Source organism: Pogona vitticeps, chromosome 4 (assembly GCF_051106095.1).
Source record: "Pogona vitticeps strain Pit_001003342236 chromosome 4, PviZW2.1, whole genome shotgun sequence".
In the NCBI taxonomy this organism is placed as follows: domain Eukaryota; kingdom Metazoa; phylum Chordata; class Lepidosauria; order Squamata; family Agamidae; genus Pogona; species Pogona vitticeps.
In genome coordinates, this window is record NC_135786.1 from 91,011,494 (window position 1) to 91,072,441 (window position 60,948).

At 42.0% G+C, this 60,948-nt stretch overlaps 3 long non-coding RNA genes across 3 annotated transcripts in view; 2 read left to right on the forward strand and 1 right to left on the reverse strand.

Moving 5' to 3' along the window:
• Positions 1 to 4,809, forward strand: part of LOC144588631 (uncharacterized) — a 6,499-nt gene extending 1,690 nt beyond the window's left edge. The window contains exon 2 of the long non-coding RNA XR_013544260.1: positions 4,619 to 4,809. This is a non-coding gene — a long non-coding RNA (uncharacterized LOC144588631). The remainder of the gene's footprint in view (positions 1 to 4,618) is intronic.
• LOC144588630 (uncharacterized) lies at positions 2,286 to 8,653 on the reverse strand. The gene is made up of 2 exons (XR_013544259.1): positions 6,257 to 8,653; positions 2,286 to 3,146 (listed from the first exon to the last, which is right to left on the reverse strand). It is a non-coding gene; the product is annotated as an uncharacterized LOC144588630 (long non-coding RNA).
• Positions 8,654 to 21,700: 13,047 nt separating this feature from the next.
• On the forward strand, positions 21,701 to 59,993 carry LOC144588629 (uncharacterized). Its single transcript, XR_013544258.1, has 2 exons — positions 21,701 to 25,650; positions 32,212 to 59,993. It is a non-coding gene; the product is annotated as an uncharacterized LOC144588629 (long non-coding RNA).
• Positions 59,994 to 60,948: the final 955 nt, after the last annotated feature.

Here is a 60,948-nt window from a genome sequence, read left to right on the forward strand (position 1 = left end):
GCGACTCTATACATGGAAATCACCAGATGGGCAATATCGAAATCAGATTGATTATATTCTCTGCAGCCAAAGATGGAGAAGCTCTATACAGTCAGCAAAAACAAGACCTGGAGCTGACTGCGGTTCTGATCATCAGCTTCTCATAGCAAAATTCAAGCTTAGACTGAAGAGATTAGGAAAAACCACTGGGCCACTCAGGTATAATCTAAACCAAATCCCTTATGAATACACAGTAGAAGTAAAGAACAGATTTAAGGAACTAGATTTGGTGGACAGAGTGCCTGAAGAACTTTGGATAGAGGCTCGTAACATTGTCCAGGAGGCAGCAATGAAAACCATCCCAAAGAAAAGGAAATGCAAGAAAGCAAAGTGGCTGTCCAACGAGGCCTTAGAAATAGCAGAGAGGAGAAGGGAAGCAAAATGCAAGGGAGATAGGGAAAGTTACAGAAACTTGAATTCAGACTTCCAAAGAATAGCAAGGAGAGACAAGAGGGCCTTCTTAAATGAACAATGCAAAGAAATAGAGGAAGATAACAGAAAAGGAAAGACCAGAGATCTGTTCAGGAAAATTGGACATATTAGAGGAACATTTTGCGCAAAGATGAACATGATAAAAGACAAAAATGGGAGGGACCTAACAGAAGCAGAAGACGTCAAGAAGAGGTGGCAAGAATACACAGAGGAATTATATCAGAAAGATTTGGATATCCCGGACAACCCAGACAATGTAGTTGCTGACCTTGAGCCAGACATCCTGGAGAGCGAAGTCAAGTGGGCCTTAGAAAGCCTGGCTAACAACAAGGCCAGTGGAGGTGATGGCATTCCAGTTGAACTATTTAAAATCTTGAAAGATGATGCTGTTAAGGTGCTACATTCAATATGCCAGCAAGTTTGGAAAACTCAACAGTGGCCAGAGGATTGGAAAAGATCAGTCTACATCCCAGTCCCAAAGAAAGGCAGTGCCAAAGAATGCTCCAACTACCGTACAATTGCACTCATTTCACACGCTAGCAAGGTTATGCTCAAAATCCTCCAAGGTAGGCTTCAGCAGTATGTGGACCGAGAACTCCCAGAAGTACAAGCTGGATTCCGAAGAGGCAGAGGAACTCGAGACCAAATTGCTAACTTGCGCTGGATTATGGAGAAAGCCAGAGAGTTCCAGAAAAATATCTACTTCTGCTTCATTGACTATGCGAAAGCCTTTGACTGTGTGGACCACAGCAAACTATGGCAAGTTCTTAAAGAAATGGGAGTGCCTGACCACTTTATCTGTCTCCTGAGAAACCTATATGTGGGACAGGAAGCAACAGTTAGAACTGGTCATGGAACAACTGAGTGGTTCAAAATTGGGAAAGGAGTACGGCAAGGCTGTATATTGTCCCCCAGCTTATTTAACTTATATGCAGAATACATCATGCGGAAGGCTGGACTGGAAGAAACCCAAGCCGGAATTAAGATTGCCGGAAGAAATATCAACAACCTCCGATATGCAGATGATACCACTCTGATGGCAGAAAGTGAGGAGGAATTAAAGAACCTTGTAATGAGAGTGAAAGAGGAGAGTGCAAAAAACGGTCTGAAACTCAACATCAAAAAAACTAAGATCATGGCCACTGGTCCCATCACCTCCTGGGAAATAGAAGGGGAAGATATGGAGGCAGTGTCAAATTTTATCTTCCTGGGCTCCATGATCACTGCAGATGGAGACAGCAGCCCTGAAATTAAAAGGCGCCTTCTTCTTGGGAGGAAAGCGATGACAAATCTTGACAGCATCTTGAAAAGCAGAGACATCACCTTGCCAACAAAAGTCCGAATAGTCAAAGCTATGGTTTTTCCTGTCGTGATGTATGGAAGTGAGAGCTGGACCATAAAGAAAGCAGACCGCCGAAGAATTGATGCCTTTGAATTGTGGTGCTGGAGGAGGCTCTTGAGAATCCCCTGGACTGCAAGGAGAACAAACCTATCAGTTCTAAAGGAAATCAACCCTGAATGCTCACTTGAAGGACAGATCCTGAAGCTGAGGCTCCAGTACTTTGGCCATCTCATGAGAAGAAAAGAGTCCTTGGAAAAAACCTTGATGTTAGGAAGGTGTGATGGCAAGAGGAGAAGGGGACGACCGAGGATGAGATGGCTGGACAGTGTCTGCGTAGCAACCAACATGAACCTGACACAACTCCGGGAGGCAGTGGAAGACAGGAGGGCCTGGCGTGCTCTGGTCCATGGGGTCACGAAGAGTCGGACACGACTAAACGACTAAACACACACACAACACTTCTGAATATTAATGTGTTTGCATTTAAATCCTACTACAAAAGAAGAATATTAGACAGATGGGAAGTAAGAACCTCCCCCATCCTTTTCTGTGCTGATTTTCTGTCTGCAAAATAGATATTTTCCCTCAACACAGGGGGACTCAAAAATGTAATTCCTTAACTGCAGTCAGAAATGATATATTCCATAAGGCACCCAACCAACTCATTTGACTTAACACAAGGTTCTTCTGAACAACAGCCGTTCACACCACCAAGAGAGCATGCAGTGGGGTTCATTTGTTTCTTTAAGCTTATCCCAACTGTTATGCAACATTTGTCCTTGTTTGTTTCACATTTCCTTGTACTACTGTTCCCACACCATGGTGTATCAGTTCACCACATAACAGAAACTCGGGATGTCTTTCTGTGGAGGGAAGCATCTTGTTTTAGGATATATTGCATGACATTCTGTTTCATTCCAACCTAAATGGAGCTTTGCTTCACAGTTATCGAAAAATATTTGAGATTACCAAGACTTACTTACTTACTTTCTTTCTTTCTTTCTTTCTTTCTTTCTTTCTTTCTTTCTTTCTTTCTTTCTTTCTTTCTTTCTTTCTTTCTTTCTTTTGAAGGTAATATAATTAGTGACTTATAGCTTTGAGAAGGAGAAGCAAACCACTCAAGGACAATAAGGCACAGCCTCTATAACATAAGTCACTACTGAGGAGGGAGAAGGCTGGAGCTCAAATACGTATTTGAATGAGGAACATTGGAAGTTGCCTTGTATTAAGTCAGACCATTCCTAGTCACTCAAGCTTAGCTTCCAAAATCATACAAGTATCAGGTATTTTCAGAATAATATAGTGGTCTGTCACAACAGGAGAGCTGTAAACCCTAAAGATGATGTTAACAATAAAAATAAACAATGACCTTTTAAAAGTGTAGGGAATGACAATGGAATACATTGCAGCCTCCATCACTAACACCGGTGATAGTTCCACACACTTTGTTTCCATACAGCACTTGTGACAGTAATAAATGCACTTTGCTGGGACAGGAACAGTGAATCACATTTCCCTTCACGTCGACATACGATAGTATCATCCCTGAGGGTTGAAAGGACAAAATCTCCCTACAGCACAAGTGATAGACTAAGGAAAATGTCTGGCTCCTATGCAACAAACATCAACAGTGCAAAAAAGAGTATTTTCTAGAAAGCCATTGATTTTCTAAACATCTGTGAGAAAGGATTTGAAGCCTGTGTTACTTATAGCTCAGTTGCCAGGCTTTTCTGGAAGAAAGACTGTGCCTTTAAGAGCTGCAAAACTGTTAGAAATCCAGCATATGTAGCTAAATTTCACTGTACGTACTTTTATGCTTTAGAGGTCCCCCCCCCTCGTTTCAGCTCCATTGTGGGAATATGTTTGCATCTGGACTGCAATTCCTATATAGTATGTTGTTGTTTAGCCATTAAGTTGTGTCCGACTCTTTGTGACCCCATGGACCAGAGCACGCCAGGCCCTCCTGTCTTCCACTGCCTCCCAGAGTTTGGTCAAATTCATGCTGGTAGCTTCGGTGACACTGTCCAACCACCTTGTCCTCTGTCGTCCCCTTCTCCTCTTGCCCTCACACTTTCCTAACATCAGGGTCTTTTCCAGGGAGTCTTCTCTTCTCATGAGTTGGCCAAAGAGCCTCAGCTTCAGGACATGTCCTTCCAGTGAGCTTTCAGGGTTGATTTCCTTCAAAATGGATAGGTTTGTTCTCCTGTATAGTATAGCACCTGATATTATCCAGGTTTTCTTGGTAGTAATTCTCCTTATTTCCATGGTATTACTGCATATGTATGCTTACAACTACAGCCTTAGTTGGAAGTAAACCTCACAGATTTAAACAGAATTCATTTTCATCCATTTGTATTTAGATCCCCAGCCAAGGTGAGTAGACAGGGGGCAACAGGGAATGAGGGCAACAGGGAATGAGGGCAACAGGGAATGAGGCCTTTTTGGGACGGGTGTGTGTAAAATAACTTGAAAATAACTTTTCAATTTAATTTTCAAGGGTTTGGTTTGTTTTGATTTAAAGAACAACAGCAACAATAACTAAAATATCATTTAAGACCTCATCACTGAAACTTTATAGATGTTTAGATCAATGAGAGGTGTTTGTCACCTCTGTGAATTCAGGTCTAGGATATCCTTAAAGGTAAGAATCAAATTTCAGGGACACCTCTCTCTCTCTTTTTGCATTTTGAACCTAGTCACTATCTCAGAAGTCTCAAGTGCACACAATTCCCATGCTGAAAAAAAGCCTTGTATTGCTTCTGAGGGATTGTGATCATTGTTGTTATTTATATTAACTCCCCAAAGATACTCGTCAAGATCAAGCCAGCTGCTGTGGAAACATGTAGAAGAAACATTGCAATAAATCCCAGCTTCATTGAACTCACTGACACAGCTTTAGCAGAAATGGAGTTTCAGCTGCACAGTACAGTCAGGCAGAACACTGATGTGGTGAAATACAACATAATAATATGTAGCACATGCAAAACAAGACAGCAGCAATGAAAAAGGAAAATAATTCAAGGCAAGGACACAAGCCAAATAATTTCACCACTTACAGGGCACAGTGTTTCCCGCAAGTACAGCCAGCCTGTGTGGCCTTGGGCAAGCTGCACATTCCCAAAGCATCCTCAGAAGAAGGGAATGGTCAACCATTTCTAAGTATTCTCTAATTAGAAAACCGTGAAAAGGGTCACTAAGTCAGAATTGACTTGACAGCACATGATCATTATTATTGCAGGGCAAATACATAATACAAATAATTGATTAGTGCCAAATGACATTAAAGATTTCTGTTTTATAGATAGGTGTTTATGTGTGCATCAAACAGAGCAGCAAAATCAACATGTTTTGTGAAGAAGGAGAATGGTGACAGTGTTGAGTCTTCTTTAAAATTTTTAGAATACATGTTTCTAGAATCAACATCTGGGGAATATGTAAGTTTCCCCAGTGTTGATGAAGTAGCACCCCCATCAGCCCTTACAAGACTGACAAGGGCTGATGACAACTAGAATTCAACAACATTTGGAGGGTCATTGGTTCCCCGGCCCTTCTATAGAGCTGTGGCTATTTAGCTTTTTCAACAATCAGACCACAAATCATAGGGCCACTTTCATGTGCACACAGGATAAGCACCTCTTTGTATGTTGTGTAGTTTTGCCTCTAGTCTCCTGACCCTGAGAGTAAGCTCTAGCACTTGCTAGGTAAAAGGGCAATTAAGCGGACCTTCCTGTTTATGTCCGGACAATCTATCTGTGCTACAGATGGTACTAAAGTCACAGGTTGGTCACTCAAACTCTGAGGCTGGGATGGACAGCCAGATGTTTTTGGTGGCAACTCTGTAATTTGGATATAAACCGGGAGCCCTGCTTAACTGCCCGCTTGCCTAGTAGCTGTGCTGAAACTTACACTCAGGCTTGGTAGAGCAGAGTCAAAGCTGTACAAGTTGCCCAGCCCTGTTCAAGGAATTCAGAGGCAAAAATATATTTAATTACATGGATCTAGGGTACTCCTGGGGCCAAACAATATGAGGTTTGAGCAAGAGCTAGAATCTTTTGCACTGCCTGCATCCTACAGGAAACTCTCAGAAGATAAGGAAATATGCTTCCCTGGATGAAACACCCACTCATATGACTCTACTTGTTAGCAGCCAGTAATTATGAGATGCTAACAGCCTTGGCATCAGCCTTGGGAACAATGATTACATATGCATTACCCTGCGCCCAAAGGGATGCCAACTGGCATAAAATTCACACACACACCAATGTACAGGTGTAGGTTCACATTTTGAAAGAATTGATTTAACTCACAAGTGGGTGAGGCATAACCCCGCAAATGCTGATGGACTAAAATAATGCCGGGAGTTGCAGTCCATCAGCATCTGGAGGGCTGCACTTAGCTCATCCTGCTCTCACTTAAATAGAAATACAGTACAATAGACCTCACCATAATGGGAAACATGCCTGTTGAGTCTCCTGTCTTGATGATGCTTGGTTTCAAACCGAATTCAGACAAGGCTGCTTTTCCACAACCTTGTGGGGCTGTTCTCTGACAGCCCTTCAAATGCAAGAGCCGCCTCTGTAAATATGACACATGGCCACCCTGTCTGTAAGCCAGTTTCCCAGAGGTTCTAGTCTGGAAATGAAAACAGTGAAATCAAACTTTTAAAATGGAAGCATTTAAATTCTATGGTTCAGATACATTCTTTCTCATCCACCACCTTCACTGTTCAAAAATGCATTACAGCCATTGTTATATGCTATTCAGAATTCAGGTCCAAGAAACTAACAAATCAGTTGCAGTTTTAGAAGAGTAGCTGTGTTTGTCTCTGCTAGCACGTCAGGCAAAAACAAAACAAAGCTAAAAAAATGTAAATAAAGAAGGCAAAAAGGTTGTGGCATCTTAAAAACTAACTGTGACAACATTTAATGTGAGCCTTCATGGACATGTCTGCTTCTTCAGACAGTTGCAGCTTCAGATAAATCAAAGGGTTTATTTCTGCCTTCTCTAAATTGTACTAAGTATCAAAGTATGTATTCTACCCTAACCAGACAGTGTTTCATGTGTGGACATTGGATATTTTTTCATTCAAATACTACTGCAACCAGCTCATGGTTTTGCAATGGGATCCATTCACCAATAAAATAATTTCTTCTTTATAATTTTTTTTGGTATATTTATATGTTATTTTTATTCGTTTGGAAGCCGCCTAGAGTGGTCGCAATGACCAGATAGGTGGGGTATTAAATAAATAAATAAATAAACAAACAAAAAACAAACATGCATAGAAATCTCTTCAGTGTTTGTCCTAAAGACAGGGAGAGTGTGGCCCTCTCTCTTAAGTATGTACAGAGTTGGAGTAAGCAACTTCAGAAGTTTCTGGATTGCAATTCCTATTATCTCACCTGTTCTGGCTGGGGATGATAGGAGTTGTAGGCCAACAACATCTACAGTCACCAGTTCCCCTCCCTGAATTACCCTGTTGATGCCAAACATCACAATGTCCAAAGAGACCTTAAGAAAAAAAAGTTGAAGGTATATAGAGTGAGTGAGCAAAAGCAGAGCTTGGAAAGTTACTTTAAAAAAGAAATTAGTTACTGCTACATAGTTCATCTGAGATAAATCCAACAGTACTCTATTTGGCTGGTAGGTAACCCAGTGAGATTGGGCCTCTTGACCTCTCTTGGCTTTCTCCAAGTAACCACTTGTTATTGCTCTTAGCTTGCGTTGCCCTTCTTCAAGCAAGATAATTAGTTCTTGGGTCTCCTTTGCCTCCAGTGGGCAATCTACTGTGAAAATGTCTCCTTGGTGCCATCAGCATACCTGCATGCCAGACGCCAGCTCTAGGAGCTTCTGTACTCAAGGCCAGGTTTTATCCTGGTTTATCCTGAAGGGATTTATTGGAACAATCAGTGTAATTTTTTTCCTCTTACCTTTCCATGACCATATTGAATACCACTTAGATTAAACTAGAGATAACTGAATGTCCCAAAGAGTGTTACAGGAAAGACTGTTAGCCATTGGAATAGCATTAGCCCACAGAAAACCAGATTTTAAAACAATTGACACCCAACTGTCCTCAAATTGGCACAGAAGGCACATTATTGTGACAGTGACAAACTGGATATGCCAACTGCAGAACAAATTACTGTACACACTTTTAAATGAAACATGGTCACAGTTTTCAGAGGGGATGGGCAAGTAAAATTACTAGATGTATAAGACATGGAAGCATATAGATCCTGAAGCTGTGGCAAATAATGAAACAAGCAACTCTTTTATTAATCAAAAGTACAGTAAACTAATTCTGTAAGCTAATGCTGAACATATATGTCTGTGTGTGTGTGTGTGTGTGTGTGTTTGATTTTGCCTTTATCATCCTCATGTAATCCTTGAAAAGCATTTTATATACAGTGGTGCCTCGCATAGCGACGATAATCGGTGTCGCAAAAATCGCTGCAAAGCGATTTCATTGCTATGCGATATTAAAAAGCCCATAGGAATGCATTGAAACCCCTTCAATGCGTTCCTATGGGCTTCAGACTCACCTTTAAGCGAAAATCCTCCATACGGTGGCCATTTTTGCTGCCCGGTAAGCGAGGAATCCGTCCCAGAAAACAGCGGGCGGCCATTTTTTTTACCCAGCGGCCATTTTGGAACCGCCGATCAGCTGTTAAAAAATCATCACGTTGCGATGCTCGGTAAGCAAAACAGGGTACCGATCATCACAAAGCGATTTTTCCCCATTTAAAACATCGCAATGCGATTGCAAAAGCGATCGCAAAAAGTTTGTCGGTATGCAATTTTGTCGTTAAACGGGGCACCCGTTAAGCAAGGCACCACTGTATTGTTGTTGTTTAATCGTTAAGTCATGTCTGAATCTTCATGACCCCATGGACCAGAGCACGCCAGGTCCTCCCGTCTTCCACTGCCTCCCAGAGTTTGGTCAAATTCGTCCTCTGCTGTCCCCTTCTCCTCTTTCCTTCACACTTTCCCAACATCAAGGTCTTTTCCAAGGAGTCTTCTCTTCTCATGAGATGGTCAAAGTATGGGAGCCTCAGCTTCAGGATCTATCCTTCTAGTGAGCACTCAGGGTTGATTTCCTTTAGAATGTATTTCAACCCCCCACTGAAGCGCTGCCATCATCCTCCATGCCGTGAGGGAGCAGGCCGGGTAGGCGGGACTCATCAGCCTTGGAGGGCAGCCCATCTAGGAGAAGAAAAGCTCTGATTTCAAACCTCCACTGTCTTGTGGCTATATCCACTGATGGAAAAGGCTTCAGGAGTCAACCTCGAGGAAGAATCCTGAGCCAGAGTCCTGGAGGTAGTTCGTGTCGTTCTGTCAACTCCTGCGACGTCGCTGGAACCAGTTGTATCGCCTCTTGCCTTTCCATTGGACTAATTCAGTGACATGGAGAGGGGGGATTTGCTCCTTGGGTAACATCCTGTTCTCCATATTATTTTACCCAGGATTCGTGCTCTGGAGAGGACACTCCAGCTTTGCACACAGTGTCGAAACACTAGACACTGTTCCAAGTCCTCCATACAGAGCACATTACCATAGTCTCTCGAGACTGAAGGATGCTTATGCTATGCTATGCTTTTTGCCATGGGAAACCTTTAGGAGCCTTGGGACAGAAGGAGGAAGCATTAATCACCAAAGATTGATACCAGATCACCACCACCACTGAATCAGGACCACCAGTGGAGATTTTTAGCAGTTGAAAGCTTCCCCCCCCATCTCAAGGATCCCAAAGGCTTCCCCAGGACAATCTTAGGGGAAAGGAGCTGTAGGGATCCTCAGAACCTAAAATGGGGGATACGAAGCATGTAATAAATTTAAAGTTTTACCAGCAGACGCTGTGACATTATAAATTACAGAAACAGGATTTTGGCCATAGCATGCTGTGTATGTCTTCCCCTTACATGATCTATACTTTTCATTAACTGTCATGGGGTCTTTATATAGATTAGAATACAATGGACTGAGAAAAGAGGGAACCAAAGCTGTACACTATACACTATCTATCTATCTAAGTAAGTAAATGAATACATTTTCTTTTAAAAACAAATTACAGTAACAGCCAAAATCCTACTGGTAACTTATACTGAGATAAACTTCAGTGACAAATTGCCATCAGTTAGCAAGTGATGGTTTCTATCCCTCATTATATGGCAGTGGTGTGCACCAGTGCATGATAAGGGACAGGACCAACAACTTGATAACTATTGACAATTTGCCACTGCAGTTTACACCATTGCACTTATGCCAGCGTAACTAACCTGTAGATTCTGGCCTATGCAATATAAATTGCACCTTTATCATTGGGGGAAATGGGGCAAAAATGAGTAAGTAGTTATTTATTATCTATAACTGATAACCAGTTACATCCAAACTCTGGGCAGAAGATAGATTGGGATCTGGTGATAGATCTCGAGTTATTTGCCATAGATAAGTCAGGATTTCCAACTCTCAGTTATTCATCAGTAACAAAAATAAGAAGCTTTTCCCCCTCCTAAATGCAGCTGCTGAAGTGAAGGAAAGATGGGGATGGGGAACAAGATTTGTGTGTGAAAGGATGTATGTATAAGTTCTAGCTCTGGTACCTAAAATAAATTTCTAGGCTGAGCATCTGTTCCCAGGCTCCTTGTTCTATCCATGTTCTTGATCTGCTATTTTGCACTTGATTCCCATGCATGGACCTCCATGTTCCAGGGCAATACCAAGAAGTAAAGAGAATTGTCCCAGTTCATCTCCAGTTGAGTTATAATACCAAAAATGACCAGCTCTAAAAGGAGATATGCACTTTGGGATGCACCAGTTCAGTTCACTGGATGTTAATCTGAATCAACAACTATGATGGAGGCTTCCTTTACTAGAGCAGGTCCTGTACTCATGAGCAGGGTAGATTTTATCAGTTACTACATGTCCTTTCCCAGTTGATTTCAAGCATGGCCCATGTCCAATCTGCTAAGCACAGCCCTGCCCTTTGCCTGCTCAATATTCTGTGATTTTTCAGCTGTTCTTAATAAATTGGATAATGAATTTGCCCAAAGTTGTAGACGTTCCTTGTAGATGTGGGTATAAGACACTACTGACCAGGAAATATGACTTTTCTATCTCAGATGCAACATAGCTCAGGCAGTAGGTTACTCACACACACTTCTGATGAAGTGGTCTGCAAGCCATGGACATTTATGTCAAGTAAAATGTATTAAGGTGCCATCAGACTCTGTTCTGTTCATTGCAACAGTCTAACATGGCTGCCCCTTTGAAATTCATAGGCATTGGTACTTTCCATTAATCTATACCTGTCCAGTGACATTTTCAAGCACATCTGATTAGAGAGCAAAGTTTGGGCTCCTTCTCTTTTATATACATAACATACTACAAGCATTTATTTAGCACCTTTTTCATCCCTGTTAGTTTAACTTAACACCCGGAAATTTCAGACTTGTTTACAATTAGCAATTCCCCGCTTCTTCTCCCTCTAGATCCCTGCAAACAAAACTCTAAAAGCAGCATTGTGCCTTGATTGTGGACAAGGTTTTAAGTTTCTGGGTGATAAATAGGTGGTGGACTTTCATTAGGAAAGCATAATTACAGCAGCAGCTTGTTCGAAGGGAGTGGAAGCACTCGGTGGGCTAATAATTTTCACGCATCTTCTTAGCTGAAAGGTATTATTTTATAATTGTTGGCAAAGACAGGAATAACTATTCTGTTTTGTTATTTTATTTTATTTTCCAGAGGATGGGTTTCTTGGTGAAAGCACATCTTTGTGCTGATGTGTCATTAAGTGAATGGGAGCCTTGAAATGTGGGGGGGGGGATTTTCACACTTTCACACATCTGCTGATGCTTTCTCTGCATTTAGTGAGGTATAAGCAGGTTTATTTTTAACATGTCATTCTTAGGAAAAAGGTAGGGTCCAATCCTGACACTGAGGAAAACAGTGTGCCATAGTCACTCCAGCAGGAGCTTTCAATTTAGCAAGCTCTAACCACTGCTCAAATTTAATCCTGGACCCAGTGCTCTGGACCCAAGTGAAAGGGAAAGAGTTTCCCCTGGAGTTGATTCACACATGCATGCATACACCTGATGATTAACCGCAACAGTGGGATCCCACTAGGAAAGCATTCCCTTTGTGGTGATGTGATGTAAGAATTTTGTCTGATGTCCAATTAACACATTCTAATAATCAGCACACAACATTCTAATCAAATGCTGATCATATATGTGTTCATCAGCCTTGGACTATATGAGACTGAACTGAACTACATTTCTGGAACAAAATCTTGTGCTTTTTTGAGGATAGTCTTGACAGCTCCAAAGGAAATTAAATACTTATTTATTTGGCTACTTATGTTAGTTAGTTGTTGCTATTACATATATTCTGCCGATCCTCCAGTAAGTTCAAGGGAATCTATGTGGTGCTCCTTTTATCCTCCTGTGAGGTACATTGGACTAAGAGAAAGACTGACTGATTCCTCGGAGTTTTCATGGCTCAATGGTGACTTGAACCGAGACCCCACCTAATATTCTAAAACTTTTGGACCTCATTGCCTCACTTGAGCACTTCTTCTTTTTTCAGGACTGGGCCACAGACAGCTGAAAGCACAATCATGCATCTCTGTGTAGGGAAAATTTCAGTCCGCACTAAACTCAATCTGCCGAGTTTAGTGCTACTGACTCCCAGGGATATGTATAAAGCAGGGATGAGCAATACATACACATCTGTCAGGCCCCTCTAACTGCATCTTTAGAAGCACTGCTCCTCACTACAGTGACCAATACTAAGCTAACACAATTAAATAGACTGATCCAGCAAAAGCCAACTTCCCCATTTCTGTAGTACGAATAGGGTGAGAAAGGTATTGGGATTGTCAACTTCAACCACAGGGAAAGCCTACAAATAAGATACCTCTACACTCTCCTGTTAGAGGAGAACTGTCATAGTTTGAATTTTGTATAAATATGATTAAGGGAATAAGAAATGTAACCCTGGAACTGTGAGATGTGATTGTAACATGGAGATTTGGACAACAATTAATTGTCTGGTAGAGGTTACTTCAGGACAAAGAGACATAACTTTGGGAATGAAAACAAAATAGGAAAAAGGAACTCTTTAAGTAGCAATGTACTAAATGTCCATTGGAGATCACTGTAGAGCAGGGGTGGGTAATTAATTTCTATGGGGGGGGGACATGAAAAATCTGAACTGTGTTCAGGGGCCGAACCAACTTTACTTAAAAATAAAATGAAACAGTGATGTTGTGATTGTTTTTATTTTAAATTTGTTAATCTTCACAAATACTAAAGAGGTTTTTGCGGTATGTTAAAGATAAGCAACTGATCAAATTTAGACAAAAAGCTATAAATGGTTTTGATGTTCAAAACTGTCTGCGGGCTGGACAGGAGTGGCTCGCAGGCTGTATGTGGCCCTCAGGCTGCACTTTGCCCAGGTCTGCTGTAGATGGATGATGAAATTGTATCTAGTCCTATGTTGTCTGCATGAATAGCCCAGCCTATGGAAAAGTCCCTTGGGTTTGCTACTGTAGCAACCTCCATAGAAAATGCATGGTGTTTGCTACCGAAGCAGACTCTGTGGGGAAATACATTGCTAGCTTACAAGAGAATAAAGATAAGAACACCTGCCTTACATCTTTCTTCAAATTTCAATTTTTTTCAGTGTTGTAACATTAAGAGAATATCTGGTTGGCATAAGCATAAAGATAAAGATAAGGAGGCACGTTATTGTTTCCTTTTATCACAGAATTTTTGTTTGGGTAGCAGAATCTATTAGATTTGCATTATCATGCCTATAAAAGGGCTACCAGTAAGGCAGGTTACAAGCATATTTTGTATTCCATGATTGCCCTGTTCTGCATACAGAGTCACCGCAGTCCAGTCTGCCCAAGTGAACTTAGACCGGGGCGAAGCAAGGACTCTCTTCCTTTTCTGGAACCCATACATGTAAGTTCCCCTCACCATTGCCACTGCCAATTCTGCTATCAACATTGCTCAGACAGCAATGAGAAAAGTTGCCCTTTTGCTTACAAAAAAGCACTGTTTTCCCTTCCAACAGGGACCTGCTCCCCAAAGGGGCCTTGTGTCCTAGACTCACACTTCTAGAAGTTTTCCAGAAGTATCTGGTACTTAACCAAGGTACTGAGATATTAATAGACGTGAGTCAAAGAAAACCTTCTCAAATAGTACTCCATTGTATTTTCCAGAAATGTAGCAGTTGTGTTTTTAGCCTATGTGCTTTACAAAAGAGACAACAATACAAACTACAGAAATGACTAATCCACAATGAAAGTCTAGGAGCTATAGTCCAGAAAGCAATGCTCCCTATTTCTAGAGGGAAAAAATAATTAATGGCCAAAATCCTGTTGCTTTGTGTAGTAAGTTGCACTAGAGTAGGCCCATTAAATCAGTGGAGAGTTGTTAAGTCAGCTCCTCTGTAATTTCCATTGATTCCAATGGGCCTACTGTAGTCGTAGCTAATTCCACCAAAGTAAATAATAATAATAATATAATTTATTGTCATTGTAAGTATATACACATTATATCATACAACGAAATTCACAGACACCCAGAGACCAGACACATGCACACACATAACATTCCCCAAACACTCCCCACCCACTAGAAATCCCCCACTAACAATACAAACATCTACACCTCAGGCCAAGTAACACAGTCCAACTGATTATTCACTACTGGTGGTCTTTAAGCTCATTATTAATTGCAATTATAGCTCTAGGATAAAAACTATTTAGAAAACGTGTGGTCCGAGTCTTAATTGTTCTATATCTTCTGCCAGACGGCAACAGTTCAAAAAAGTTATAAGCAGGATGGGAAGAGTCTCTCAGGATGCTGTGTGACTTCCTCAGACAGCGGGATGTGAAGATGTCATCCAGGGTTGGTAGTTGGAGCCCGATGATATTCTGGGCAATTTTAATGGTTCTCTGTAGAGCTTTTTTGTCCGCTACAGAGCTACTCCCAAACCATGCCAGAATGCCATAAGTTAGGACACTCTCAATGGTGCTACGGTAGTAGGACAGAAGCAAATGCTGTGATAAATTTAACTTCCCGAGCATTCTCAGGAAATACAGCCTCTTCTGTGCCTTCTTTATTAGCATGTTGGCATTTATAGTCCATGAGAGGTCCTCTGAGATGTAAGTGCCCAGAAATTTAAAACTACCAACTCTCTCCACAAATACAGTAGGCCCATTTGAACTTACGAGAGGAATTGACTCATCCCAAAGGGATAAGCAGTGAGATGGCCAAGTTTGGAGATGGCACAAAACTTTTCCAGGTGGTGAGGACCAGAAGTGATTGTGAAGAGCTCCAGAAGGAACTTTCCAAACTGGGAGAAGGGGCGGCAAAATTGCAAATGCGTTTTGATGTAAGAAAATGTAAAGTAATGTGCAGGGGGATGAAAAATCAAAACTTTATCAGTTAATGGGTTCTGACCTGTCTGTGATGGATCAGGAAAGAGATCTTGATGTGCTAGTGGACAGTTTGATGAAAGTGTCAACCCAGTGTGTGGCAGCAGTGCAGGAGGCCAATTCCATGCTAGGTATTATGCATAATCCCAGGAAGGTACTTCAAAATGCCAGATACAGGAGAGGGATATCAGGAGACAGGTATCTAGTTGTCTCATGTGCTCCCTGGTGGGGCTACTGTGAGATACAGCAACCTGGACTAGATGGGCCCTTGGCCTGAGCCAGCAGGGCTCTTCTTGTGTTCCTATGTAACCCCTGATACTGTGGGACTACCCAAGTTGCAACAAGATTTCAGCCAGTATATGTTTTCTTTCTATTTCCTTTGCAATTCTTGACAGTAGAAATCATAGCTGTGGTTGTTGATTCCATTAGCATGAATTTTTTGCATCTTACCCAGTTATCCAATATGGCTGCTTTGTCAAACAGGGACAAGAATGAAGTAATTCTCCTGTGCTTCTTCGGAATCCAGATCCTGGATAACATAACCAAGAAGGTAAATGCTTTCATAGACCTGTGTCAACATATGTGGGCTCCTGCCTGACGTTGTCCTTATGCCATTAAAAAAGACAATTTCCCCTTCTCCCTTGTAGTCACCTAGACGTCCCCCCAAATCCACTCTAACTGCCTGAAGACACTTTGGAGTCAACCTAAGGTGGCTTCAGGGAAGAGGAAAAGGAAGGGGTATTTTTTTTTTTTGGCAGAGATTTAACTAGGAAGAATCAAATGGGGCTTTGCTCCAGAACACAAAAATTTAGAGGCCTCTAAAATCTAGAGGTGAACTTAATAGTGAGAGTTAAAAAAAATAAAGAATCACACCTCTTAGCCTTTTTTATTTCCCCCTTTTTAAAAACACATCTTTTGGGGCATATCACATTCTCATCCTTCTTTTTTGTAGGGGGTGAAAGTTGGTGTAACTTGCCTGAAAAAAGAGGGCAATCTGGACTGTAGTAGCTCTGTATGCAGAATGGGGTGATCACAGAAATATTGGATGTTGTGCAGGATCTCCCATCATCTTTAATGGAGGAGACAGTTTTATATGTTCAAAGGCAGACACTGTGTCCAGGGAGAGCATTTGTACAAGCAAATTTGCTTGGTTAGATCAGTTCATATTATAAGCCTACCTCATTTGATGAGTTGATATAAATTATAAGCCTAGCTCAGTGGCTTCCAACCTCAGGTAACCCAGGTGTTCTTGAACTGTGCAACTTCCAAAACCCAAGGCCAGCACAGCTGGTGGGAAAGGTTCTGGGAATTGCAGTCTAAGAACATCTGGGTTACCCAAAGTTGGGAGCCACTGACCTAGATCATTTGGGAGAATTGCACGCAGGACTTCATAGATGCAGAGAATGATTTCCAGACCTGATGGTGATGATCCAGAAAGCTCTGGGCCCCAAATAAAAGTTTGAGCAACAGCAATTGCAAAGTGCTCTATTTCTAAACCAGTCTGTTGTTATCAATAGATATGTAACCCAACTTTCATCCAGTGAGCCCAAGATGGGCTATATGGCTTTCCTCCTCCCCCATTTATTTTCACAACAGCCTTGTGTGATAAATCAGGTTGAGAGACTGTGATTGGCCCAAGATCAACCGGTGACTTGAAGCTGGCTCTTGAACCTGGGGGAACTTGAACCTGGCTCTCCCAAAATCAGGTTGAACTCTCCAACCATCACAAGAAACACATATTTTATGATTCTTAATATTTGCTGCTGTGAAAAGTAGATGGAATTGTTGCTCTGCAGTGTGTATGTGTGTTGTTTTAAAATGTAGTTAAGGGTCCACAAGAATCTCTCCACAGAAAATAGATCAGACTATCCATTCTTCGTCATTATGTCGCCTGAGGCTGGTGAACTGCAGCTCCACTTGGAGTGGGGGACTTGAACTGTTCTTATACAAGAAAAGAAAGAACAGAGCATCACTACCGTTAGCGCTCCAGGAAAAAAAAAACCACAGTGTGAAAATCTCAGGGCGTCATACTCCCAATGCTTCCACCTCTCTTTTTCAAGCTTGGGCATCGTGCCACTATTAATAAGCTTAAATGAAGTGAAGTAGTGATCTCTGTTGCTTTGTAAAGGACTTGAGCCAAATGCATCCACTCAGTCCACGCTCAGCCACAGAATTCAGTGAGTCACTGATTTGGCACCCTGCATACCCCAGTTCTGTCTTGCCTCTGAAACTCTACAAACAGTATTGTGTTTCTGCATGTTCATAAACCACAAACATGATGAAACCTGCCTTTGAATTATGGTCTGTAAATGTAAAGAATATATCGAGAGCCCAGAGTCTATAGTGGTTACACTAGTGAGGTGGGACTTTGGAGGTCCAGGTTCTGATCCCAACTGAGCCATAAAACCCATTGGGTGGTCATGGTCTGATCATGTTCTCTTCCTGACCTACCTCACAAGACTGTTGTGCAAACAAAGTGGGCAGAAAGAGAGCAGTATACACTACCTTCAGCTCGTTAGACAGCAGGGGGGTTATAAATGTAAGAAATTGGGTCCCTTTAAGGGGAAAGGCAGGAACAAACAAACAAACAAACAAACAAACAAAATCTTGACATTTAAATATGCCAAATACCAAGCTGTTCACTTTCGCAATGAGTCCACATTCTGAGGATGAATTTCAGCAAGTTATTCTCTTAAACAACGGGGAAAACTTTGTTACTGCTTTGAAGACCTAATATTCCAAAAACTCTGGAAGTGCAGTAACCTTGTTTCAACATCCATGGCATTTTTAGGCATTACATCTGTATCACATACGTTCTTTAAGGATCTCAGAGAAGTCATCCCTTGACTTGTGAAGCCAGTGGAATTTAGCCTTTCAACTCTGTGAAGATGGTTAGGCCAAGAATAAGCAGCAATGGTTGCTTCATGCATTTTATAGTTTGCAAAAGATGTGACACCAAATCTCCTTGATCCAGATCCAATATTTCTATCTGTTCCCCTGCAGCATCTGTTTGCAACATATTTGCAAGGTAGCAGCTGAGTTCTAGTCACAGGCAGGATCAAAGATAGGATAAAGATGGAGGGCCATAACCATATTAAAACCATCTTGAGCATAACGTCTCGGTCTTTAAAAGAATGCACTGGAACAGAAAGCTACAGAAGAGTGTACAAATCTTGAGGCTCTCCCTTCCAAATGTCATTCTTCTAATGTCTTTCCTCCTTTATGGCTGAGGCCACCCGATCTCCCTCATTAACGCCTCTCAATTCTGTAGTTGTTTCTGTTTAAGGAGTCTTTGGAATGAATTGTTTCTTTTGTTTATGATCAAGCCAACGAGCCTTGCTAATCCTTATATTTTATCTCCCTAACATATGGAAAAGCTATTTATTCCAGCCAATCACAATAAAGTGAAAGAAAACCCCATTTTATGGAAAGGTATATATCACAAGTTTGTTCATCATTAAAGATATGATTACCGGGGAAAAGCCTCCAACAGTGGCACATTTATGACGCTGGGAACAGATGGGGACATCCATTTTCCTTGCAAATACTTTGGAAATTGCTCTACTGGTAGCCGTATAAAAATGATATACAGATACAGCAGCAACGGGGCTGGGACAAGAGGTCCAGATTTACACAGTAAAAGCTTCACATGCACCCTGTCAGCACTGATTGATCTGTCCTTTACTACTGGGAAACTTGTTGACAGGGGAAAGAAAGCTGGGAAATAATTCAAGACAACTAGCCAGCACATTCAGCTGCCTAGCTGGGCTCTGGACTACAAATCCCCTTCCTTACAGAGGACAGTAGTTAATTCTTCACAATAAAGAAGGTCAGTGATTAAATACTAAAAAGGGGGAAAAATGGAATGTGGTGCCCTCTGTAAACAGGTTAGTTATAGCACTGGGGGTTGGGGTGGGCAAACCACTTTATACATGTAGTAGAAATCACTTCCAGGGATGAGGTTGCTTACAAAACAAAAAGGAAAATAATAATCATCTTAGAACTGCAGAGCTGGAAAGGACCCTATGGATTATCAAGTTCAGCCTCTGTCAAGGAGGTACAGTGCGGAATCGAACTCCTAACTTCTGCTTCGGCAATCAGATACCTAAACCACTGAGCTATCCAGTAGTTCTAATAAATGTGCTAAGTCAGAAGTAGGCAATCTGTGGCATGCTAGACATGGTTGGACTGCAACTTCCATTAGCCCACACCACTGGCTGTCCGTGGGAACTGGTGGGCATTGTAGTCCCACAATTTCTGGAGGCCTGCAAATGATCCATTCCAGTTTGGCCCAGGGCTTCAGACATAAATGGTGGCTACAACTTAGCAGTCATCTATCCCTGTCAGCTATATGTTACCCAAAATAAAATGCACAGGGATTTGCTGCATCACATGTTCCAGGCCTCAGAAATGCTCTTTCCAGCTTGAGGTAGGTCCAAGAGCACAGGAAGTTTTGGTAAGAGGAAGTGGATAACCTCTAACCAACCCATCAGCACACATACACACAAGCAAGCTAGGAAGAGCTTGATAAGAACAATGGGTACAAGTCACTGTACCAGTTTCATACTGAACCTCCTTCCTTTTGTGTGTATACAAACACAAGCACAAGCACGCACGCACACACAGAGAGAAGACAGCTATCAAGCCCCAATTGTCATTATCATATTGATGAAGTTCATCACAGGGCAATTTTGGGTTTAGCACCAACAGATTGGGGAATGGGACCAAAGAATTATCTAAGAAGAGCACAGCATTCTTACCACAGGGACGTTTCCCTGTTCCAGTTCATTGATGGAGTTGATTAAGTTTAAATGAAGCAGACACTGGATAAAAGTAAGGGTATTGACCACTGGGGCAGCACCGGATTGTGCTTGAAAAGGCCTGATACATGCAGAAAAGCAAGATTTGCTAAATGCTCTAATCTTCAATCAAATCTTACATCAATACAGACAAAGTTTGGTAATGAGAGATTCAATGAAGCATGCGGGAGAAAGAATTAATCCTCTTGGTCTAAACTGGGTTCAACTTTGAAGCCTGCTCCGAAAGGCAAGGCAGTTATCTAAATGCTAAATAAGAAACTTATTGTACTTTTTCAGGGCAGCCCTAATCTTTTGTCTATTTCATCTCCATGATTTGTATGCTCATAGATGGCAAGTTGTCATGGTGATTATATCAAGCTCCTCTGCAGCCCAGGGGCCTGGAAAAAAAATGCCACCGAAGCACAAGCTGAGACGAGGGTGACCCATCTGGCCAATCCCCCCTATCAGCTGTACTTTGGGGTTGTGGGGGCGAGGGGGGACTCTTGTGTCACCACAACAGGGCCTTACACTCCTCTCCGGGCTGCCATGTGGCACTAAGGAGGGCATTGCTCCCTAGCCCACCCCTCTAGCCAAGCTGCCATAGTTTCTCTGCAGGGGAAATATCCCTGTGCTTTTAATGGTACCTATCACACCCTGGTCGGAAAAAAAAACCCAGCTGGTTTCTAAAGATTACAAGTACTGGCCCCTGCCCTTTGCCTCAGAGGCTTAGCTACCTAACTCAGGACTGAGGAACAGGAGGGTTCAAGTGGTAAGTGAGAAGTTTCTCTTCAAAGGCCCCAATGGGTGAAGATTGGAGAGGAAGAGTAGGAAGCTGATATAACATTCCGTAGTAGTACAGAGCCGGCCCTACTATTTAACAGACTGAGGCAACCATCTTAGACTGTAGGTTTGAAGTATCATTTAAAGAGCAGCAAATGGTCTATTATTCTATAGATTATTTACCACATTCCCAATCAAATGTTTATGTTGGTTTAAGACCAGTGGTATAACTGGAAGTGGCAAACAGCCACTATTTAACAATGCTTCAGTTGAATTTCTAGTTGTGTACCATGTCACACAACTATGAGTTCAACCAGGAGTTGTTAACTGGCAACTGTTTACCACTCAGAGTTATTCTGTTGTGCTTCACACAGGCATAAACATTCCATTGGATTTTGGAAGTTGTGTTTTTGTTGCCACAGAGGAGGAAATGGGCTAGTGTGATTTTCTGCTTCAGACATCAGAAAAACGTGGTTGAAATTGCGTTATAGTGGGCCTATTTGGTGGGTTTTTTTTCAGTCCTGGGAATGTTAAAGGGGTTGGGGTATGGCGATACATGAAATCCATGGTCTGTACTTTGCTCACCGCTGAATTAGACAATAAAACAAATTGCTACCCTTTCATGACATCCCAAATCTGCTGTCTGAGTCAGTTGTTTCACTGTGCCTCATGGTAGGGCCAGCCCTGATCTGATATGATGATTCAATGTGCTGATATTATCAGAACTCAATTCTACAGTGTTGGCAGAATCCCCATCAGGTGTATTGTATGGGGTGATATCAGTCTAGAAGCAGCAGCTGGAGTAATAGAGGAGAAACCTCTGCAATCCAAAACACATTTAGTAAAAAGTAGGCCCCAGCAAGTAGCACAAGATCCACAGGATAACACTGTAAGAGCTACAGATCACAACTCTAATTTGAATCCTAGCTTCAGCACCATGGATTGGATCCAGAGTGTTCCTCTTAAGTGAATTAGACGTAAGAAAGGCTGACCTTTAGAGGAAAAGAAGAGAGGACCCCACCCGCAACTCCTCTTCCAATGCCACCTCTCATGCTATTCCAGAATATCTCCATTGGAAATGACTGGATGCAACTTAGCTTCCATTCAAGAAGTTACGTGCATTCACACGGGAAGAATAGACAACCTCCTAGGGTTTCCTAGATTGACATTTACATGCTCTGACCATCCTTTAACTTTAGATGGCTCTTCTTACAGCTTCTATTGTCACTTTCTTCCTTTTCACGCCTCTCTTGTTTCTTCAAGGAGGAGATACCTTGCCTTTATTCTTTAGAGATGATTGTGTCAATGGTGTTTGCTTATTTGTGATTGTATGTTGCATTTTGATTTGATTTTAATTTTTGTGTAACTATTATGTTTGATTTTTTTAAAAGTGTGATTGTTTTATTGTGTTGTAAACTGCCCAGAGGGAGGGAGGGAGGGAGGGAGGGGGAGAGAGAGAGAGAGAGCCCCATGGCTCTTGACATCTCCACTTTAGTTAGCCAGAACTAAGGCTTCTGTCACCTTTCCTGTCACAACTGTGTTTCTCTAATAACCAAGTATAGTTTTTTTTCCTTAGAAAGAAATATGGACATGATTCCTTTACAAAAATGGACATGGGATTAGGTAATAATTCTTTCAAAGGGCTGAATCGACAAACTGAATCCATCACACCCACACCACTGCATACTTACTCTCCAACAACCCCCAAGAACAAACTCAGACCAAACATGGGGGTGGGGGGAGAGCACGTGAGCAGGGAATCATAGAGAAAAAGAAGAATGAAAAAAAAGAGGCTCTTCTACAGACTCTAGTTGAATTCTAGAAAACAAAAGCCTGGATCTATCAGGTATTGTTCAATAAGCTGCTGTAACAGATACGAGTATGACTGAGAAATTGATGCAGTGCAGCAAAATGGCTAGAGCTGTAGACTTAGACGGGGTGTGTGTGTGTATCTCTATTTAACCCTAAACAAGGTTGGTTAGTACATAGCAACTGGTTAATCACTGTAAGCATGGATGACTGATGGATAAGCTTAGTGGGGAGGCTTATCCCACAATTTCAGGAGAGGTTCCCCCCTTCCCTATTTGGACATGAGCTGTCTTTGATTATAACTCTGTCAGTAACAAATTAGACACAAAACATAGCAATTAAATTAATACAAATGGGCATGAAAATGATTTTTTTGAAAAAGAATGAATTTTGTTCAATTTCTTCAATATATATATGATAAAAGATAGGTCACTTAAGGGGAATCTGAGAAGTACATACATTTCCACAAGAGTGAGGTCTCTGTCTTGCTACAGAATTAACATGACTGCATTGCTTTGGTAAGAATATTTCTCTGTCTTGGGTCTGTCCTGTTGAATTGAACAAAATTCATTCTTTGATCACACACACACACACACACACACACACACACACACACACACACACACACACACACACACACACACACACACACACACACACACACACACACACTTACCTAGCCTAAACAGCCTTATCTATTCAGAAAAGTGAAGTATTGGTATTCTTGGAAAAATATGAATTTTGCACAAGTATTTAAAAAAAGGAAGAAAACTTCAAGGGACCCAACCTGTAAATCCCACAGAGAACTAAGTATGCTCTGTGGCCCTGGAATGGGCCTTTGGGGCTATCCAGGAGTCTGAAGGCCAGTCTAGCAATATACTACATCAAGTGTCAGGTACCATTTGCTTGCTATTTAAGCGATTGGGGTCTTGGAGAAGGGAAATATTTGAGGGAAATGGGATAAAGTAGAGGTTTATCAGTAAGTGAACTCCACACTACAATGTGTTCATGTAAATACAGTTTACAACAAATTTATACCACGTGCAAAAAAACCCCCAAAAAAGATCTTCAAACGTCAAGATTCTCAGAATATAATCTCAATTGATAAGATTCTCACCTGCATTCCTGATTCATGACATCAGATTTGTATATTCTTCTGCATTGAAATTCATTGCATATTAATTGCATATTCTGTAAGGTAAGCATTTCTGTAATGGACTCATCAATGCACATGTTCCTACATTGACTGAAGTGGTTCTGATTAAGATGGGGGAGGAGATGTTGATGGAGAACCAGAGGAATCTGATGGGGCTGGTGGCACAATGATTTATTGGGGGTGGGGACGCACCGCATGCAACCCCTGCCTGTACTTTACCCACCCCTGGACTGCGGCATGCTTATGTGTATTTTTCAGCTGTACATACTTCCAGCTGCTTGCTTTATTGGGGGGCGGGAGTGCACGAGCTTTTCAGTGAAAGAAGGTGCAAAATGGGTAATCTCAGTCAAATATTAAATGGAGTTAAATTCTCTTCTGAGCACCCCTAGATGGCTGAGTGCTTTGCTCGAGTGTAAACCAGCTTCACCGTGGAACTCCTTGCCACAGGATGTGGTGATAGCATCTGGCCTAGATGCCTTTAAAAGGGGATTGGACAGATTTCTGGAGGAAAAGTCACAAGCCGTGATGGGGATGTACAATCTCTAGGCTTAGAAGGAAGGTACCTCCAAAAGCCAGATTCAGGGGAGGGGTATCAGGAGACAGGTATCTAGTTGTCTTGTGTGCTCCCAGAGGCATCCGGTGGGGCCACTGTGAGATACAGGAAGCTGGACTAGATGAGCCCTTGGCCTGATCCAGCAGGGCTCTTCTTATGTTCTTACGTTCACAGGTCCATAGGGTTGTCAGTAGAAACAATCACCACTACCTCATTGCCAATGACCCAAACCTAGCTAAACATGTTCTGTAACATTCCCTGCCATCACATCAAGAATCTCAGTGTTCTTGCTTTGAATTTTTATGGAAACTGGGAAGAAGCATGGATGCTCCACTCAGCACGTACCCATCAGTACTGGAGCCTGGTGCAGATTGCTTGTGATGACAGGTCTGGAAACCAAAGGAGAAGAAAGGCTGCAGAAAAAAGGACGGTGTCAGTGGTGAGGATGATGATCTCATGCAGAGGGTAACATTCTTTCCCTCTTGGCCTAGGTCAGCCCTAAATCCCTTTGTAGCGTGGCCTTCTCATGGAGGTGACATTCCTTCCTAACCCCTACTTGCTTGTCCCTTGGAGAGAATTTTATAGTGTAAACCAGACTCTCTTACCCCCAAACCCCAAAGAGAATGAATGAGCTAGACGACAACAAGAACTTGCTGGGGGTGAGGGGGTGGGGTGGGGTGTACCTTCCTGTGGGTCTGCTTGGCTTTGATGGAGTCATTTGAGAGCACAAAAGTTGCACCCAAGCTTTTATGTGTTTTACAAAAGTTGCCAAATTAAGGTCGGATTAAAGGGCCCCTTTGCCATCCCGGCTTTGGAGCTGGAAAGCAACCCTCTAGTTCTGAGGGACGGAGCTGAAAGGCTTGGCCAAGTTAATCAAGGGGCAAGGGAGGTGGGGGAGGAGGAGAAAGAAACATGTATAACATTATTAAAAGAGCAGTGAGCAGGAGTCTGTCGCTGTGAACTTGAATAACAGGTTGAACTTTAAATTTGTTCATTAACAGGATTTGCCCCTCACTGAGAATGTTATTAGTTCCCTTAAAAGCAAAGGGACAAACTGCAAAGCTGCAATGAAAACACTTGGCAAAAAGTTAAACGCCTCCTAATTCTGCTCGTTGCCATGCAGACAAGCAAAGAAAGCCATGGGGGGAGGGGGTCCACGCCAGAGCTGGGTGAAGGTCTCGCCCCATCTTAACACAGAATGCTTGAACACCTCCCCACTGGAACATCATCTGGGTTCAGAAAGAGGATGGAAAATATGGATGCAGAAATAACAACTCCATCCAGTTGCAGGTGAGACCCAACCTCCTTGGCTATCAATAGGCATGTAAATTACCAGCAAAAGCCGCTTCCAAGCATGACATCTCCCAGAATCCCCCCATCTGCATGGCCATGCTAGCTGGGGAATTCTGGGAGGTGCAGTTGCCAGAGAAGGAACATTCCTAAGGTCTTCCTATTAGGCTAAGCGAGTCAGTTCTTATTTTTAAATCCACATTCCTCACAAGGAACATCTACATGGAAATGTTGCAGTACAAAATGTTCCCGTTTTAGGATTCCAGCTACTCCTCTCTGTTGACCCCTGCCCAACAGTCAACATTCTGTGGCCATTGAACATGCTCAGTCCTAGGGATTCCTGGTCCCTGGATACCAGGTAGGCTCTTGGGGAATTGCTATGTTTCACTGCTCTCCGTGCAGAGAGGTAAATTGTAGGCTGAGAGGAGGTGGCAGTGGTAGCAGAGGTTTGCGTTTTGTATGTGAAGTGGCTTTAAAGGTTTGACGCCCATGTCCACCCCTCTGCAGTTGGTTGCCAAAACACTGGTTCCCCTTCATGTCCATTTCCACAATCTGCTGGCCCAGAAGCAGTTTTGCCACTTTCTTAACTGTTCCTTTCCCCACCCTTATGGCATCAGAAAGGCCCACCCGTGCTCTTAGGTTTTTGATCCTGAAATCTCCAGATAGGAAAAGAGAGAGAGAATTCTGATTTGGTGACCCTTTTCAGGGTTTTCTAGGTAAAGAGAAAAGAAGAAGGGAATGGCTGGCCCTGGAACTGTGCAGCTTGCCCAAGGCCACACAGGCTTGCTCTTCTGGGATGCACACTGGGGACCTGAACATCTTACCTCCAACTCCACAACCAGATAGCTAATTCACTTCAGCCAGCTCAAGAAGTGACACCAGGAAAGTGACATAGATTGTGGACGTAGATAGTTAGATGTATGTTGCACACATCATTGTAGACCGCTCCCTTTGTTAAAGGTAAACTCAAAGCGCTTTTGCTATCAATGCATGTCTGTGGCTATTTCAGCTAACAGGCAGCCAAATAACAGATTAAATATTTTTGTTGTGTGACTATGCTTTGTGAGTTATGATGACCTTGACCTACAGCAACATTTGGGGAGACAAAGTAACTGGGGATATTAATGTTAAGTGTTACCAATATGGGCTAGAATCCTGTTGCCTAAATGGAAAGGGGTGGGAAAATCACCTAACCGTTTCTCCCAATTCTGGCAGGCTCCCACTGCATGACCACTCATGTCAGCTATCTCAGAACCAATGCGAGAAAAGGCATGTGACAAACTACCAGACTGGAGGGGAGCTGTACATGATTTCCTTTCACTCCAGATTTGGGCAATAAGATCCTAGCAATTTTTTTAAGTTTTAAATGAGATTTTACTGCATTTTAATACACTATCTTACATTTTTAATATTACCTTCTCATGCTTACGGGTAGGTACCCATGGTGTGGTGGAGCCAGGACTCACAAGGTCAATGTCCTGGGATGTTCTGAATAGCTAGCAGGACTACTATTAAGACCCATCACTCACTTTCTGCTTTCTCTGTTCCCTTTGAGCTCAGTGCAATCCTCACCAAAGCTGGGAGAGAGAGAAAAAATGCATTGATTTCCCCAGGAACAGGATGTTGCTGCAAATTATCCCTGTTTCAGTGGTAAATGTATGAGGGTAGTCCGGCCTTGAATGGACAATTAAGAGCCATTAACTTAACAGGAGACTTGATCCTTGTTTCCTGATATGGACTGATCTAGCTATACTGTAATCCAACAAAGTAAGTTTTCTGAGCTCTAGCCCTACTGTAACACTTTTATTAGATATTTTGTATTAGATATATGTATACAGCTAAAAAGATGCATGTATTTTATATGCACAAGACTTCCTGGTTGTAGCCCTCTGTGCATGTACTTGGGACCTAAGTCTCACTGAACTGAGCAGCTCTTTTCAGAAAACACACCTCGGATCAGGCTGCAATTGTTTTGTTTTAATGGCACCCTCTCTTTTGCTTTCTGTTTTCCTTTTCCACAGCGGGAGAAAGCCTGTATTATTCCTCTGTTTAAAGTCCTGCCTGAAACATGGTGTCAGATCTGTGATCTCATCTGCATGTTTATATCCTAAACTGGGCGCATTAGTGCTTCTCTTTTTCTCGCTCCCGCGCCCATCACACAGACAGTCGATAAAACTCAGGAGATGCAGAATAAAACAAACTCCTGCTCCCCACAGAAAGCAGGTGACTTTGTACAGATGTGTTTGCCTGTTAGCTCAGCACTGGCTGTCTTTTCATCTGCCAGTTATTTCCTTCCTGGTTTTGTCAACTTTAGAAATATATATATATAATTCGCTTGTCATCTGCATCCTCCCGCAACGGGAACATACAACCGGGTCGCAATTAAATATACAGATCTGTGTGTTGTTAGCAAGATCTCACCCTTGTGTCCCAATCAGAAAGCAGCCGGGTTGGCTGTATGATTGCCAGGTCTCTTCTTCTTTATGCCTAAAGAGCAATTCCCCTCCCATAAAGAGTGTTTGCTATTCAGTTGCTTTCTTTTGTTTAGCGTCCCTTTTGCCAGCATCCTCTTCTGTGAAGTATTAAACTTTTCTTTCTCTTTCTGTTCATAAATCTTTACAAATAAAAATAAGTCACTGAGCTTCCAAAGCATTCTTTTCTTCTGGCTGCTCTCACATATGCCTTTGTAAGAAGTTAACCAGTGTTTTTCTCATCAGAGTCTGCACAACCAAGATGGGGTAGGAAGGCAGAGCAATGTCCGGATCCATGTGCAAGGCCCCCGTTTTATTTAATGTTTGGTTTTAATCAAGATGTGTTAAAGAAGCCAGCAGAGGCAAAGCTGTATGGATTCGGTGCACATCCAGAATTCTGATGAGCATCATTCGGGTTTACTGGCAAATTCCACTTCAAGGAGAAGTTGATATGAAATGTAGCATGCCAGTAAGAAAACACCATGCATTCAAATGAGAAATGGAAGAATAGATTTGCCTTCTATTTTCTTAAATCAAATCCTACCTCTTCCCATTTTCTGAATTTCTCCTTGCGTTTCTTTTATTATATGAACACCGAGATTATAGCCATACAATAGAAATCAAAGTATCGATGGCCTGGAGCACTTTTTTTTAACATGAAGGATGTAATTGGCAGCAAAATCTTAAAACTGGCTTTGGGAAAGGACATTGTTTTGTCATGTGTTCTTTATGGTGAGGAACTGAGCACTTTAACACAAGCTATTACCTAAAAAGAGTTGGCTGGATAGCTCAGGGGCCAAGGTACCTGGCTGTGGAGCCAAAGATTGAGAGCAGAGGCCAGCCTATGTGGCCTCGGACAAGATACAGTGTCCAAGGATGCCCCCAGAAGAAAGGAATGGCAAACCACTTCTGAATGAATATTCACTACCTGGCAAATCCTGCAAATGGTTGCCATAAATCATAGTTGAGTTAATAGTACATCATGATGATGATGGTGATGGTGATGGTGATGGTGATGGTGATTTAAAAAGACAGAAGCTTTTAGAATGTGGGTTTATCTCAGGATGCTAAAAAAAATTATTTGGTCAGATGGGTGACCAATGAAAAAGTACTAGAGCAAATTCATAAAGACCAAGAGGTTAAAAAAATCCAAACCATAAGATGCAGAAGGCTAGACTGCTTCTGCCCTAAGATGAAAAACGGAGATTGCAACAGCTGATCATTCAAGATACAACAAGTGAGAAAAGAAGTGTAGGAAGGAACCTTATGGCAGAAAAGTCTTAGCAAAGTCTTAGTTATTTGTACTTTGGATGCAGGAGCTCTAAACAATGTTGTTTAGATCTCCTGCATCCGAAGTAGAAATAACTGTGAGGTGCTCTAGTCTTCAGCGCAAGAGAGAATCTAGAAGAGGAATGAAGTTCTTGGTTATATTATCATAACCTAACTCATATACATGCTTTTGAATGATGTTAAATTAAAATAGAGAGAAAACTCAAAATAATTGTTCCCCATGTTTGATGCAGAGATTATTATTTTTATTATTGCTTAAAATGTTTTTACCCCACTTTTCTCCTTTAAAAAGGCCCATGGTGGCTTACATGTTTAAAAGATAATATTTAAAGCTGATAAACAATAAGTATACAAATGTTAAAAAGAAACAAACTCTGAGAAATGGCAAACAAAAACAACAGTAAAAACATATTAAAAGCAGTAAGCCATAACAATCCATGTTAAAAACCCCACTCAGGAAGGCAGTCACTCAGGGAAAGTTTGTCTGAAGAGAAAAGTCTTTGCCTGCTTGCGGAAGGACAGTAAAGATGGAGCCAGTCTGGCCTCTCATGGGAGGGAGTTCCAAAGCAACAGAGAGGGCTCTCTCTTGTGTCCCCCTCAGATGTACCTGTTAAGGTGGTGGGACTGAGAGAAAGGCCTCCCCTGATGATCTTAACACTCGAGCTGGCTCATATTGGGATATAAAGGCTTTGAAATAGCTTGGACCCAGGCCATTTAGGAATTTATAGGTTAAAAATGGCACTTCAAATTGTTCCCGGTCACTGATCGGCAACCAGTGAAGGTGCCTGTAACAGCGGGATCATGTAATCCCTGCAACCAGCCCCAGTCAGCAATCTGGCTGCTGCATTTTGGACCCACTAAAGTTTCTTGGCACTTTCCATAGGCAGTCCACATAGTGCCCATTACAGTAATCCAGCCAGGACATAGCTCAGGGATGTGTCACCGTGGCCAGAGCAAACCTCTCCAGGAATGGAGATACGAATGGAGGGATATGGAAACCAGAAGAATGCTAGCATTTGTATCTCAACCAGGTTCAGTATTGGCCCATGAACCTACTTTTTTTCCTTCTCACTTGGAAATCCATGCATATATTTGTACAGGTTTTTCTGAACATTTGCATTTTTATACATTTCCCTCATTGACTAATGTATAGTTACATTATTATTTTTAAAAAATGTGTATTTTTAGCCTCACATATTTGTCAGATACAGTCTTGGAAGTGCAAAAAGGGTGTCACCGATAAATAGATTTTTCTTTCTTAGTCTGGTGTACTCCGAAACTCTCTTGTCCAGCAGACAAAGACCAACATCCCTTTCCCCAGTGACAGACCTTGGTTGCCATCACCACATACAGCCCAACCCCCTTAAAAGAAGGGAGTGGGAGATTCTACGCCCTCTAGGGAAATACCTTTTAATAGTGCTAACACAGGGGTGGGTGGTCTGCACATGTTCTATTTGCAGTGGCCTTCAGGCCTCAACAAAGCCCCTTCCATGTGCCCTTTGCTTTAATGGGTATAAGTTATCCTTTATCTGGCCCTTGGAAAGCCACAGGGTTCTCTACTGATCCAGCTGTCTTTTGGAATTGGAGTGAATTCACTCACACGTCTAGCCTAGAGAAAGGGAGGGATGCATAGATAAGCAGACATACACACCAAAGGCACTTGGTGGTGGGGTTAGTGGGGAAGGTCCAAAGCTGTCCATGAAGCGGCAAGCACAGCACCAGTCTTGGTTGGGAAGGGGAGGAACCAGAGAGATCTCCAACTCAGTACCACCAGGAACCCTTCAAGAATAGGGTGGCAAGCTTTTCCATAAGAATAAATGTTGTGTGATGGAGGACCCATAAGTATTTGAACAGGAATGCTGTAGACAATGAGCAACCCACCCATTCCATGCACCATCTTGAGGCTGCACTTTACCCGTGGAAAGTGGGAAATGGATACAGAAGATGCAGACTCTCCATTCTTGAATATGGGGGGTTTGCAGAGAAATTTACATACATGTACAATCAGAGGATATAAGGAGAAGGGAGGCCTGAATAATTTGTCTAGAAGAACCTGAAACATATCCTAATCTTTGCTCAAGGGGGAGGGGAAATGGAATTGCCTTCTAACAATATCATGTGTGGTGGGCTGTTGTTGTTTTTTTTTAATCTGTCATTACAAAAAGAAATTTTAATGGAGCAGTAGCCAATTAAAACAATTACCTCCCATCAGCTGTCTCCCCTTATGTTCACATTTGCTAGGAAATTTTCAGAAATCAGTTCATCCCAGCAGCTTCTATTTCCAACATGATGCATCCCCTATGGGGCAACAGAGCTCACAAGGGCAACCTGTTACTGAGATGGAAAGAAAGGTTTTAGAACATTCTAGAGGTCCAAAAGACTAACAGCTATTCATAAGCAGCTCACAACAAGGACAAGAGAGTACTACTCACCCCTCAAAGTTTGGGATGACAAGCCTTCCATCACAGTCCATGAGCTGCCTTGAGTCCAGTGTATCTAACTATGGGGATGGGATAACGGAGAATATTGGTATCCTAGATGTTGCATACTATGTAGTTCAGAAAATCTAAAATTCACAACCGGTACAAATTCCTGGCTGCAGTCCTGTTGCTTAGTGCAGTGCGTTGTAACTAGAGTAGGCCCATTGAATCAGTGGGGATTTGATGAGTCAACTCCACCACAAGTTCTGTAGATTCAATGGGCTCATACTAGTTGTGACTTATTATGGTAAGCAGAAGGATTTCAGCCACTGTATCATCTTGACTTCTTTTGCCTTGGTTATTATCCTTCTGCTGTTCAGGTGCGACAGGACAAAGAACTACAATGAGCACCAAAAGACCACTATTGATGCATGATTTTTGACAATTCAAAGATTATCTTCATATCCTCAAGGACAGTAATATTTACAAAAAAGATTCTCTGGAGGTAATATTTAACAACCAATTGTTATTTGCACAGAGTGACCACAGAACACAATGTCCAATCTGACAGGTTCACAGGGCTCTCTGTGGGGGTGGGAGACACTCTGGTATCCCACTGAACCATACAGGGTTGGCACTACAGTGGTGCCTCGCTTAACAATGATAATCCATTCCAGGAAAATCGCCATTAAGTGAAAACATCGTAAAGCCAAAATAAAAAACCCATTGAAACGCATTGTAACCCATTCAATGCATTTCAATGGGGTAAAAACTCACCATCCAGCAAGGATCCTCCATACGGTGCCCATTTTCACTGCCTGTATACCGAGGAATCCATTCCTAAAAACAGCGGGGAGCCATTTTAATCACCCGGTGGCCATTTTGAAACCACCGATCAGCTGTTCGAAAAACGTCGTTTTTGCAAAGAATCGGTTCCCAAAGCAGGGAACCGATCATCGCAAAGCGAAATTCCCCCATTTAAACCATCGTTTTGTGATCGCAATTGTCGTTAAGTGGATTCATTGTAATGCAGGGCAATCGTAAAGCGAGGCACCACTGTATTGGGTTTGAGAATCAATTGCAGGAGGGCAAATTAGCAGTGGATGCAATTCACGACAGGGGACGGCCCTAACACAGGGGCAGCCAATTCAGTGGTTGTGCATCAGCCAGTGGTTCTGAGCAGCCCACTGTGACTTCCTTACCCCAGGAGTTTGTCCATTGCAAAGTCTTCAGCAACATCTCCCAGAACAGTAGAAGAGATTTGAATGGGGGAAACCAGACAGGATGTTTACAACACTTCTCATTTTTGTGCAGAGACAGGGTATACCACAAGATGATTCGTTATGTTAATGACACACATTTTCTCCCAACATAATATCTGTGAAACTCTGTGAGGAAGTGGTGGTCTTCCATTCTGCAAAAAACCCAGGTAAGATCTACAGTTGGAGATGAGTATGGATTGTTTTGGAAGATACATTGAGAAGATAAATTTGAATATACAGGGGGGGACCTTCAACAGGCTTCAGCAAACAGATCGCTTTCTGACTTAACTCTCCTTATGCATTATGCCAGTGCGTGTTTTTTTTAAATTAAGTATAGTATATAGTACCTATCCATCAGTTATGTTTCAGATGTTCCCCAGTCCATCTATGTAACTCTATGGACTCTTTGGTTGGGTTGAAAATGGAAAAAGTGAAAATACCACACATAAGAAAAAGAAATTTATTCTGGAGAAGCAGGAAACCAAAACATCCCTCATTTATGGGTTTAAACTCCAGGAAGTAAGATACAGATTAAGCACTAAGATCTTTAAATGTATATAGTTAGTTTGGTCAGGGCAGGTAAGTACTGTAAATAGAAATATAGGGTGTGCAAGAAAGAGTGTAAATAGGGGAATATTAAAATAATTATGTGTCATGAAGTTGATTCCAACTTATGAAAAATCTTTCCAGGGTTTTCTAGGTATAGAGTAATCAGGAGTGGTTTTCCATTGCTACCTTCTGGGGGTGACCTGAGACTTTGCAGCTTGCCCAAGACTACACAGGCTGGCTCTTCTCTTGGGAGGCACAGAGAAGAACTGAACTCTGGCACCCAACAAACTGAGCTTTACAAGAGTAATGTAAAACAAGCATCCCATCATAGGGATATTAGGATACAGTTGTGCCCCGCTTGACGATTACCCCGTTTAACGATGAATTCGCTTCACAATTATCTTTTTGTGATCACAAAAGCGATTGCAGAACAATGTTTGAATGAGGTTTTTTCGCTTAGCGATGATCAGTTCCCTGCTTCGGGAACTGATTTTTCATTAAATGCTGTTTTTTTCAACAGCTGATTGGTGGTTTTCAAAATGGCCACCATCTCTCAAAATGGCCCCCCACTGTTTTTAGGAGGCATTTTTCACAAGACAGGCACCGGAAAATGGCCACCCTATGGAGGATCTTCGCTTTACGGTGAGGTATTTCACCCATTAGAACGCATTAGCCAGTTTCTAATGCATTCTAATGGGCTTTTTAATTTCCCTTGACGAGGATTTCGCTTAACAGCAATTTCAATGGCATGGATTATCCTCGTCAAGCAAGGCATCACTGTAGTTTTATTTACTTTGCTTTGCTTTGGTAGTTCAGATTTCTGGATGTGATTGTGCTGTGAGAACTTTTACAGTTAAGGTTTCTCTCCCCCCCAAAAAATAAATTCCTGAGGACAATTCTGAATATTTTCTTTTTTACAGATGTTTTTCTTTTGTTGATATTTTTCTTTTTGTACTTTTCTTCATCATTTCACCCTCCTCCTATGCCCTAGAACTCCCATTCACCACCTTTTTTGGTCATGGCCATAAACGTAATACGAAAGAAATATAGGCCAAATCAGGATTGTATAAGTTGCATAATGTCACATTCCAGGGGTTACAACATCAGAGTCCGATAAACCAGTCCTATGTCAGGAATTCAGGGAATGCAGAGCTAATATCCAAATACCAAAGCCAACTCACACAACGTAGTCCAGGGTCAGAGTACAAAGCCAAAATGCACAACGTAGTCCAGGGTCAGAGTCCAAAGCCAAGGGTCCAGGGAACAAGGTTCAAGGTTCTCAGGAACGTGGATGCAAGCCAGAGGTTTGACTTGTTGCTTCCACAGATTTTCAGCCATCTCAGAGCTGTTTATATAGTAAAAACCGCCCTTGAACTGCTGGAAGCCTTTTCATCCTGTCAGAACTCAGGGCTAGTTGATCGGATGTTTCTGCGGGCAGCCTTCAAGCGATCCTCTGACCTTTTTGTCATATGTCTTCCCCAAAGCCTGGTCCTCAGCCTGTCTACTGGGGGAGGAGATTCTGGAGGCGATTCAGGTGTTTGTATTTCTGATTGCTCAGCATTCTCATCAGCTACAGTTAACCCTTCGGGTTCCAGATCTTCGGCTGCACTCATGACACATAATAACGCTTATAAGGTAGTGTGTGAAGAATTGTTTCCAGTCTGTGGTCCCCCTCAAATGTGCCAGGGCTCCCATGTGGTCCTCATTAAGAATGGCCACAATAGAATATAACCAGATTTTGTGTGTCTGTGTGAAAACTGGCATGCAGGCTGCAAACATAGTTGCTGTACACAGATGAAAGAAAGAAAAAAAAGAAAGCAGTCTTGGTCATGATGATGGTGAGCTTCATTCCTCACACCAAAATCTCAGGAGAATATTTAGCTCACTCAAAAAATGGTTTTGGTGAAACAGTACCCCCAATTTTGCTGCTTAAAAGTCAACTGGAAAATTTGGGGACATCATTTTCTCCAAGCGAAAATGTGGCTTCGCTATCTCAGAGAGGAACAAGTGTGCTTCTTTCCAAATTCAGTCATAACATGTGCTCCACAAATCTTGAAAGTAAGAATTATGAAAAACCTCTTCATTCACTGCGGTAACAGAAGTGTCTGCCAATGAGGCATGCAAGACCATGCAGTTTGGTTTGCATTTTCAAGTGAACTGAAGTAGTATAGGGAACTAGCATCCATCAAACTCATTTTGACAGCCCCCCTTGATCCACTTTAAGGTGGGACTTCTGGTCCAGAATTGACCCTGGCCCCTTTCGGCAGAAGGGGTGGGTTTAGGGTGATGTGAGGGGTTGTGGAGGTCACCGTCGACCTATAGGGGTTTTCCTAGAGTCCGGGGTCCCCCGTGACCAGAGGGAGGCCTGAGGATTGGCCCCAAAAGATAAGTGTCATCCCCCGCTGCCCTGTAGGGCAATGGGAAGCAGCTGGAGGGGTTTGGCTAGAAAAGGGGTGGCAGTAGGGCATGCCTTGGCAGTAGGCCACCTTTCTTGGAAAGGCCCCAGCAGTGGTTTTGGAGATTTCTGCATGTGCTGACTGTTCTTTGCAGAGGCCGTGTCGCTTTGGAGACGATGGGTGACCAGGAGAACCACGCTCCTGAGACAAGCCAAAAGGATACGGGGAGACCCAAAAGGTGTTTGTGTTCCAAAGGTTACTACTATGGGTCTGTGGGTTTTTCCAAGCCCCTGTGCCCCTTAGGACCCCCTACAAGACTAAGGGGGAGCCTGCCTGAAGATCCAGAAAAGCTAAGAAGAAAATGCAAGTCTACAGAAGATCTATTCATATTTACCGCAAAGCCCAAGCAGAAGCCAAAAAGTACAAGAAAGCTGGCCTGCACTCTAATGTGGGCTGATGAGGAAGATGATGATGTGCTACAGTGTGATTGTGACCAGTGGTTAAAAACAGATTTACAGAAGCCAAACAGAGAGACCCCGATATCAGCAGAGGACGTGGATGACTGTTTACTGGTGACACCGTGCTCTGCGGGGGATGACGATGGTCCTGAGGCGCAGATGGTGGAAGAGGTTTCAGATGAAGGCTTTGAGAGTCCTACAGAGCATCAAGGCAGCCTGGTAAGAGCAGTTTTTTAAAAAGGCATCATTATGGGTCTGTTATAAGTTTGTTTTTTTAAAAAAATAGTTATGGGTTATGTTAGGGAGGAGGTTGAAGGTCTTTTAAAAATTACTAAAAGCTTGTTTCATTCTCAAACACAAGAGAAGGCTTGGCATGAGGAGTAGGAGGTGGATGGGCTTGAGTGCGATTATGGACATGGGCCAAACAGAATATCTTGAAAGCAGCAGACGAGTTTGCTTCAAACTCACCCACTGGAGAAGATTCGGCCTGTTGAGGCCGAGAAACTGGCCTGTATGAATATATAACCTGTATTGCATGTGCTTCTACCTATACAGCTTGTAAAGCTAACATGTATGCCCTGTATTTCTACTAGCCCTGAGATTTAGATGCTTGTTTTACATTACTCTTGTAAATCTAAATTGTATGCAATGTGTTTCTACTAGCCCTGAGATTTAGAGGTTTGCTTTACAATACTCTTGTAATATACTGTCTTTTAATAAAGAGTCTTTATTGTACCATACCTTGTTCATATTTGTGCTAATGGCTGAGCTGGATGCACAGAGGAAAATACTGCACAATATCTATTATACACCCTTATCAGTGGGGACTTTTAGCGGTCTGAAGCCGCTCTTTAGGGAGGCCAAAAAACAGGTCAAAACATTGAAGGTTGGGGATGTTTTTCAATGGCTTTCCGATCAGGATGCCTATACATTGCATAGACCGGCTAGAATTCATTTTAAAAGAAATAAGACTGTGGTTTCCAAAGTAGATGTTCAGTGGCAGGCAGATTTGGTCGATATGCAACAATTTGCTCAGCATAACAAGGGTTGCAAGTATATTCTGATCTGTAAAGACATCCTTTCTAAGTACAGCTGGGTAAAAGTACTCAAAGGCAAAACAGGTAAAGAAGTGGCTAAAGCCTTTGAAGCCATTTTCAAACAAGATGGAAGAAAACCTGAAAAAGTATAGATGGACCTTGGCGGTGAATTTCTAAACAGACCTGTAAGCAGTTTATTCAAGAAATGTGGAATACAGCATTTTGTCGCCAATAACAAGGTCAAAGTGGGGGTGGTGGAGAGATTTAACAGAACATTAAAAACCAAAATGTGGAGGTATTTCATGGCTAATAATACCTACAGGTATGTGGATGTATTACCACAGTTCCTTAAAAGTTATAATCACAGCATTCATAGAACTATTAAATATAGATCTGTAGATGAGAATCATCACAGTGAACTGGCTGTTTGGAAAAGGGTCTATGGGACCTCTGCTGGAACAAAAAAAGAATTTCCAAAACTCAGAAAAGGTGACTGTGTGAGAGTTTCTAAAAGGAAGCGTGTATTTGATAAGGGCTATGAACAGAATTTCACCACTGCGATATTTATAGTGGACCGGATTATCAAAGGCACAGAGAGACCTGTATATCAGTTAATAGATTATAATGGGGAAGTCATAATCGGGACTTTCTATCCTGAAGAACTACAGAAGAACAATGATCAGGAAGATAGATTGTACAGAATTGAAAAGATTTTGGACACAAAAGGCCGTGGTTGAAGAAAGTTTCACTTAATGAAATGGTTAGGTTGGCCTAGCAAGTTCAACAGTTGGGTGTCTGCCTCTGAAGTTTCTGAGGTTGTATAGGGCAGAGAAGCAAAATGGGCAATCATGGTTTTTACATCACACTCCCCAGCAATGCCTGTAAGAAGGTCTTTCCTCAAAATACAAATGCCAGCTTTACAATGTTACCCAGACCCTTAGATTTGATTGGGGTTTGGGAAGTTGATCTAGCAGAGATACAGTATCTGTGGAGCTAGTACACAGTCCTTAAAAATGCCCCGTTTTCCATTTCTGAAGGTACAAATAAAGGGACCATTCCGAGAGGCTTTGAGTTTATTAAACCCCACATTAAGACGGTTGTGCATAATATCGCTGGAGACATCGTGGGACATGTTATGAAAAAAGTGAGACCCCAAGAAGGCTCAGGACTCACGTACCGGAAAAGAAGGGGAAGAGTTAAATGAAAAGTGGGTCATCTACGCCTAGGTCCTCCTAAGTGGTCAAACAGCGGATTGCCATCCAAAAAGCGTCAGAAGCTTTGGAACAGGAAGAAGAAAGCGTACCATAAGATAAAGGGGCTGAAACAGAATAGAGGAGAATTCTTTTAAAGTGGCATTCATTCACAGCGCCTCTGAAGAGTGCACCAAATCTGAATTGGATATTTTTCAACTATTACCTACACAAACCAGCTTGGAAAGCAGCGTGTACATTGAGGTGCCGCCGTTGGCCACCCTAACACCCAACGCCCCGCTTGAATTTTATATAACCAGCAACAGTGAAGATTATATTGTTTAAACAATACCTTGCTCTATGTGGTGTGCAAGATCACAAAGGCAAATGGGGGAGCGACCACTGCTGTTGCTAAAGTAGCCTTGGTAAACTACCCCATTGCCTGGCTCTTTAGCCAACTGAATGTCACCCTTGGAAACCGGCTCATCAGTAATAATTGTTACCCTTATAGAGCCATGATAGAGCTGCTTTTGAACTACGGCTCTGACAGCTTGAGCACCCAATTTGCGTTGGGTGTTTTTTATAAAGATGGTCATCTAAACATGGAGCAAACTGACATAGCCACCAGTACCAGAAACTTGGGTTTTAGAATGAGAGCACAACACACAGGGATCAGCAAGAAATGGGATCTGATGAGCCCATTGCACAATGAACTATTTTTTCAGGAGAAAATGTTAGTGAATGGTATAGATGTGAATGGTGTAGATGTGAAAATCAAACTCACCTGTAGCAAGGATATATTCTGTTTGATGAACGATGATGCCACGGAGAGCTACAAAGTGGATGTTCTAAACGCCTCTCTGTTTGTTAAAAGGGTGAAAGTGTCCCCAGGAGTTCATCTAGGACACACTGAGGCCCTTCTGACCTCTAATGCGAAGTGGGCATGAAAGTATTCAGTATACTGGCAGGAAGCCTTGTGTGCAATCAAGAAAACATTTTTCTGGGGCAACTGCCTAAACAGCTCATCATAGCATTTGTTTACAATGAGGCTTTCAGTGGCGTTTATGCCAAAAATCCTTTGATTTCCAAAACTTCAATGTTAATTTTCTAGCCTTGTATGTTGATGGGGTCCAAGTGCCATCAAAGCCCCTACAGCTTGATTATGAAAATGGCCTATGGGTGAGAGAACACATGCAGCTGGTACAAGCATCAGGGAAAGCCATGAAGGACCAAGACCTTTTAATTAATCGCACCGATTTGGCCACGGATACACCCTGTATGCCTTTGACTTGTCGCCGGATCATGGTTGCTCAGAACATTATTCTCTGATCAAGACGGGAAACGTTCGAGCACAGATCCATTTTGTTCAGCCCCTCCCTATCACTATTAACATGATCTTATATGGGGTATTTGACAATGTGATTGAAATCAATCACAGCAAAAACGTCCTCTTTGATTACATGTGAAGATGAACATGGTGCAGCTGTTAAGTGTATTACAACGAGATAAGACCTTTCTAGATGTCTACCCCGTGACCTGTTACCAAGGCATCTTATTACCAAAAGGCCTACCAGAATAGTGGTGAACACCCAACCCCACACAATGCCAAGGGAACACTGGTTGGCCATCTATTTACCAACTAATGGCCCTGAAGAGTTTTTTGACTAATACAGTGTAGACCCAGACAACCCGCGTATCCCTGAAACCATTACAGCTTTTTTTATGGTTCCAGGGCAAAGAAATAATATTCCAGCAGAGAAAGCAACAACAGCCTTCAGCTGTGACCTCCGGCTGTGTGTTCTTTTTATAGAATAGAACAAAAGGCTTGTCATTTGACCAGATTTTAAAGCTGTACTCGAAAGTTACTGCCAAAAATGATTGCATGGTTGTAGAGTTTGTCAAGAACAGAAAAATTAAAAGGTCTCCCCAACCCTGCCGTCCGTTTCACCATGTTCAAGCCTATGGACCCCAGTGTAAAACATAAAATGTAAGCTGTGCATAAAATGAAATAAAGACAAAAGTTAAATGTTTTATCTGTCTTATTTTTATTGTTGTTTTTAGAAAGTGTGCCATTTGGGTTTCTTGACTACGGGTCTTACTGGGGTTGTGAGCCATGCTGGTCTTTTGAATTGTTTCTTGGGCCAGACAATAAATCCGTTGCAGGTGGAGGGGTAGGAGGCAGGGGTGCTGATTTCATCACTTCTAATTGTTCTCTAGCGACAGAATTCCCTGCAATAGACATGGGCAAATTCAGTTCAGCCATGGCTTTAAGAAAAGCATGTCACCCTTTCGGTTTTTTCTTATCAGACTGGGTGATCCCTCTGACCAGATCCAGAACATTAGAACCAGGTAAGAGCTCTCCCCGATATAGGAATGTCCCTTTGTCATCCCACAAAGAGATATCTTGATGCTGCCTTATTTTGCTTAGCAAAAACTCTGCATTTTTCTTGTAATGGTTGGGGATGCTGTCTGGCACCTCTTGAATAACCATGGGTAGGGACTCTTGAGGAACCGGGGGAGAGGAGAGAGAAGCAGGTTGCTGTAGGGATGGCAGCCTTGTTTTTTCTATATCCTCTTGTTTGGCCAACACTAAAAACCTCTGTAGAACGCCATTGTAAAGCTTGGCTTTTTCATACTCTGGCAACTCTAACCTTAAGAGAATTTCTCTCATCTCAGAGTCCAGGCATCTCACTGTAGTGGTCCTAATGTTTTCCGGCACGCCCCTCAGATCTTGTAGCTGAACACTGGGGACCAAATACATCTTTTCAGCATATTCCATTACTTATTAGTTAAAAGACTGATCATCTGTTGTCTTCCTTAATCTGTTTAAAACAGAATAGGACTTTTGAGAGGTTTCTAAGCATTTCATAAGAGTGCTTATGTACATCAGTGTTCTATTTGTGAGAGACAGAGCCTTTTTCCTATAAGCAACCAACGTAATAATATAAAGAATTTTTTAAAAGCAGAGTTTCATATATAACATGTGTAACATCATCGAAAAATCGGCTTCATTCCAGTTCAAACAGGTATGACATTCTTGTCCAGAAAGCTCTGCCTTGCAACCCTCGAATGCATGAGCCAGATAGTTAGACAAACAGTGCTTCAGAACTCCATAAAGACAGGCCCTTATAACTGAACACATGGCTTTGCTTTTTTTCAGAACATGGCTGTTTGCTTGTAAGTGTGCTGGTCCCTGAAAAAAATCAGAGGTGTTTAAACACACAGAGTAATCATATATAGCAAACATCTACCAACAGCACACCACAATGGGTTACATACCTGTGTTTCAGGAGCTTTCTCAGTTTAAAATGAAGCCTCCATATTATAACAGACGCTGTCAGGGTCTTCAAGACCATGTAATGCTAATGGCGGCATATTCTCACTGTCAGACTATACTCAAGTAGCACTTTCTGGGGTTGGGTCTCCCCGTATCCTTTTGGCTTGTCTTCGGAGCTTGGTTCTCCTGGTCACCCATCGTCTCCAAAGCGACATGGCCTCTGCAAAGAATGGTCAGGGCACACAGAAATCTCCAAAACCACTGCTGGGGCCTTTCCGAGACAGGTGGCCTAAGGGCATGCCAGGCATGCCCTCCAGCCACCCTTTTCTAGCCAAACCCCTCCAGCCGCTTCCCATTGGTCTACAGGGCCGTGGGGGACGGCACTTCCCTTTGGGGCCAATCCTCAGGCCTCCCTCTGGTCGTGGGGGACCCAGGACTCTAGGAAAACCCCTATAGGTCGACGGTGACCTCCACAACCCCTTACATTACCCTAAACCCGCCCCTTCCACCGGAAGGGGCCAGGGTCAATTCTGGACCGGAAGTCCTGCCCTAAAGGGGGTCGGGGGGCCTGTCAAAATGAGTTTGATGAATGCTAGTCCCCTATACTCCTAACTGATGTAGAGTATCTCCAGGACAATGATGTGGATTGAAACAGAATTGTACTTTGAGCTCTCTGTGGCTCTCAATTATGGGACACATTGGCTGAAAAAGAGGGTACAAAATGCAGATATTGAAGAAAATTGCATATAAAAATGTTTTGATTAGGGAAAGAGGTGTACAAAATATGTATATGAGAGAAAGTTGCAAACGAAACCAAAGGTGATTTTTCATGCAGCTTTTTCAAAGAGCCACAGAACAAAGCAGAAATTGAACAGAAGAGATTTATTATTTAATAAAGACTAGGTCTAGACTGATTTGTACATCCCTAGTGTCCTTGCAAGAAAACAAAGATTAAAAACTACATTGTGCCAATATTTGTATACATATATACTATAATGTATAATGAAAACGGCAGTGCGATATTAAAGATGCAGGTGTGTTCAACTTCAGTGACACTGCATCAAAATAACCTCCTTTTGTGGAGGGGGAAAATATCCAAGCACCAGTCAGAATTCTACATTTCTGTCTTCTCCAAACAAGTTTATATTTCTCTTGCACACAAGCCATGTAAAAAAGCTTTGTACTTTGGAGCTGCAGATGTGAGGCGGGCAAAATTATATGCAAATAGCTTTTTTAATCTTCAGGGCATTTTACTGATAAAAATCCTGAAACTATTGCCTTGGAGTGCTTGCATTCTAGAGAAGGATTACTTCTCATTAGTGCAGTATGAATAATCAGAGATGAAATTATGTATCTTGGCAATGCATAAATACAGATAACACCGATAAAGATAGCAGCAGGGTTTTTTTAAAAAAAGAAACTGGTGTTGAGTGTTAACTTTGAGTCAATGAGGGTGTTGTTTGAGTTAAAAAAATAAATTGAAAAACTGCCGTGTTCAATGCAAGTACTGTATGGTGAATGGTCTCCAGAAGTTGTTGGGCTACAGCTCCTATCATCTTTTACCAAAGGCTATGGTGGTTAGAGGTTGATTGGAATTGTAGTCCAACAACATCAGCAGATACATATTCTCCATCCCTGACTTAATGGATTAGATTAGTGGTTCTCTACCTTGGGTAACCTAGTTATTCTTGGACTGTGACTCCCAGAAACCCCTGGCTAGCACAACTAATGGTGAAAGCTTCTGGGATTTGCAATCCAAAAACACCTATCTAAGGCTGAGAACCAGTGGGTTAGATCATTAACCCATTATGTCATACACATATGTTAAAGTTAGTGCCATTGACACCAGTGGCTGCTTCATGACTAGTTTGTCCCATTGATCTTAATGGGGCTATTCAAAGCATGGCTAAGCCAGGATTCAACCAAATATGCTGAAATGCTCTCACACCCAATATGGGGCCTCTGCTTTTGCTCAAAGGACAGTGTGAGAGTTTGTTGCCTATCACTGTTGCATTGGTTCACTTCCCTTTTGCACAGTGCAAAGGAAGTAGGGATACACCCACAAACACACACCTAGCCCCCTTTCCCAACTCAAGCACTTATTGTCACAACAAAGTGTACAAGATCCAGCACCATGACTTCAACAGAAGTAGCTTGAGGTGATTATGGAGAAAAAGAGTAGCATCTAAAAGGGGAAGCAAGTAGGTACTGTAGGTATAGAAGTTGAATAAAAGCAGTTAACATGTATGTTATCAATACATTATCATCTGTCAAGATGTAGTGGAAAATCCATTAGCATTTCTCTGGAAGTTATTGTTTGAGATTATTTATTCTGAAATAATGAAGGACTTCAATCTTTTCAGATGTATATAAGTACCTTAAATACTGATTGGCAGATCTCATCATTTCAAGCTGATTATAACCTCTCCATTTTAACAGGCAGAGCAGTTTAAAGTAAACTTGGATGCATTATATTTTTCAGGTGCAGAGAGGGATGATGGACTAGAGACAAACAAATTGCAGTTTAGGTATTTCAAACCCTGCATCATATACTTCCATTTAGATTTCAGTCCTATTCATCCTTACCTGGGAATAAGTCTCAGGGATGTCAGTGTGGCTTACTTCTGAGTAAACAGGCAAAGGATTGTAGATTTTGTGAATTTAAGAATTATTTCCCATTGAATCTTTGGAGATAAACAATCCAGTCCTTCCACATTAAGAAAAGAAATTAATTCATCTGTACTGATAACACTTTACCTTGGAATGTCACAGGAGGGTAAAGAGTGAAGAATTAAGTATATTAATGTCGCATTTAATTATCAGAACGGAATTGCACCTTTTGGTAAAACATATATGGTTGGTTTGAACCTGCAACCTTAAATCCTATATATATCTTAGTGGTTTGTTTTTTAAATTACCATTTATAAAGAAATAATTACAAGGACTGGAAGGAAACAGAAACAGTTTCTCACTAACAGTTTAAAGGGCTCACCATCCTCAGATTAGTCTCTCACCCACTTGCCTGCTCTTTGATCACCCAATAAAGAAGGAATTAAAAATTGAAGAGGGGAAAAATCTCATTAAAAAAACATTTTTTTTCTCCTGCTAATTTGGAAAATAGTAGAGCGCAGTCAGTATTTGCTGTCTTCTGTAATCTGCCCTTCTACAAAAGATTCAGAGTCTTATCAAGATCGGGTTTCAGAAGCATCCTTTTTCTGCCAAGAGGAAAGGGTTTGCTTTTGCTAAAGGATGCAAATTGAGCACCCCCTCGTGGCTGTTTGCAGATTTGAACAACACAGTCATTCTCGTCTGCCTGGGATCAGCAACAGAAGCACAGCACATTGGGTTAACGTGGCTTCTCCGATAAAAGATGAACAAGAAGCGACACAGCCAGCATTCCACAAAAATGAACTGCGATATCCTTTTGATGGCTGTAATTTATTCTGCATAGTCCCTGGACTGAAACGATCAATTAGCAGCCTGAAACGCACTGTGAAGTAAATTGTCACACTCCCTATTACAGGGTGGTTATCATATATTTATTAGGTGCATTTTCTGCAATCAGAGCCAACAAGGTGTTGAGTGATCAGTCATAAAAGCAGTCCTTTAAAAACAAAAAAAGGCAAGAAAGAAGCCCTAACACTGTGTACAGGAAGGCGAGATCTTTGTGACAGTCTGATATTACACTTTCCTTCAGTGGGTGTTAGATTTTTATCAGTGGGATGCAAAAGTGAACTCAAAATGGAAGCCCAGCTACTGCCAAATAGAGAAATCCACACCAGACATCTCAGACGAATACTGTAGGAGATCATATTTGTTTGTGTTTTGATTCAAGGGAGTTGGCTTGCTTTTATTTGAGAGGACATGTCCCATTGGAAAGGCAGACCTTTCTTCTGTGATTAACAAACATTTCCCTAGCATGGCTTCCATGAGTGGGGTTGGAATTCCCATCATCTCTCACCATTGTGGGTGGGAATGATGAGAGCTTTTAAAACCATCAAATTTAGCCCATTAGTCAGTTAAATAGTCAAGTATTTAAAATGTGTATTTATTAGAAAACTGTCAGAGATAACCATACTAATTAGAAAAGCCACCTGTTTTGCAGGGATGCGGACCCAAGTCATGGGACTTGCTGTCAAGACAGATTTTAGTTGCATCGGTGACTCAACTCACAGTTGACTCAGTTTTTTCCCCCAGTGACTCGGACTTGAGTTGCAACTCGGAAGCCACACACCAGTCCCTTTTTTCTGGAGGGAAAATGCTTGTTTTTAATAGGGACTCAGACTTGGGACTTGATACCAAAGACTTGGAGTCAGACTTGGGACTCGAATCCAAAAACTTGCTAGATGATTCCAGAGTCCAGTTGCTCCCCGAAGCCTTGCCAAATCATATGACGGTCCCTTCTGGCCAAAAAACTAAACAAGCACTGAACGTGGTGTCCCATTAATGACCTCCTTGTATGGTTGTTGTGGGTTTTTTGGGATCTTTGGCCGTGTTCTGAAGGTTGTTCTTCCTGACGTTTCGCCAGTCTCTGTGGCCGGCATCTTCAGAGGACAGCACTCTGTGCTCTGGAAAGCCTTCGCGAATACACCTCCTTGTATGTTTTTTCCCGGCCTTTCTTTTTCTTTGTGGTTCTGTGTCCTTAGCAGCCCTTTCAGTGGATGTTCGTAGCTGGAATAGAAAGGACTGCACAGCTTATTCTACACACACACATAGAAGATATGTGTGTGGCACCCAAAACTTGCCACTGCATGGGAACTAGTTTCCATAATGAAAGGAATTAAAAAGGACTCTATGATCAGCTGTGGCAGTGGGTACACACTTCACTGTTCAAACGGGAAAGAACATTATCCCACCAGTAAATCCAAACTTCTGTCTCCAGCTGGATGAGCTCTTTGAAACAGATCCCAATTGTAGCTAGAAAGCTGTGCCGTATAACTTAATTAAGAGCACAAAGGGCAGTGGGTGCTCTTGTTCTCTCAGAAAGATCCTGTAAATTGTTCCCAACTTGCTCCCACTCTTTCTATTACTCTTTCTATTAGAGTGATACAGTAATACAGTGACGAGATGTGTTGCTGCACACTATAACACAGACAATAGTTTACACCAGAGATGTCCAGAGTGACAAAATTTGCATTTTTTTTTCATTTCTTGTTCTTTGGAGAGATTTTTAAAAATTTCTCTCTCTCCCTCTCCCTCCCCCCCCCTCTCTGTGTGTGAAAACTATTTCAGATTTTCCATTGATATTCCCCCATTTGTGTTTTCTGGCATCCCAAAAGTCCATAAGAGCCCTTTAAAACTAGCCTCCAAAAAACAGAGAGGAGGGCAACAGGGAATCAGTCCACTCCAAAAGCATGCAATGAGAAAGAAAAATCACCATCAGAACATTTAGAAAGAAATGTCTCAAACTGTGCCCAACCAATAAGAGAAACTACTTACAAAACACAGTGGCACATTGGCATGGTTACAAAGTGAGACCCCAGCCCACAAATCCCCACCAAAGCAAAGAGTCCCATAAAACTGCACAAAAATATATGCCTTTAGCAGAAAACATTGCACAATAAACAATCCAAATAACACTTTTAAAAAAATAAATTAAACAGGTAAAGAGAGAGAGAATAGCTAAACAAAACAAACAAACAAACAAACACATCCTCCCAAAAAACATGAAAAGCAAGCAAGCAAATGGTGAAAAGTACAATCAACCCTCAACCCAAAACTACGGGAATACGGGAGATTTCTCTCCCTGCTACCAAGTGATGCCTTCTCTTCTCTTGTTGAAGTCCAGCAAATAGGCAAGGCAGTAGCAAAACTAATTCAAGAATAGAAAAGACAGAGAGAGAGAGAGAGAGAGAACTTTCCAAAGAAATTGCAGCAGGAGGGCATAATCCCAAAGTGACTGCAGCAAAAGTAATCAAAGGAAATCGGGAGAAAATCCCCCCCCAAAAAAAATCCTGAGGCTCCCAAAAGCTTCTCCAGGGCGAAAGGGAGCCCTAAGTAGCCATAGAATCTAAAGGGAGGGTAGAAGCTTGTCATTTAAATTAAATATTTCTGGCAGCAGATCTGGTTTACACCAGCTTAATTTTAAGGAGAAAGGCAGGGTAAAAATGTGTTAATTAAATAACTAATTTTTTTTTTTACAGCAGGATTTTGGCCATTGATCTGAAACTTTACTTTGCCACAGTGCTCTTCAGCAGTCTAATTCCCATCATGCCATGTCTCTCTGCACAGAGTAGATACTGCAGGTTGCAAGCCCTGCAGAGAAACCGGGATCTCCTCCCTTTCATTTCTATACCCTCTCTGTCTGGGCCAGCCCTATCATTAGGGAGAGTGAGATTACTGCTTCAGATAGCAGATTCTGGGGGTCCAAAGGACTATATTAATCATTAGTTATTTGGTTTCATTTTATTTTTATTGCCAGGGTAGAGAAAGATACTTTTGTGATTTTCTGCCTTATTTGTCGAACTAATATAATGACATATGTTGACAAATACCTTGGGCTGGCACCAGTTACTGTATTTCTTCTATATCATCCCAATACATAAAGCCACAATTTCCCCTAATCCTCATACCCCTCTCATGCTTCTGCATCTGTGGAGCTTGAAAGTAGAAAATAGTTCTTTTATTAACTTCCGAGCTCATTGTGTTACGGCCAAAAACCTTCTTAAGGGACATTTAGTGAATATAACATGCATCACTCAACATTAGCATGTGCGAACGAGCCATCACAGCCCAAAAACTACAGACAAAATACCTGTATTAGGCATGTGGACTGTCTTCAGACAAATGCACAAAACTAGACAAAATCAGGAGTATTTCTGCAATTCCAAGGTGACACCTCAAGCAAAGCAAGGGGTTGTTATTCACCCTGGGGACACCATGGCATCACAACTAATCCTTCTTATCCCATTTGGCATTTGTAGAGTTAAAAAGATGGTCAGCACTTTGAATTATGGAAAAGGGAAATGCAAGGCTATACTGTATAGTTAATGGAGCTGCTAGCAACCAATGAAGAAGGTGACAGCTAAATCATCCAATAAAGCCCAAGATCTTCCCTGAAGTGCTAGAGATGGTTCAGACTGAGGTCACTGCACTGTGTGTATCTATATACCCTTGCAGATGCTCTGCCAGACATTTAACAGAGTTGCAGGGCAGAGAGAGCGTTGTGACTGTTTGGGTAGCTTTTTTGTGTTCTGAAAAATTTCCTTGTTCTCTCACTCAGATTAGTTTGCTACATGTTGCTGAAATATTGTACTTTAGACCTGAATGTGGCTGACTATGGAAGGATAACTTCTGGGCTTTAGCATCCCATTTCTTAGCTGTCTTGGGTTCTTTTAAGGAGAAAGATGGGGTAAAACATTATAAATTAAATAAATAAATACATTTCTCATGCAAACAACCAGGAAACTCACAAGAAGGCCTTCACTGCTGCTTCCACCTGGTGTAATAAATAACCAGAACTATGTGCCATCAAGTCAGCTGTGGATTATGGCAATCTTTTCCAAAGCTTTCTAGATATATAAAGTAGTAGGCATCCTTCAGTCTCGAGAGACTATGCTAACGTGCTCTGAACAGAGGTCTTGGAACACGCCCAAGCCAATGTAGACATTGCTGTTTCAGTAATGTATGCATGCTAAAAATTCCAGCTACTCTATTTGGAACTTTGTCCTGCCAGGTGATACCAAAAATGCGTCAGAGACAACGCATATGGAACATGTTCAGCTTCCTCTCCTGCCATGTACAAAGGGTCCAGGACTCACTGCAGTACAGGTGTGTGCTCAGGACACAAGCTCTATAGACCTGGATTTTGGTATATGCAGTCATATACTCTCTTTGTGAGTCTAGAGAACATGGTAGCTGCTTTGCCAGTGCATTTATCCAGCTCAACCTCTAGGGAGAGGGTGTCAGAGATCGCTGAGCCAAGGTACACAAAGTCATGAACAACCACCAGTTCTTGTGTAGAGATGGTAATAGAGGGAGGCAAGTCCATGCCTTGGCCCATGACTTGTGTTTTCTTCAGGCTGATTGTTAAATCAGAATCTTGGCAGGCCTTACTAAAATGATTCATGAGTTGTTGGAGCTCTTCAGCAGAATGGGAAGTCCCGCATGCATTTCAGATGGACTTTGGTCTTCACTCTCAATCTAGAGGGATTAAAGAGTTTTCTATCTGATCTAGTCTGCAGATAGACACCTTCGTTGCAGTTCCAAAAGCGTGCTTCAGCATGACAGCAAAAAGATCCCAAACAGGGTCGGTGCGAGGACACAGCCCTGTTCACTCCACTTCAGATGTCAAAGGGATCTGATGTTGAGCCATCAAAAACTACAGTGCCCTTCATTCCCTCATGAAAGGACCTGATGATGTTAAGGAGTCGAGGTGGACATCCAGTCATGGGAAACATAATAAAAAGGCCGTCCTGCTAACCAAATCAAAGGCCTTTGTAAGATCTATGAAGGCCACGAAGAGTGGCTGTCGTTGTTCCTTACATTTCTCCTGCAACTTTCTGAGGGAAAATACCATGTCAATGATGGATCTATTAGCTCGAAATCCACACTGTGATTCTGGATAGACTCTGTCTGCAAGCACCTGGAGCCTCTTCAGCACAACATGAGCAAGCAGCTTTCCTACAATGCTGAGAAGAGAGATGTCATGGTAGTTATTGCACTCGCCCCCGTCTCCTTCCTTCCTTATACAATATGACAATGTTTGCATCCTTCATGTTCTGTGATATTCCACCTTCCCTCCAGCAAAGACAAAAGATTTCATACAGCTCAGTGATGATGATCTCTTCAGCACTTCAACAGGGATGTTATCCTTCCCAGGTGCCTTGCCAGAGGTGAGGGAATCCAAGACCACTTTTATTTCTGCTAAACTTGGTTTGCTGTCCAACTCTTTCAAGACAGGCAGGCACTCGAAGTTATTTAATGTCTCTTTGGTTACTGCATTCTCTCTCGAGTATATTTCAGAGTAATTGCTGCACCCAGGATTCTATCTGCTGTGCTCGGTCCTGGATGATCACACCTGTAGCAGACTTCAAAGGAGCAGCTTTCTTCTGTATTGGACCTAAAGCCTGCTTGATATCGTCATACATTCCTTTGATGTTACCTGTGTCCACTGCTATCTGTATCTGAGAGCAGAGCTGAAGCCAATAATCATTAGAACATCTCCTGGCAGCCTGTTGAACTTTGCTATGACCAGCTCAAAGAACTTGCAAGTTGTACTCATTAGGACAGTCTTTGTATGCTGCTAGAGGTCTCCTCTTTTCCTTGATGGCTGGCATCAACTCCTCCGAATGGGCTTCAAACTAGTCTACCATCTTTTTTGTCTTCTTGCCAAATATATAAAATATTAAGAAGTTACTTACAATTTCTTTCTTCTGGAAGCATTCTGGGACAGTGTGCCTTGCCCATGACTATTCAAGCCAGCTCTTCTCCCAGGAGACACAGCAGGGAATCGAACTTCTGACCTCTCACTCTGCAATGAGGTATCCAACTAAGGATATGTCAAGATGGGCATGTTGCTTGTTATGTGGGTCACTTTTGGTGCCCTTTGACTCAGATTAAATTATGGCATTCGCATGTGGTTTAACTTAGAGCTATCCACGCCACCCATTAGAGCTGTCCTGCTCCTTTTTGGCACAGGATGAGGCCTACTGTGCACACTAATGGTGTGATATGCAGTGCTCCTGATTATCCTGTTCTGTAGCCCATGTTTGCACCCAAATAAAGCTGGAGTTGGTGTTACCTGAGGTGAAAACCCTGTGATATGTATTTGATGGGATGTGGCATTGGAAGAGATGATGGAGAACCTCCCTCCTCTATCTTCATCTACTTACTTACTTACTTACTTACTTACTTACTTACTTACTTACTTACTTACTTACTTACTTACTTACTTACTTACTTACTTACTTACTTACTTACTTACTTACTTAGTATCCATCTCCCATTAGTGCTGAGGCACTGCTCTGGATGGTTACAATACATATAACAGATGACAAAAATAAAGATAAAACATTATAAACAATGACACCCCCAAAAAACAAATGTCACAGACTAATCATAAAAAATCAGAGTGGACAGAGGAAAAATGCGGGGTATGTGTGCGAAGGTGGTCAGCTATATACAGTAGGACCCCTTTATCCATGGGGCATCAGTTCTAAGCCTCCCCACACAGACATCATCTACCCCAAATCAGACGCCCTCCCCGCTTTTGCCAACTACCCAGAAGATAAAGGGACAAAGCCCCTCCCCCATTCTCCCTCTGATCCATGAAAACCAAAGGGAGGGAGGAGCTTGGAGGTGGCAGCCACAACATTGGGAAGGCCACTCACCTGCATGCTGAGCTGTTTGCTTGTGTACACTCGGGCCTCAATACAAAGCAAGCTGGCTAGAGACATCCTATCCCAGTTCCCACCTAGATCACCCAGTATTGACACCTTTTTTTAGCCCAAATAAACCAGCAGGTAGGAGGAACTGCTCCAGAGTGTCCTGGGAGAAAGCTTGCAAGTTGGGAGAAAGCAGGAGAAAATTTCAACAGCCCTGTGCAAGTGATCAGTTCATGTCTGGAAAGTGGGATGTATCTCATCAACTGTCTACTATGTGGAATGGAAAAAGAGAGAGAAAGAATGGTGCAGGCAGAGAGAAGGAGAGAAAAAGGGCAGACTCTCCTACTTTGGCCACTAGCCCCATTCCCCACTAACTTTAATGGTATCCCCCACCAGAATGTGGTGTTCAACAGGTTATCCTCCAAGGAAGTACAGTCTTCAGTATGATAACGTTTGTCCACTGACCTTTAGAACATCATCCTTACATATATGCAATTTTTTATTCATCCAATTTACTTAAGCTCTGCTTTTCTACCAATGAATAGAATCTTGGCAGCTTTCAAAGTATTTTAAAAATAAGTAAAAATAAAAAAATTAAAATGCAATAAAGTAAAATAGTAAAAAAAGAATTAAGCATATTATATGTATTTCATATTGCATTACAAATCCCATTGGGCGGGTTCCACTTGCTCAGTAGATCACTCAGCACTGATGCTCTTCTTTTTAACCTTCCGGTAAACCAGCAGGCAGAAGGAGCTGCTCCAGAGCCTCCCAAAAGAAAGCTTGCAGAAGAGGCCTTAAGCAGCCAGATACCATGCTATCTGTTCTTCATAGCACACTCTCTGGTTCCCTCTATGGCCAGTTCAAGTAAAATACTGTGTGTACAGGGTTTTTTTTTCCTGCATTTTTTCTTTTAATACTCTTAATATTTAGTTTAATATTTGCAGACCATGGATAAGTGAACCAGTGGATACTGATCTCACAGATAAGAAGGTCCTATGGTATTTTTTTCTGTTGATGCAGTACTATTCTAGATAAACAAGATACATTGGTCGTATTATGTGTACTATGCTATGTAGATGCATTGCTGTTGCGCTATATCAGTTACTATTTTTTTTTAAAAAAGAGGGATGTTATTGTGGCTTGCTGAATGACAGCTGTAGGAAAAGGCAACGAAGAAAGCAGAAAAGGGAGTGACATTAATCAAAAGGGGGACAAATCAGAACAATCCAAAGACCTGTCTGGGCCCTTCTTATGGGATAAGAAATGTAAATCAGTAAGAACACTAGGATGACTCAAGTGAGAGATAAATAAATTGCCCTAAAGACAAGAAGCTTTTAAGTACTAACAAGACCGCTCCAGATTCCGCCATCTGGATATGGCTTCATCGAACCAGCCAGCCAGCCAGGTGTACCACTCTTAAAATAAGTGTCCCACTCACCAGTCATGAGCTCCTGACAGAAAGATTCTCTATAAATGTGTCTCTCCTTTTTTGTAATGGTCATCACTATATCTTTTAGCAGGAAGTTCTGAATTAATTGTACAGTTTGAGAATAGATGCATTCTCTTGCCCAGAGGTAGGAAACATTCCTTTTTTTTTTACAGCAGAGTGCCCAGAATCCCACAGCCCCCACGACCCCTAACATGCAGGATGAAGGATGGTGGTAGCTGTACTCCAAAATGAAATATTTTGTATCTTTTTTCCCCTCTGCCATATAAATACTCTCAGCTGATATCACTGAATGACCCCAAACATTAGATGAAGGAAAATATTGAACTGCATTATCCACAGGGCACATAGAATATTTTATAAAACGCCATCTCATCCACTCTTGTCTATTTTCCACAAACTAAAAAATCCCCAAGTATTAGCTTTAACATGAGCACTTTTCTTGCATATAGTGGTTCCCAGTCTTGGGACTGCAACTACCAGAAGATTTCACCATTACCTGTGTTGCCCAGGATTTCCGGGGTTACAAATATGAGCAAGCCCAATTCCCTCCCCCAGAACTGGTGGGGCTACTCACTAGGCTCCATGCGTCACTGGGATCCCTCATCATTGTCATTGTGTCAATCGCTGTAGCACGCCGGCTTCCCCTGCCTCTCTGCACAACCAACCCCTGATCAGTTGAGCAGGGAGACTCCCTGTCCTAACTCCTTGCCAAAGTAGTCAGCTGTGCAGGGAGGTGGGGAGAACACAACCTTTTCCCTACTCCATTGCCAGAAGTGTTTTCCATTTCACTGAATCTCTTGCAATTCTGTAATTTGTTGAGTAAGATTTGTTGCCATGGAGTATTGGATCTATGTCAGAAGATTAAGATGAGCTGATTCATACCAACTATAGTTCCAACATATAGCTCACAGATTTGTTTGTTTATGCATGCATGTATGTATGCAGATAGGGACATAGTGGAGCTGTGGGCTAAACCGCAGAAGCCTGTGCTGCAGGGTCAGAAGACCAGCAGTCGTAAGATCGAATCCACACAACGAAGTGAGCTCCCGACGCTCTGTCCCAGCTCCTCGCCAACGTAGCAGTTCGAAAGCATGCAAATGTGAGTAGATAAATAAGTACCATCACGGTGGGAAGGTAAAAAGGCGTTCCCTAGTCATGCTGGCCACGTGGCAACGGAAACTGTCTTCAGACAAGCGCTGGCTCTACGGCTTGAAAACGGGATGAGCACCGCCCCCTAGAGTCGGACACGACTGGACTAAAAATGTCAAGGGGAACCTTTACCTTTATGTATGCAGATATATTATTTAGGTACCACCTTTCTTCTTATAAGGGGCCCAAGGCAGCTCACAACAAACTATAAAACAGACATAGTTTAAAAAGTTATATAAACATTGTATTGAAACAATTAAAAACAAAGATTAGAAACAATTTCAAAACATCTACAAATCTGTAAATTAACAGATAACTAGTTGAAACAATATCTTGTATATTGGATAGCAATCTCATTTACTGAGGTGTGCCTTTACATAGCTAGAAGAGCCCAAGAGAGGCCTATGAGGTTCTATCAGCAAGCTTGGAAAAAAAAAGAAAAGAAAAGAAAATCTCAAACCAGAAGGCGGGAAGAACAGCTGAACAAGCCTGCGCATGTTCTGTGACCATGGGATGCTGACTGATTGGGTGGAAGGTGTCAGAGATAACAGAAAACTTGGAGGAAAGAGAATGGAATGCTCTAGAAAAGGGCATCGCTGACTGACACCCTGAAGAAGACCAATGTGCATGCAAATATTTATTTATTTATTTATTTATTTATTTATTTATTTGTTTGTTTGTTTGTTTGTTTGTTTTTGCCCCACCTTTCTCCTTAAAAAAGAACCCAAAGCAGCTTACTCCATTAAAAACCCAATATTAAAAGCTAAAACCAGTAAATTATACAAATATCTTATACAAGTTAAAAAAACTTTATATTAAAATGTTAGGTAAAAGCATTACTGAAACAGATTTTACACAACAAAAAAATACGTATCATCTCACTTGAAAGCCTCTGTCAGACAGCCGGTCACTAAGGACACTGTTCTAAATTTCTCTCTTGGGAATTAACGCTTGCAGCTGTTGTGAAATGCTTTCAACTCCCAGGCCCCTGTCCTATTCCTCTGTTGGACCTATCATCTGTTCTTCTCTACCTGGTGTGGAATAACAGTTCAGAACAGTGTTTCTTAACCTGAGGGTCATGACCCCCATGGGTATCACACAATGTTTTCTGAGGGGTCATGGGTTGCCTTATACGTGCTGCAGCCCTTGTTAAATAATTTCTTCTTTGACCTTTCAGAGCAGGATAGTAAAGTTAGTGTGTTTGTGTACATATGAAAAACATGCCTTTTGGGGGAGAAAGAAGCCTCTACTTTCTGAGGAGGGATGACTTTACCCCCATTAAAATGTCTTTTTATGCAAACATAGCAGGAATGTTGTAGCTTACTTGGCTATTATAAAAGGGGATTGCAACTCAGGAAAAGTTGGAAACCACTGGTTTAGAGGTATGTTGGCCCTAGAACATAGTGCAAGAAAGTGAGTGAGTAGACTGGTGAAAAAATTGTACCCTCACTTGATTCCTCAAAGCATTTATAGGTATAAATACCACATCCCGGTAACAATCGGATAAATAAGCTGGATATCTGGCTGCAGAGACAGACGCTGAGAATCGGATTCTCCTCTGTTCTTCATGAAAGAAGAATCAGCCAGTGTGGCCTTGAGCAAGCTGCACGGTCCCAGAGTGCCTTCCAAATAAGAGAATAGTAAATTACTGAGTACGCTATACCTTAAAAACCCTGCCAAAGGTCACCGTAAATTGGAATCAACTTGATAGCATGTAATTATATTTTGAGAACCAGTGTGGACAGAGTGACAGACTAAGACTCATGAGATTTGGGTTCAAACCTCCACTTACCCATGGAAACTCACTGGGGGATGATAGTGGCAGCAATGATAACACCATCCTTAAATATCTCACTTACTTTGAAAATCCTATTAGAGGTGTTATAAGTGAGATGTAACTTCATAGCACACAACAAAACAACATCCAATTGACATACCCATGAATGTTCAGGGAAGAATGGGAAGGCAGTAGATGATGATGCTATTACCTACAACCATGATTCCCAGTCTTGGGTCCCCAGGTGTTCTTGGACTAATCCTCCAAGAAGCCTTCACCACTAGCTGTGCTGGGCAGGATTTCTGGGAATTGTAGTCTAAGAGCATCTGGGGACCCAAGGTTGAGAACCACTGACCTACAATGATGTAAAGAATTCTGGTGCTCCCCAGACACAGTTGACCTTTGCATTTGAAACATATCCCTTCCAAGTGGACTCCAGCATCTTTGACTGCCCAACCAACTTCCCTGCATCATTAAATTCTACCTATAGGCTCATAAAGAGTTATTACCTTTTCCTCTACATCTCTCACCCTCCCTACTTGCAATGTACCCCTAACTCATTTCTCCAACTCTGTAATCAAGAGCCCCATTTTGTCATTTGAAAATACTAATTATCTAATCATGCCATGCTGCTGAAATGCACTTGTCTGCCCAATTAGCTAGGACAATTATTAAAATTCGGAGGCCTAATTATGTCTCAATTTAATGCTGGCAAAGCCCAGGCTGGAGCGGTAATTAAAATCCCTCTCTTTTGCCTCTGCCTTAAGGGCAGTGGCTGATTAGGAACCTGTCAGGGGCGGCGCTCAAGCAAAGCAATCAAGCATACGGTGCAACATGACCCTACATTGTTAAGTGTGTCAACATATTAACCTGAATTCCCTTCAGCCCACAGACTGGCATGGGGGGGGGAGAACGAGGAGGGGGAGTTTTAAAATGTAGATCATTTTATTAAAAAAATAAATTCTTTTTAATTAAGGCTATAAGGGATCTGATATGGGTTTTGAGCTACCAAACGCTGCAAGTCATAGAACTTCTCTTCATCTCATTATGATTATTCCTAAGGAAGGCAATTTCAACACAGCTCTGCTTTTAAAACATTCTATTCCTTCTTAAGAAAAATTAGAAGGGGGAAAAAATCACCCAAGATTTCTTGTTAGAAGTGTTTTTTCCTCCATACCCACCCCAGCTAAATGGCTTCCAGTGATGAGTAGGACTTTTTGGGAGGAAGGGCAATGTTTGATGACAGAACACAAGTGAATACTGAATTCTGGAAGACTCAAACAGGACCAAAGGCATAAATATGTGAAAAGCCCAGGATTTAAATACTTGAAAGGAGCTAATAAAAGGTTGAAAAATTAAATATCATAATATTGGGATAATTTCTATACATTTATTTTTCATGGCAGCAGAGAATGTGGGAAATGAGTGTGAACATACAGAAAGTTATGGTGTGATCAGACAGCTGCAAAGGTGCATGCCTGATCCCACCCAAAAGGGCCATTTTACCTGGAGCAGTCTCCCTTAAAGCAACCCTTCAATCTGTCAGGAAATTGGTCCAGCCTGGCCCCTAAAAATAGAAGTCCTACAGCTACAACCAAAAACTTCCAGCTTGGGCATGCACTGGGATCAGGCTGGATTGCATTTCATCATGCATTACGTGATCGCTAAGAAACAGATTGCATTGGTTTGCTCCACAAGCAGTCCAAGTTGTGGTATTTTTGCCCATGTGACTACACCCTTAGTTCAAATAAAATCTCACACCTTTGGGTTCTAACATGCTTATCAAGAGGTCCACGGGGGCTCACCACAGGCCAGAACATTCCTGAAGAATCACGCCCCAATTTCCAAGTAATTGGAGCCCATGTTCCTTTGCTAAATGGAAATAAAGAAATAAAGGCACCAGTTTCTCTCAAATTCCAGTTTTCCTACTCTTGTAAAACCAGGTCTTAGTTCCCTGGAAAGATTAAGTTGTGGTTTACCATGGAGCAGAAATGGTGCATGTCCATTTTTTATTATTTCCAGGATAAAGGGAAATGAATCAGGATAACAGGGAATACATCATGCCATTCCTTATCACATATTATCTGTACTTACACATTACATTAAGAACTATTGTATCCCTTAGTTGCTTATATACTTCCAACTAGAATTATTTGACTATTTTGTATTAAAGTTATCGCATTTGGCTTTCAGTTTATAGAACGGATCTAGTTATATAAAGGGTCCCATTTTTCAGTTGCAGATTATTAAGAGCAGTGCAAAAATTGTACCAGTTACCTCTGGAGGTGGTGAGTGCTCCAACACCGGAAGCATTCAAGAGAAAATTAGACAACCATCTGGCAGATATATTTTGATGTGGATCCCTGCCACGAGCAGGAGGTTGGACTCGAAGGCTTTATAGGCCCCCTCCATCTCCATTATTCTATGGAGCCATACAATCATGTCCTGGCTCATTTGTGGGTTGATTCACAGTATTCTATGATTCTTCATCCTGTCAATGGCCATGCACTGAGACCCTTTAAGTGAAGTGCAAATCTGTGTTCTAACTTGTTCTGTTGGCTGTCAGCATGTTTTCCTCTTGTCAGTAGCAATTGACTGGTCAGGTTCACCCTTGTACGGCAATTGTAACAGCTCATTGACAGACCAGTGACCCAGCCAGACCTGATAATGGAAAACTATTGATTTTCATGGGGCTCAGCAAATCTGAAATGAATGACCAATGTAATGTCATCAATTGCCTTGGAGCCTGATAGACAGAGTACCAAAGATCTTCTGCCTGGTCTGACAGTTTGCTGGTGAAAAACACAAACTAGACTTTATCAGCTTGTCCCGGACATATACCATGAACAATCAGTCCACCATTAAACAACAACAGTGAAGTCACATATTACTTTTCACAAAGGCTAAGCAATCAGGTAGCAGAGTGTGACGTTTACAACGTAACCCTTGCTTGTTTCCCAAAGGGCTCCCGTTATGTCATCTCACGTTCCCTCTTTTCCTCACTGCCACCAGTGGATTTCCTTTATCCACAATAAATAATGAACTTTAGTCAGACACTTGTCAGGTTGCTGCCAACATAACTTATTTATTGAATTGTATTAACTTTAATCAGAATCACAGATGTTCTTTATTCAATGCATACAATCAAATAATTCAAATATCATATATCTTGCCACATTCACCACCTGCTCTATTTATCTTGACCAGCTTATCTCTATTATTATTTCTTCTCACTATCTCTCTATTTCTTTATCTCTCTCTGCTTCTCTACCTCTGCCAAAAAAAGAGAGGTTACTTACGTGTAACCATGGTTCTTCAAGTGGATCTCTGTGAATTCACACATTTGGGTTAAATCAGCACCTGCACTGGAACTTCGGAACCTTCTAGAGCTTTTCTGAAAAAGTTACAAAGTTTAGGTTGCCTCTAGCACGCATGCTCCATTCCCTCCCCGCTAGAGCAAGAGCTCATGATAACATAAGCAGTGGGGAGGCTGCGTGGGAATGTGTGAATTCACAGGGGGGAGGCTGGGTGGGAATGTGTGAATTCACAGAGATCCACTTGAAGAATCATGGTTACAGGTAAGTAACCTCTCTTTCTTCAGTGTGGTCTCTGTGAATCACACATTTGGGTGACTGACAAGCTAACTTACCGGAAGGAGGGCCATCACTGCAGGACAGATGTCAAGACAGCCCTTCGAAAACTCATCTCCCTCTTTGCCCGAAGGTCCAGTCTGTAGTGGGTGACAAATGTGGACACTCTGGACCACATCACGTAGTAAGGCAGTAGATGTCACCATGGACCTTGTGGAATGTCCCTTAAGACCTTCAGGCGCATCTTTACTTGCAAGTTGGTAGGCAAGAGTAATAGTGGAGACAAGCCACTGTGACAAGGTAGAAGATGATGCTGGACAACCCTTGTGTGGTCCAAAGAAGCACAGGAAGAGTCTTTCAGATTTCCGAAAGTCCTTTGTCCTGGAAACATAATATGCTAACGCCCTTCTAACATCCAAGGAATGGAGCATCTTTTCAACGTCAGAGGAAGGATCAGGAAACAAGCATCAAAAGCATCCGAGTAACAAAGGTTAAGAACCACTGTCCTAGAGATAGAAAGAGGGGTGGCTGGTTTACAACAAGCGTCCATAATCAGAGTAAACAGCTGGGAAATGTAGTTGAGGCTACATGGTTGAGAAGACTCTCGATCGATGTCCCCAAAAATGGGATCATCTGTTGGAGGAGGTGAAAGTT